Genomic DNA, 72089 nt, shown 5'->3' with positions numbered 1-72089 from the left:
TCCATAGTGTTAACTCATTTCATAATAAAAAAACCAGTAATTTAAATAACTAAAGCATGTCATAGAAGAGTATTATCAGAGTACAACTCCCAAAGATCTCATAATGATGAAATCTAGTGTGATGTGCTGCGATCCTGTCGGCTCCTTTCCTTTTGAAAAAGAAGTACCTGAAACCAAAAGTGAAAACTGTAAGCACAAAGTTTAGTGAGTTCTCCATCATACCACATAATCACATACTGTCAGGCATATCTGGGTGCCCGACCTACCCTGTCAGGCATATATGGGCGCCCGACCTACCTTGCTGAGCATACATGGGTGCTCAACCTACCCATGTTAGGCATACCGAGGTGTCTAAACTACCCTTGTTAGACATACCAACGTGTCTGACTTACCCTTACCAGGCATATTTGGGTGCCAGACCTAGCCTCCGGTTTATCTCAACCGGTTATGGGGACTATTTCACCCCTACTACTACCACATAATAACATATCATAAACATACTGCCAGACATATATGGGGTGCCCGACTTACCCATGTCAAGCATATTTGGGTGCTCGACCTACCCTCCGGTTTAGCTCAACCGACTACGGGGTCTAACCTACCCCTCCTACCACTATCACATAACATCATAGCATACTAGTATATAAAGCATAAAAAATAGTGACATACCAGACAATTATCACAAAGACAATCATCTCAACTATAATCAACTACTAGTGGGCCGACATTGGTGCCTTCGACCCACTTCTACTGTGTGACATCCCCAAAATCTCGGCCAGAAAAGACCGATTTCATTTATGCTTTTTAAAACATTTTCAGAGTAAATCCATGTGATTTTTAAAAGAGATGCGGAATTTGTTCCCAAAAACAAAACATGATAAGATAGATATTTATCAAAACATTTCATATAGAAATATGATTTCATTTCATAATCAAAAGTCGGGATGTCATGTTCTGATACAGATCACAAAGCATAAACGATTACATTACAAGTCATTCAACAAATATATACATATGCAGACTTGTAAACAAAAATGACTTGATGATTCGCCCATCTTAAGCTTTTGCGCCACTTCCTGTAATACAATTAAACTGAGTGGGTCAGGCTTGGGAGCCTGGTGAGCATATAGGGTTTTCAAACCCACAATAATTATATTTAATTTTCAACATATAACAATAAACCCGATTACCCATTCCCGTTATCCTCACCTTACGTTCCTAAAAATAACGTCTATTATAAGGAACTTATTTTAGGATTTTCATCGGGACGGACATTACTGCAGAGGGGCTTCCTCGACAATAAGTGCCCTAAAGGCAACCATGTGGGGGATAGAGTACACCGGTGAACACGTCGTTCACAACACCTACAGGTAATGAGCCTGCTAGTGTTCCACAGGACAGTCTAGAATAGTCTGTGGTCGTCATCCATACTCTGCTGAATGACTAGAATAACACCAATAACACCGAGGCCTCTCATCTGTTTATTACACACCAATTATCTACCCATGTTCTACCCAACATATTAGTAGAAAAAAATATACATTTTTATACACTGTTTAAAAACCTGTATAGCATGCGTTAATCAGTACATATTCCACATAACAGATGAGGCATACACACATAACACGTATTTCATAGAGAATATACATTCACACATATAACCACAAAATATATACACGTAGCACGTATTTTATATTAAATACTTCATAATATTGCGTTGGAGAGAAAATAACTACACACTCACTTGATCAGAAGATGATCCGACAGTACTACGGCTTATAGAAGTAGCGTCTCTCCGTAGATCTGGAAGATCTTCACAAAAACCGGCTCCTCACGGGCAGGGCTTCGGCTCGGGAATAACGCTCTTCGGGATTCTCGGGGCTTCGGATCTCGCTTCGAGGCTCGGGAATAATACCGGGGCTTCGGGGTGCAAACGGCACGCAAAACGAGGCAAAGCGCTAGAGAGAATGAGGGAATTTGCAAAGGAAACTCGGCTGCTTTGGATCCCCTTTTATAGGCTGATCCTCGGGGTTACGCGGGGCGTAACTTCGGGGGTACGCGGGGCGTAATGCTTCGCAGATCGTCATCGCTTACGTCACCGGGCCCTCTACGTCATCGCTTACGACTTCGGACTACTTGAGTGCCCCTCGCTGTACGCGGGGCGTACAGCAGTACGCGCTGCGTACTTCGGATAGACTGCCTCTCCTTCTCTTCGGATAATATCGGAGTTAAATTAAAATAAATATTAAATATTTATTAAACTTCAAAAATTCATATCTCCTTCATACGAACTCCGTTTTTGACGTTCTTTATATCCACGCGAAGGTGAGACTACGCTCTACAACTTTCATTTAGACTCCGTCGTCTAATTTTGAATTTTATTTTTTATTAATTATTTTTAGAAGGCTCGGACAGGAAAACTTCGTTATAAAATCATAACTTCTTCGTCCGACGTCCGTTCTCGCCTATCTTTCCATCGTTTTGCTACTAACAACGAGATCTTCGATTCTCATTTAGATTGTTTCGGCTAGAAATCGCTCGATCTCAAATCGAGTATTCGGGCTACATACTGCCACGTCGAAACTTCAGAAAATCATAACTTCTTCATACGAAGTCAGATTTGGGCGTTCCTTTTACGCACGCTCTCGGTTTAACGAAATCTACGACTTTCGTTTAGATCGCTAAGGCTAAATATCGCTCTATCTTAAATTCATGTTTTACGTCACTCGGCGTCGTGCCGGTTCCGTCGCGAAACTTCGACAGGTCATAACTTCATCGTTATAACTCGGATTTTGGCATTCCTTATATCTCCAAAATCCTTGTTTCAACCACTACAGCTTTATGCAAAGATATCGGGCATATCTAATACTTTAATTTTGACGTTTATTTTATTCTTAATTTAATTACATCACATAATTAAGCAAATAAACACATAACTCACATAATTCACAAATTCACAAATAATACATTTTATTATTTCAAATTGGGGTTACAATGGCTAACCTAGACTATTACATTGCTAAAAATGGCAAGCCTAGAAACACGGGCGTTACAATTCTCTCCACCTTAGAATGATTCCGTCCCCGGAATCACACACCAGCAAACAAATGCGGATAGCGACTCATCATGTCACTCTCCGTCTCCCAGGTAAGATTCGGCCCATTCGTGTGTTTCCATCGGACAAGCACTAACTCAACCATCTTACGCCGCAACTTCTTAGTCTTTCGGTTAACGATTGCCTCCGGTTCCTCAATGAACCTTTTGTTCTCATCGATCTTCAACTCCGAAAGTGGAATTATTTCGGGAACTTCTCCCGTGAACTTCCTCAAGTAACACACATGAAAAGTGTTATGAATTCCATTCAGTTCTTCTGGTAGTTCGAGCTTGTAAGCTTGGTTCCCAATCCTCTGAAGAACTTTAAACGGTCCAATAAACCTTGGACTTAACTTTCCCCTTTTACCAAATCTTATAAGTCCCTTCCATGGCGAGACTTTAAGCAAAACCGAATCTCCAACTTCAAAAGTCATCGGTCTTCGCTTTTTGTCAGCGTAACTCTTTTGACGGTCCTGAGCTGCTAACATTCTTTCCCTAATTATTTTCAACTTTTCTGCAGTTTGATGGACTATCTCCGACCCCATAAACTGCTTTTCCCCAGCCTCAAGCCAACAAGACGGCGTACGACACTTCTGTCCATACAATGCTTGATAAGGTGTCATCTTTATGCTCGAGTGAAAACTATTATTATAGGAAAATTCTACCAAAGGAAAATGTTCATCCCAATTACCTAGGAATTCCAAGGTACACGCCCTTAGCATATCTTCAAGTGTTTGTATCGTCCGTTCGCTCTGACCATCAGTCTGCGGATGGTAAGCTGTACTTAGACACAACTTGGTACCCAATTCCTCTTGTAGACTTTTCCAAAATCGTGAGGTGAAACGACTATCACGATCCGACACAATCGTTAACGGAACACCGTGAAGCCTCATAATTTCCTTTACGTAAGAATTCGCAAGCTTTTCCATAGACCATTTTTCATTGGCTGCTATGAAATGCGCACTCTTAGTGAATCGATCAACGACCACCCAAATCATGTCGTGACCACTTTTTGTTCTGGGTAGTTTAGTGACAAAATCCATAGCAATGTCTTCCCACTTACCCATAGGCATAGGTAAAGGTTCTAAACTCCCGTATGGTTTCTGATGTTGTGCCTTGACTCTTGCACAGGTCACACACTCGGCCACATACTTCGCAATGCCGAGCTTCATCGTCGGCCACCAATAATAGGGTTTCAGGTCCCTATACATTTTTGTGCTACCGGGATGAATCGAGTACATGGTTTTGTGAGCTTCTTCCATCAGAAGATCCCTGACTCCTCCTGTCTTCGGTATCCAAATCCGATCTTGGAACACCTTTAGTCCGTGACTGTTTATGCCGAACACCAACGTTTTGCCCAAACGTTCCTCCTTTCGGTCATTTTTCTCAGAAGCTTCGCTTTGAGCTTTCTTGATACTTTGCAAAATAGTCGAGACAACTTCAATTCTCAACGCTCTTGGCCTTCTCCTTTCAAGATTGACTTTCCGACTGAGAGCATCAGCAACAACATTGGCCTTACTGGGGTGGTAAAGTATCTCACAGTCGTAGTCCTTAAGTAATTCCAGCCAGCGTCGTTGCCTCATATTTAATTCTTTCTGACCCAAAAGATATTGGAGACTCTTATGATCAGTGAAAAGTTTGCACTTCGTGCCATAGAGGTAATGCCTCCATATTTTCAGTGCGAAAACTACCGCTGCCAACTCTAAATCATGAGTCGGGTAGTTCTTTTCATGCTCTTTCAATTGTCGAGACGCATATGCGATCACCTTATCTCTTTGGGTTAAAACACAACCCAATCCAACCCCAGACGCATCGCTATAAACAGCGAAGTCTTCAACTCCATCGGGTAGAGAAAGTATCGGTGCCTCGCATAGTTTCTCCTTTAGTCTCTCGAATGCTTCTTTATGCTTATCACTCCAAGCATAAGTAGCTCCTTTGTGGGTCAAAGCTGTTAATGGACTAGCGATCGAAGAAAAGCCTTGGATAAACCTTCGGTAATATCCGGCTAATCCTAAAAAGCTTCGGATCTCCGTGGGACTTTTCGGTTGTTCCCACTTCATCACAGCTTCGATCTTCGCTGGATCAACCATTATCCCCTCTTGGTTGACCACGTGACCCAAGAATTGGACTTCACGAATCCAAAAATCACATTTGGAGAACTTTGCATACAGCTTCTCCTTCTTCAAAACTTCCAACACTTCTCGCAAGTGTCTGCCATGCTCCTCCTGGCTTTTCGAATAAATCAGAATGTCATCTATGAACACTATCACAGATTTATCAAGGAACGGATTACAAACCCTATTCATTAAATCCATGAATGCTGCTGGAGCATTGGTTAGTCCAAACGACATAACCAAGAACTCGTAGTGTCCATATCGCGTTCTGAATGCAGTTTTCTCTACATCCTGCTCCCTTACTTTCAGCTGATGATATCCTGACCTCAAGTCGATCTTTGAGAAATAACTTGAACCTTGTAGTTGATCGAATAGGTCATCAATCCTCGGCAACGGATATCGATTCTTTATTGTTGCCTTATTCAGCTCTCGGTAATCAATGCACATCCTCATGCTTCCATCTTTCTTCTTTACGAATAACACCGGAGCTCCCCAGGGTGATGAACTAGGTCTAATGAAACCTTTGTCCAATAACTCCTGAAGTTGCATCATTAGCTCCTTCATCTCCGTCGGTTCTAATCGATAAGGTGATTTTGCAATTGGCGTTGTTCCAGGCAACAAGTCGATACGAAATTCTACTTGTCGATCGGGCGGTAATCCAGGAAGATCTTCGGGAAATACTTCCGGATAATCACACACAACAGGAATATTTTGCATCGCCTTCTTTTCCTTCTTAGCATCGATCACAAATGCTAAGTATGATGTACACCCCTTGGTCAAACATTTTCTGGCTTTCATTAGAGAAATGATTCCAGAGTTTACTCTGCGTTTATCTCCGTACACCATAAACGATTCCTTCCCAGGTGGATTCACTTTCACTATTTTCTTCTTGCATAAAATTTCAGCATCATTGGCGCCAAGCCAATCCATTCCCAAAACGATGTCGAAACCATTAAGTTCGATAGGCAATAATTCCTCGTGGAACTTATTCCCATTCAAGTCAATTAAGATGTTTTTCATACGATAGCTAACAGGTACAAAATTTCCACTAGCAACTTCGACTAATAAAACATTATCTAGTCTATCAACAGGCAAAGCTAGTTTTCTACCAAATTCATGCAATATAAAGGAGTAGTTGGCTCCAGAATCAAATAAAATTTGGGCAAGTAATTTGTTAACGAGAAAGGTACCTGAAGCGACATCAGCTTCATCTTTAGCAGCTTCCAGTGTCATCTGGAATGCTCTCGCATTTGGCTTTGGCGGAATGTTGGGTCTTGCTGCTTCCTTCTTTTTCGGACAATCCCTTGAGATGTGCCCCTCTTCACCACAACCATAACAAACATTTTTGGTGAAGGTGCAGTCATTGGCATAATGCCCTGGCTTTCCACATTTGAAGCATGTGGTTTCCCCGCCACACTTCCCATAATGCTTCTTCTTGCACTTGTCACACCATTTCGCTTCTACCTTTCCTCCACTTCCCCTCGAACTAGACTTCGAGAATTTACTTTTCTTGCTGGACCCTGAAAATCCATCGATTTTCCTTTTCTCGCCAACCTCTGACCTTTCCAGACCTTTTTCCCTGATCTGGGTCTCAACATTTCTAGCAGCCCAGATGGCGGCTTTCAATGTGGTTGCTTGCTTAACCATTGGACCATAGTCCGCTGGTAGTCCAAGAGCAAATTTCTTGACCTTAGAGAGTTCTGTAGGCACCAAATATGGGATAAACCTCATCTTTTCCGTGAAACTTGCAGCGTATTCAGTAACGCTCAATTTCCCTTTCTTCAAATTCTGAAATTCATTACTGATTTCCAGAAGGTCCTGCTCGGAGCAGTATTGTAGCTTTAGTTGTTCCACAAAGTCTTCCCAAGACATTTTGCTTGCTTCTCCCTTAGGCATAGAGTCAGCTAATAGCTTCCACCAACTCAGCACGCTAGATTTTAGCAGAGGGATCGCAAGAGCGGTCTTCTACCTGTTGCTGCATTCACAACTTTCAAACATAGTCTCCATTTCGGAGACCCAGTCCATAACTTGCACCGGCGTCGGGCTTCCGGATAGACATGGTGGTTTGGATGCCATGAAATCCTTATACTTGCACCCACAACCATCATTTCCTCCATACTGGTTATTGCGTCTAACCACTGGTTGTTCGTCTTGACCAATGATTCCACTAAAGTTTTCTCCTTCAGACTGCCCTCCATTCTCCTCGCGGGCAGGGCTTCGGCTAGGGAATAACGCTCTTCGGGATTCTCGGGGCTTCGGATCTCGCTTCGAGGCTCGGGAATAATACCGGGGCTTCGGGGTGCAAACGGCACGCAAAACGAGGCAAAGCGCTAGAGAGAATGAGGGAATTTGCAAAGGAAACTCGGCTGCTTCGGATCCCCTTTTATAGGCTGATCCTCGGGGTTACGCGGGGCGTAACTTCGGGGGTACGCGGGGCGTAATGCTTCGCAGATCGTCATCGCTTACGTCACCGGGCCCTCTACGTCATCGCTTACGACTTCGGACTACTTGAGTGCCCCTCGCTGTACGCGGGGCGTATAGTAGTACGCGCTGCGTACTTCGGATAGACCGCCTCTCCTTCTCTTCGGATAATATCGGAGTTAAATTAAAATAAATATTAAATATTTATTAAACTTCAAAAATTCATATCTCCTTCATACGAACTCCGTTTTCGACGTTCTTTATATCCATGCGAAGGTGAGACTACGCTCTACAACTTTTGTTTAGACTCCGTCGGCTAATTTTGACTTTTATTTTTTATTAATTATTTTTAGAAGGCTCGGACAGGAAAACTTCGTTATAAAATCATAACTTCTTCGTCCGACGTCCGTTCTCGCCTATCTTTCCATCGTTTTGCTACTAACAACGAGATCTTCGATTCTCATTTAGATTGTTTCGGCTAGAAATCGCTCGATCTCAAATCGAGTATTCGGGCTACATACTGCCACGTCGAAACTTCAGAAAATCATAACTTCTTCATACGAAGTCAGATTTGGGCGTTCCTTTTACGCACGCTCTCGGTTTAACGAAATCTACGACTTTCGTTTAGATCGCTAAGGCTAAATATCGCTCTATCTTAAATTCATGTTTTACGTCACTCGGCGTCGTGCCGGTTCCGTCGCGAAACTTCGACAGGTCATAACTTCATCGTTATAACTCGGATTTTGGCATTCCTTATATCTCCAGAATCCTTGTTTCAACCACTACAGCTTTATGCAAAGATATCGGGCATATCTAATACTTTAATTTTGACGTTTATTTTATTCTTAATTTAATTACATCACATAATTAAGCAAATAAACACATAACTCACATAATTCACAAATTCACAAATAATACATTTTATTATTTCAAATTGGGGTTACAATGGCTAACCTAGACTATTATATTGCTAAAAATGGCAAGCCTAGAAACACGGGCGTTACATACTGGAAGGTAACTCACCTCACACTGCTGAAGTCCCGTGGACAAAACTCAAGCTATTGGATGACAGATTCTGAAACCGTCAACTTCAAAATAACACCCAATTAATAATTGGGTTCCAATTCATAACCATAATTCCATGCTTGGGGTAAAAGACTACTTTACCCCCAACTTACCTTGATTCATGACCAAGGCCCAATCCAAAGGCCCAAAAGTCAAATAATGAATCAAAGGCCAACATGTGGCCTAATTTTCCAAATTGGGCCAAAATCTCTACATGGTCATACCCTAAGGCCCAACCATTTATTCCAGTCCAAACATTTGGCATTCAAATAGTCCAACCTCTCATAATCCTCAAGGCCCAGTTATGGCCCATCTATGACCTAATTTTCCAAATTAGGCCCAAGCCTTTCCAATGAGCCTTATCCTAAAGCCCATCCAAATATTATGGTCCATATACTTGTTCTTGGATGGCCCATTAATATCCCAATCACCAAAGCCCAATAGAAAGGCCCAACTTAAGGCCTAAAGAAAATTAGGGTTTTCACATAAAATGACGATTATGGTTAAGTGTTCCTACTTAACCCATTAAGAAATTAATCCATTAAGTCCATCAATCCACTAGACCAAACATACAACGTGATCGGGATTAATTCAAAATTCTAATCCAGTGGTCCAAACATGCGGGTCCTAACAATTCCAAATTCACATATCTAAAATTAGGGTTTCCAATCCCATCACGCCCCAATAGTCAATTTTTTAAGCTTTTAGGTTAATTAATTGTTAATTAAGTCGGTCACCACCCACTACCACCTCAGGTAGTGGTGGTCAACGACAGCTCACGGCGGCAGCCACCACCTCAGAGTGGTGGTTATGAATTTCCTTGATTATTACGGCCACTAATTACAGTTGTACAACAATATCCAAATGAACACACACACACACACATAAAATAACACACGCACACATAACTAGCCACCCTTATGGCGGTAGGCGGTGGTCGGAGGTGACAGCCACCACCTCACGGTGGTGGTGGTGGCTTTTCTCGTGAAGTCTGGCCTAGAAAACACTACCCACGACACACACTAACATCAGAAATACACACACACACACTTTATGTTCACAACATGAATCCAGCCACCCGCCTGGTGGTGTACGGCGACGGCGATGTCACGAAATGGCGAGCAGCAGTGGCATAGACGGACGATGGCGACCATATCTTCAACGGGGACAACGCTGCGGAAGGAGAATAGGGACGAGAGGGACGTAACAGCCAGTGAACGCGAGTCTAACCGGTCTCCCCATGACCATAGTATTGAGCTCGAACTCTCGCCATCGCCGACGATGAGAGTAGTGGCGGTGATGCATCGACAGGAAGAAGGAGAAAGAGTACCGATCGAAACAGTAACAACGGAAACCACACAACCAACTGTGGGTCCGTCTTCAACAGAAGTGGCGCAACAGTGGCTGAAGGTGTGAACCCGACAGAATCTGAAAGTCACCTTCTATCCTCGGCAGTCTCGGCATACCTTGTCGCAAAGGAGAAGATATCACCAGTTGTCTTCGTTGGTCGGAAAAACGAGAGGAAGGGGTGGTGGCGGCGACCGAAGGTGAAGAAACGGGGTTGGCAGTCGGAGGATGAGGGTAGTGAGGGTGACGACTGTGAATAGTGTTTAGGGTTAGGGTTACCGGGGGTGACGGGTTATATACCTCGACCCCCGTAAAACTTCATTCCATAATGACACAATCAACCCCTCCATCTTCTTTTCTTTCAAATTAAATCCATAATTTACCCTTTTGGCCTCATCATCTAAAAATCCTTTCATAACAAATCCAATATTTTACTAAACACCCCTTTACTTCTAAAAATCTTTACAAAATAACTCCCAGAATTACATTTTAACTCCCGAAAATCCAAATTTGTTATTTGGCTCCCCAAAACCAACACCCTGCTAAATATTATGGACTTTGGGACTATTATTCATTTATTAATCTTTATCTATTTATATATTTAATAAACGAGATGTTACAATAAACTTTCCAGCTTTATGGTTTTACATGCCTATAACAAGCCCAACATTAAAACCCTGACTCTTCTTAACCACTAAAGCTCTTAATGACTTGCATGGAATAATCTCAGGAGCCAAGATCATATTTTTACAACTCAAAATATGGAAAAACGTCCAAAAGGACAACCCAAATGTTCTATAGCATGTCATGCACAAGAAAAGCTATATTTGGGGACAAAAGCTCATATTATCACCATGCAAGCTAGATCTAGGAACTTAATCATCAAGGTGGGAACTTTATACCTACTGTAGATGGAGAATAATGCAAGACTTCTAGATCTAAGCTTACTTCTAGCTTCCAAGCTTCACCACCACCCTCTTCTTTCTTTGGTACACACAAAAACACACTCAAGCTTCAAAATGTAACAATGGGGTTAGGGTTTGCAAGGGAAGACGTCTCTAATGACGGAGGCTGGAAATGGGGTGGGGAAATGGGACTTAATGTTCAATATATATGGTCCAAACCCTCAAGATTATGGTTTTCGTCTAGAAAGTACTCCCAGCATACGCATTATATGCCCATCGTACTCCCAAAACGGCATCATTCCCTTAAGTGTTCCTTACGCCGAGCGTACCATGTTGTACACCCAGCGGACATGTGTTCCACCTAAATATACAACAATGCCACTATGGGCTATTTTATACTCTTTCTTATACTCAGGGACTAAAATGCAATATTTAGTCATACATAAGGTTACAATTGGAAATACCTTAACATCAGGATGTTATAATTCTCCTACTTAAACTAGACTTCGTGCTCGAAGTCGGCCGTCGCGAACAACTCAAGATAATGCTCCCACATCTCTGCCTCCGGCTCCTAGGTCCACTCAGATCCTTTCATATGTTGCCATTGAACCTTTACCAAATGTATCTCCTTGTTGCGCATAATCTTCATCTTCCTTTCCGCTATCGCTACCGGCCTCTCAACATAATTCCAATGCTCATCGACCTGAATATCATCCAAGGGGACCACTGCCCCCATCGTCCAACACTCCTAATCCCAAAAACCCTAACCCTAATCCCTCTTTGTGATTCTTGGCTCATTTTGGTACTTTTGGTGGCTTGAAGAAGAAGAAGAAGAAAGTGTTCGATTGTGTTAATCCAACAAGCAAGCCTCATCATCATTCTCATGTGCATTCTCTAGACCTTTATAAGTGTTCAAGATCCTAGTTTTTTGGTGATATGCTTCTAGATCTAGATTTCTTGTCCATTTTCTTCATTATTGTGAATGTTTGAAGGAGTGGATTCCATAAAGTTGGCAACTTTATGGATCCATCTGGTCTCTTTGAGGTCATATGTTGTAGATCTAGAGTATTTGGTCCCATGCAAAATTTTAAGTTCATTTCTCCCATGTTTTGACCTAAAAATGGAGGAGACATGCATTAAACATGCATGTCCATAAAGTTATGATTTATATGGTCCTTTAGGTGTAGGAAACCCTTCTGGAATCATTAGGGAATTGGCTTTTATGATTAAGTGCTTAATGGTTGAGTCATACCTTAAGTTGCCATTAGGACTTAGGTTTTGAGATATTGGTGTATGGGGATGTCCTAACGGATAAAGTTGGAAACTTTATCCATCAAGACATTGGGAAGAATCAGATCTGAGCTTTGGATCTCTTGGTGTGGTTGGAAGCATCTTAATGCATTAAGCTGCCAAAGATCCAATTCCCATGATGTGGCACCTTGTCGCCACGACGTGGCGACTGGAGTGAGGTCCGACTGTTTTGTCATCTTGTTGCCACAATGTGGCCAATAAGAGGCCACGATGTGGTGACTCGCTGAAATGTTTTTGGTTGTTTGACTTTGGAGCGTTGACTTTGACTTGTTGACTTGGGTTGACTTTTGGTCAAGATTGTTGGATTTAGTGTATAGACTAAGGTTGGACCTGGTATGATTTGATAGGTGTGTTTTAGCACCGATTGTGTGTCTTTGATCAGTGGTTTAGCTGACTTCGTGGCCAGGTGAGTCTTATCAGTATATTATGTAGGATGCTAGCTGTCTTTGTGACTCTTGCATGTATATTGGGTTGGGCCCATTTAATTGTATATTGGGTTAGGCCCATTTATTTGTATATTGGGATGGCCCCATTTATATGTATGTTGGGCTGACTGCACCGCGTCCCCCTGATGAGTTATCTGCATTGATTACTTTTGATATACTATGATGTTTGAAAATACATTTTACTTTGTTTAGTCATGGAACAATTGGTTGTACGGACTTGATCTTTTGAAAATGAAAATTTTACTACTATGTTTGAGACGTTACATAACCACCTAACCAAGCTATTTGATATGTTACAATCACACAATATTCATTTTTAATATGTAATAAAATATATTTTTAAGCAATTTATACAAATCGGTTAAGTTCGGGCTTTTTTTTCGGTTTTCTCATTCCAAAAATCCAAAACCATACCATAATTTTGGTTTTTGAAAAATAATACATTAAGACACGTCCCTTAGATGGACTAAGATAAACACATAAATATACATGTCGAGGACTAGTCGAGCACAATTTCAACCGGAAACTACTATGAGTCTCGATTGTGGTTAGAACACAAGTAGTAAGTAAACAAGAACCCATAAATAAAGTCTTAGGTTCAAATCGATGTACTAACTTTGTTATTATAAAGATAATAGATATCATCGTTTATCTCTTTGACTTGACATTATATCATATATAGAAACTTCAACTTATAAACCTTGTTTTTAAACATTTACATAAATGGTCTCTGTTTCTACAAAGATGGTGTATCTTTTTGACTTGACATTATATCATATATAGAAACTTCAACTTATAAACCTTGTTTTTAAACATTTACATAAATGGTCTCTGTTTCTACAAAGATGGTGTCTATGTTTCATAGATTAAAGAAAGATCCATGATCATTGTACTTACAAAAGTACAAAAATAGTTCCTAAAATTACAAATATGATCTATATGTTTAAAAAATTACAAAACATACAAAATTGGTTGCTATATCCCATAAAATTAAAGAAACAATCTCTGCCTAATATGAAATTTACAAAAATGATCCGTATTTTTCATAAAATTGTCAGAAATAAAACTTATGTAAGAGACCATTACATAGACATGGTCTCACCAACTAAGTACTATATATATATATATATATATATATATATATATATATATATATATATATATATATATATATATATATATATATATATATAAGTCTCCCGTTCCCCCAACCTAAGCACATATCGCGGTTGAGATTTCGATAGCGGTCACATGGTGCTATTTGAAATCGCGGTGGTATAAAGGTTTTTTTTTAATATTATGTATAATTTATATTATATATTTATACAAAATTTATATATTAGAGTATTAACACTATATATAATTAATATCATAAAAAGATAACATAAACCATATATAATATTCTAATATAGTAATATGGAAATTAAAACCTGTGAAAGTGTCCTCACAGCGACGTCATTCATGGTTTCTAAGTAAAGAAAGAGACAAGAAAAAGTTCTCATTGGTTGCTTTTTATTTTGTAATTAATTAGATTTATTAAAACAAAAAGTGTAGTGAGTGAATTAAAAAAATATAGATTTAATATTGAAATAGCTCACAATCGGTTTTTTTTTCTTTGTCAAAGTAGCCAAATGTGTACGAAATTGTAAAAGTGGGTGTAGCGGTGCAATAACGCTAATGAGGTTTATAGTAAATAGTGGTCAATAGCGCTGATAATAACATCACCGCTATTCGTAAACACTATTTCAAAATTACAGTTCAGTACCACCGCAAAACGTTATAGTATCGCTATGACACTGCTATAGCACGCTATTGATAGCATAGCCCCCAACACACACAAAATTTTCTTTTAAATTTTTTTGCCCCAACCTTTAAATTGTTACTCCTTCAAAACATTTTAATTTTATAATTTTGACCAATTTTTTGAGAAATGTGCTCTAATTTATTTATTTATATATATTTTTTTACAAATATTTTCTAACTTTGTTCTTAAGTTCTTATATATTCTCAAAAGTTATTTTTTTCTAAAAAAAATTATGAATTTGATCCATACCATATTTATAATTTTTTTACAACATTTTGTTTTCTCAAATAACTATTTAGTAAATAGTATTTACAACTTTTTTTTAATTCCTGTTTGCAACTTTATTTTTCCGAATTGATTTTTTAGAAGTCTTCAGGATTCAAATCTTCTTCGTCACTTCTTGATTTTTTTAACTTTGTGTTTTATGTTTTAATTTTTTTATTTGAACAACTTATTTTACATCTTTTTCTTACAATTTGATTTTTTTATATATTTTACATCTTTGTTCTTTGCATGGTTCTTTTTATACATTTTTGTCGTTTTTACAAATTAGCAACTTACTTCTCAAAGTTTTTGCATGGAAAATTTATCTAGTAACACGCAGAGAGGTATTACCCTAAGTTATGTAAGTTGATGGAAATTCCATTGTTGATTTTAATTTACCATCTAAATACTTATATTGTTTGATATTCGAGCCAAGGGCGAAGCCAAGAAATTTTTTTAGGGTGTTCCTCATATATTATTAAACATCCAAAAACTAGAAACATATATAAATTATCAAACAACCGCAAACTTCAAACATATATAGATTACAAATTCACTAAGGTCATCGACGAGTTTTCATTTTATCAAACATATTGCTGATATCTTGATTGGCAACATCCGCAAAAACCTCTTTTTTGTTATAAGCAACCAAGTTATCATTCATCCATTGATCTCCCATTTTATTGCGTATCCAGTTCTTCACAATCTTCATAGCAGAAAACGATCTCTCAATTGTTGCTGTTGAAACCAGTAACGTCAATGCTAATTTGATGAGCAAGTAAATCATAGAAAACACTTTATCCCTTTTTGTTTCAACCATCTTCTGTGCAAGATCACCAATCCCATTTAGATTCAAAAACTCTGACGAATTCAACATATCGAGAATATAAGTTTCCAGTTGATCGTTAAGTATCTCCAAATCCATATCTGAAAAATCATTTGGATATAAACGAGCTAGCTGAATTAATCTGTTTTTATCAAAAGCTGCAAATGAGTTATTTGGATTGAGACATGCCATGAAAAGAAGCAATTTGGTGCCAGTCTCACTAAAACGACTCTCTAATTTTGTGCTTTGCAAATCAATGACATCGTAGAATACCTCTACACGATAGTAGTGTAAGTTTGTCATCTTTTGATATTTTTGTCGTGACCATCCAGGAAGTAAGAACATTGCATCCATGTTGCAAACCTCAATCTTGTGTTTTTTACAAAACAATGTAGTCTGAGTGAGCATAAAATCCTATCCACTATCCCTCAAAGTTTGCAATTGCATCTTGCAAATTCTAACCAAGTTCATTACATTTACAATATCTTGATCTTTCCTTTGCAATGCTTGGGACAACTCATTAGTAATACCCAATAATTTTTTCATGAAGTGCAGAGAAAATATGAAATCAAAGGTCTGCAAGGAGTTAATTAACATATCAGCTTCACATTTTTGTTCTGGGGTTGCTCCATCTTCCGCAATAATCTCAAGAACATCTAAAACGGGTGGAAACAATGTAATCATACTTATCAAAGTACCATAATGGGATCCCCAACGTGTGTCTCCCGGTTTGATAAGAGATGTTTCTTGATTGAGGCCTCGACCGCTTATGATTTCACCTAAACCAAGTGCTTCAATAACTTTGGAAGCTTGTTGTTCTTGAAGACGGTCAAGGCGCTTGCAAGAACCTCCAACAACATTCACAACATTGGTTAGCAACACAAACAAAGAAACTATTTTTGAATTATTTTTTGCCACTGCTACAAGAGTAAGTTGAAGCTGGTGAGCAAAACAATGAATATAATATGCACTTGCATTTTCATTCAAAATCAAAGATTTAAGACCACCAAATTCACCTTTCATATTGCTTGCCCCATCATAACCTTGTACACACAAACTGGAGATGCTCAACCAATGTCTTGAAAACAAATTATCGAGTGTCTCTTTAAGTGTAATAGTTGTAGTATTTGGGACATGCTCAATACCTAGAAAGCATTCAATTACACAACCTTCTACATCTACATACCGCAACACAACACTCATTTGTTCTTTAATCGAAATATCACGAGATTCATCGACAAGGAGAGAGAAAAAAGATTCGCCAATATCATTTATAATGAGCTTCGTTGTTTCAATCGCAGCTACATGAACAATGTCTTTTTGGATATCTGGTGAAGTCAACTTTAGATTCAAAGGAGCATTATTGAAAGTAACATCTTTAATGCTTTGATTATGATTAGCTAGAAATTGCAACAACTCTATAAAGTTCCCTCTGTTAGCTGAAGTTTCACTTTCATCATGTCCTCTAAATGCAAGACCTTGTCTTAATAGAAATCGAATAGAATCAATTGATGCATCCAATCGTATACGATAGTCTATTGAACTTTGTGTTGAATGCTTTGCGAACGCAACATCAACGCGTTGTTTGTTGTTCAATAAATCCTTGCACTTGGACCAAGCTTGGTTGTGAACACTCTTGAAACCTCCAACATGTTGATTCAACTTTTCTTTATGTCCCCAATTTTCAAATCCCACACTAACAAAAGTTTCACCGCCTCCTTGTGCTCTAACATATGGTTTGAATAAATAACAATATAACCAATATGCAGCATTTTGAGTTACACTATATTCTAGCCATGTAGAATATTCTTTAACATTAAACCAAGCAACAGTAAATCTTCGTGGTTTTTTGCCAAAAAAAGTGTAAGGAAACTCATGAGATTTAGGTTGGCAAGGCCCTTTTAAGAGGTATGCTCTTCGAACTTCCTCTCGAACATTAGGATCATAATCTAAAATCCAAGTCCTCATTCCAGGGTCTGAGGGAAGATTTGGTAAATTATTTCCACACGGCTATGTTTAGAAAAATCAACATTAGATGCCTCTGATGAATCCGAAATTTTTCTCTTTGTTAAATATTTCTCCATGCTTGTTGAATGATAAGTGATTAATAAATAATAGACAAAAGTGCAAAAATGGTCCTTGTGGTATGCATTTTTTGGGGGTTTTAGTCCAAACCACGACTTTTTTGGATTGATGGTCCTTTTGGCCATGTTTGTACGTAGATTTGGTCCCTCCTAAAATTGAAATGACTATAATGCCCTTCTGTTATAATTTTTTATTTTTTCTATTTAATTTAAATGAAAAAGAAAATAAATAATTAATTTGGGCCCACCTCTCTCTCTCTTTCTCTCTCTCTCTCTCTCTCTCTCTCTCATAATGACGATCCCTAATCCAAATCCCGTATCCACGATCTTCCAAATCGTGGATTGAAGAGGTAAGAACAGAAGTTCTAAAATTTCATCAATTTGTGTCATCAGATCGTGGAGGGTTTGGCATTATGTTTCTTATGATTCAAAACTTGACGTGAATTCATCCACGCGATTCTCAATCCCGCCCTAACGCCTCCGATTTTACCGACAAAGGAGACAGAGGATAAACGAATCGATTTCAGAGCTCCATTGTGGATCGAGTTTTTGATCGTTGCGTGATGGGTTAGGGAGTTTGGGAGAACAGAGTTGACATGCTTCACCTCAAGAACATGTGTTCATTATCCCTCGTCCTGACATAATCATCAACATCGCAACACCCAAACCATCACCATCTCATCTCGAAACCATCACCTGCTTCACCTTAAGAACATGTGTGTATGTGTATCTTGAATCGATTTTTTGTTGAACATAATTTCTGGTGGATTTGAGAGGCAGCAGCTAGGGTTGAGCTGAAAGTTTGCTCAATTTTAACTCTGACCGATATACATATCCTTCTCCTTGATCGATATGTAGTGAAACAAGAACATGGCTTCTTTTCTTTTTCTTTTTTTCTTTTTTTTTGTTGGTGTAGTAAAAAACAACAGGGGATGTCAATTATTGAAGTTTATGGAGGTGGGTGAAGAAGAGGATGACTGGATGGAGCAATAAAGGTGTTCTTCCATGAGTGGCCAACATCTATGAAGTAAACCTGGTTTTGGTGTGAAGTTAGACTCTTGGCATCAAGCCGATGAATTTCAATGTGATAATTTCTGAACCTAGATAAAAAAACGGAAGTAGATAAAAGGGGAAGAAGTGTAGTGGTGGTAAGTTATTAACTGGATTCGTTTGCTGGTAGTGATTATACACAAAATAGTGAATGGATTTTCCTTTTTGATTTTGGGTTACAGGTGATCTACTGGAAGAAAGAAAAATAGAGAGTAAGGGGTGGGTGGGGAAGAAGACGAGAGAGAGAGAGAGAGAGAGAGAGAGAGAGAGAGAGAGAGAGAGAGAGAGAGAGAGAGAGAGAGAGAGAGAGAGAGATTTTGTATTTATTTATTAATTATAAAATGGTTAAAAAAGAAAGAAAAATGAAAAATAAATATGCTAAGGGTATTTTAGTCTTTTCAATTTGGAGAGTGACCAAATCCACAACGAAACTAGTTCAAAAAGACCACTAATCCAAAAAAGTCGGGGTTTGGACTAAAACCCAAAAAAATGCATACCACAGGGACCATTTTTGCAATTTTGTCTAAATAATAAGTAATTAAAGAAAAATAAGACTTGTTTCTTATAATAAATACAATAACTAAATAGAAAAATAAAAAGAAAATATAGGTTCTACTTGGTCTGATCATATGTTTGCAGAGAGAAAAGAAAGAAAGATATAACAATTAACAAATATGTATATTCAAACATCAAAAAGGCAAGATATAACAATTACAAGAGAAGTATATTCACACTGTGAGTTGTTATTTTCTCTTTTCAGAGCATGGGCAAGTGTACTGTATACAAGTGTGCAACAAAAGGAATTAAATAAACAAATGGTGGGGCTCGGTTGCTATATCTTTTCCCATAATCTAAATAACATAATTTATACAGTAAATAATAGGATCATAGGAATCGTATCTACTCCAATTCTAAATAAAAAAATTAACAGAATCCCAATTACTTTGTTGTCGACGTATACAACATATACAATAAAAGTATACCCTAAATTCTTTAAAAATATAAAATATTAACATACAATAAGTCAATAAGATGCTGTTTTGCTTGCTTGCTCGATCGCAAACTTCAATTAAGAGAATTAGAAATTTAGAAGACGATGTTTGGTTGTCTTACTTGCTCGATCACACTTTTCTCCATCTAATTTCCCGCTAATTTGATCTAATGAGATTTGGGGTTCGGACTAATGAAAGCGACGAGAGAGGGCCTGACTATTTGGGCTAGTAAAAAAAATTAATAATCTGAGGGTGGGTCTGGGCTCCCTCTGGCCCCAACGTGGCTCCGCCATTGATTCAAACTATGTTTTAATATGACAATATTGTTTGTTTATGTGAGACTAACCCACTTGGTAGAGTCTTAGATTGATGGTGACAAGTGTTATTTTGGATGTTATCCATTTGTACTAATTTTGATATGCTAACTTTTAACCACTAACCAGTCGTTCCAAAAAAAATATGAGAACATTGTTTGATATTTGAACTATCTTGTAATATGACAATGTTGTAAAAATTTGTGTATCACAAACAATCTCCAAAACACGTTGCATTTTTTAAAGAGCTTAGAATACATAATGTACATATAGATACGAAACATTTTTCTATAAAAGGGGGGCAAAATGTACATAAATAGAAAGTACAACACCCCGACAGAATGGGTCCCGATCTCATGAAAAGACCACACGATTTGCGCGCTATTCTCCCCCATTTCTTCAAACCAACCCGAGGGTCCAGATTCACTATTATACCCCTTCTTCCCTAATAACCTCCTCTCTTGATCATCAACTGTATTTTGTGAATTGTGATTCAATCGACCGATTTTACTTGCAGAATCACTCAACAAAATGTCCAACGAAAAGGAGAGAGAAACTCATGTTTACATGGCGAAGCTCGCCGAACAAGCCGAGCGTTACGAAGGTATTAACTCCATCTATTGATTAAGATGCGCTAGTGTGTGTATTGTTTATGTGAATTTTGCATTCTGAGATGGATCTTCTGTTGTTGGTTTGATTACGAATGTTAAATGTATGAGGTACAACGGATCGATATCAACTGACATTTTGGTTTGCGGTTTGGTATCGGCATAATTCGTCTAATGATTTTGGATGAGCGAGTGTGTGTTTTTAACGTGCATTTATTGTGTGAGACGGATTCGTTGTTGATTGGAATGCCGTATCGATTAGTATGCATGCTGTACGATTGATGGTTATCAATTGCAAAATGATGTGAAAAAGGAGTTATAGTTTCTTCAGTTGATTTCGTATGTGGTTTTTGTAACGTACATTGGTGTCATGAAGTGGATCTTCGAATGTTTTTCAGTCTACAATCTGCATCTGTGTGCATACTGTAAGAACATCATCATCACTTTGTGCATGCTATATATACAAAAGATATTAATTGAAATTTGGTATTAGAATGGGGTAGATTATTTGCTATCAATTTCCAGTGTTGATCTTGTATGTATGAGTGTATTTTTATTCGCGCATATTATTTCATCCCAATTCCATTTTCTTCTGTCTCACTATACGCATGATTTATAATATTATATATCAATTCTGTCCTTAGATCAATGTGGAATGTATGTTCTGATCCATATAACTGTAGCATGTTGTACTGAAATTTTTGTATAAGAAAGGCATAATAGATGAAGCCTAATTATATGCATGTATCATGGTTATACCTTCTAATGATGACTGGATTTGTTGTTGCAGAGATGGTTGAAAGTATGAAAAGTGTTGCAAAACTTAATGTTGAACTTACTGTAGAAGAGCGCAACCTGCTTTCAGTTGGATACAAGAATGTGATTGGTGCAAGAAGGGCATCTTGGCGTATCATGTCATCAATTGAACAAAAAGAGGAATCAAAAGGGAATGAAAGCAATGTGAACCTGATCAAGGGCTATCGCAAAAAGGTTGAAGATGAACTTGCTAAAATTTGCAGTGACATTCTTGAAATCATTGATAAGCATCTCATACCCTCATCTGGATCAGGAGAAGCTACTGTTTTCTACTACAAGATGTAAGCCATTAATGCATTTATATTTTCATATTATCATATCACATATCTGGAATTAAATTTATCGCCTATTTTGTAGATTTTGGTTTCTTATTTGATTTTATTCATGTGGATACAGGAAAGGTGACTACTTCAGGTACCTTGCAGAGTTCAAGACAGATCAGGAGAGGAAGGATGCTTCTGAAATGTCATTGAAGGGCTATGAGGCACGTTTTCTTCTCTCCATATATAGATGCACTTTTACTCATATTTACTAGTTTATGATTTATTTTCTCTATTATTATATGGGTGTAGGCTGCTTCTGCTGCTGCAAATTCAGATCTTCCTTCAACCCACCCAATTCGACTAGGCCTTGCCCTCAATTTCTCAGTGTTTTATTATGAGATTATGAATTCTCCCGAAAGGTAAATTAAATCCTTATGTAATTTAATCATTTAAGAATTAAGTTTACATGAAGTTGATGTTAATAAACTTCTTTTCAGGGCATGCCACTTGGCTAAACAAGCTTTTGATGAGGCAATTGCTGAGCTGGACTCGTTAAGTGAAGAATCTTACAAAGACAGCACCTTGATCATGCAGCTCTTGAGAGATAACCTCACTCTTTGGACCTCTGATTTGCCTGAAGATGGAGGTACTTCATACCCTTCTCTTCTCCCATATTTCACATTTGACTGTTTGACTTTGACTGATGTCAATAACACAAAATTTTCAATTTTCTTTCCCACCCAAAATGTGGGTAAAAGACTTGGTCTCGCCTTTCAGTCTGTCTGTGTAAAAGACGTAAATGCCCTCATCATCGAAAATAGCCCTAGAAAGCATGTATAGTCCATATAACAAATGTGCCCTAAGAGCATCACAACCAAACACACTTCCAATTGTTGAAAGTAATTATTTATATTATATATTGTTTATATCTATTTATTAAATTATTTTATAAATATAAGTATATTTCTATTAACAGTTATACATTATAAAGTTATAATAAAATCTATATTTACAATAGTATATTATTATTAATCATTTATAGAAAGATATATTTATATCTACATTAAAAGTAATTAATCATAAATATATTTATCTATAAACAACGATTGTTATATCAAAATATGTAGTAATATTTTATTACTAAGTTATAAATGATTCTGTGTTCAGGTGATGAAAACCACCCAAAAGGGGAAGAATCTAAATCAGCTGAAACAGAGGTAGGTAGGACTTGATTTTAGTCTGTAATAACAATTAATAACAACTACTCATTATCTGAAATTAACTAACTCTTGCAGGAGAAAAAACAGTGATGGGAGAAAAATAGGCACTAGGCTTCTCAACTACTTAAGCTTTTACCAAATGGAATCACTCAATCTTTTCATTAGAATTCCTTCCTTTTGTTAATCTTAGTACCTCTCATAAAAGAGATTTTGGCCCCTAATGTGTTATGGTCTTGTTATTAAATTTAACAGCCTCTGTTGCCTATCTTTCCAAGTTGTTAAAAGTCTGTTTAAGAAAGAAAAAAAAGAGTATTTGGATTAGGTTACTCATTGCCAAAATGCAATAAACTGATAAGTTGTTTTTTAGTGTTTGACAGTTATTGTTTATACGTGGTTAATAAGTAAATTGGTATGCATGTAAATGGCAGAAAAAAGGAAGAAGAGAATGTGATCCATATTGTTTAATATAAGGGTAAAATATTAAATTGGTTTCCACATGTAGTAAGCACTTTCAAATAAGTTAGAAGGAAACAATTTATTAAAAAACAATTGTTTATTCAAGTCGATAAGCATTTTTCATTTTGTTTCATTCAAACACTCAAAGGTGTTTATCAACGGTATCAAACCATAACAACGTAATAAACATCATTAACAAGCAACACAATCCAAGTCTGGCTATGAGGCTAAAAAAGGGTATAACTATAAGCAATAATGAAACAGTTGACTTACATGGTTTAATGAAACAATATCACATAGGTTAATTATGAAAGGAAGTGTTGTGAAATTTCCCTCGTTATCATATTGAAAAGTTTGGAAGTCAATTATGAATTGATTTTTGACATAGGCATTCGTGAAAAAACTACGAGTTGCTTCATTGAGTAATAGCTGACAAGTCTTAACATCTTTACAAAAAGCTCTCTGTGGTATCAATATCTACCAGTTTCTTAGCTGTTCAAAAAAAAAAAAAAAAAAAAAAAAAAAAAAAATCTACCAGTTTCTTCATTGAGTGGTACCAAACAACAACCATTCCAACCTATCGTTTCTTTAATTTTTTGGTTCTGTCATTTGAAAAGGACATTAATTGTTGTTTTGTATTAGTGTATAATATAATACTTTATGTCTTAGTTCAAATTATTATATAGTTAAAAAGTAAAAATTACCAATCTACATAATATCTAATAGGGTAAATTACACCATTAGTCCCTCGTGCATGTGTCCAAAAGCACGTTTGGTTCCTATTTTCAAAAATTAACTCGGACGGTCCCTAGGTTTGTTTTTTCTTACACGCTTAGTCCCTCCAGACATAAAAAGACTATTTTACCCTTAACGATTTCTTTTTTAATTTTCTTTTATTATTTTATTATTTTTACATTAAAAAGAAAAAAAGAAAAAAAACCGTATCTTCAACCCCCCCCCCCCCATTTTTTTTCTTTCCCCGTACTCGTTTCCTCCTTTTCCTCTAACTATCGACAAACTGCAACCATGAAGCCGCCGACAACCATGAAGCAGCCACCGACGAAATCTATTCATCCACTGTCTTCTCTCTTCTGCAACCCAACGGACGACCACACATCTCATCCATTTCTTTATGTGCATCTCACGAACTTTATCTCAGCCACCATAGGAGCAAGGCAATCATCAGAGCAGCCATCGTCGCCATCATTCATCGTCTGTACACCACCCTTCAAATGCACTCCTGCCAACACCCTTCATCTGCGTCATCATCCTCATTGAACAGAAAAAGAAGAACGAACTGAGAAGATAGAACGAGCTGCCAACACCCTTCATCTTCATCTACGTCATCATCCTCATTCCCGATGATAGGGTAGCAGATCTAGTTTCTGATTCTCGATCTGTGGTTGTCGATCGAACTGAGAAGATAGAATAAGGTTTCACTATTGGAGGGGAATGAAGAAGGTAGTATTTGAGGCGGTTGCACCGGAAAATGTGGGTGGTCAATCGTTGCACCAAACCTTAGCCGCCTCCTGTTTTTCCGGCGAGAGGGTATTGATATTGCAGCACTCCCTACGCTTCTACCTTACCCTTCAAATCTGCACTCCAGCAAAAGGCTAGATCCTCCGACGGTAATGATGATGGAGTGCTGACAAGTAGTGTTCAAATGGGGTGGTTATTGGTTGTTGTACAGGAGGGTGGCAATGGTGAAGGAGGTGGTGGTTTTGTGGTTATTTTTCCGGGGAACAAGTGGTGTTTGGTTGTGCATTCCGGTGATGGTTATGGAGATTTCAGTGGCGGTTGTGCATTCCGGTGGTGTTTGTGCAGTCAAGTGGTGGTGGTGGTGCTTAAGTCTTCTTCAACAAAACAAAAAGATAGATATATAGATATTAAGTTTAATAAATTAATAATAAATATTAAAAATAAATGAAAAATAAATTATAAAGGAAATTTTAGTCATTCCAATTCTCACAAGGGACAAAACATGCAAATTTAAAGCAATGAGGGACGAAATATGTACCTTTTTACGATATAAAGGACGGTCTGAGTTAATTTTTAAAAATAGGGACTAAACATGCTTTTTGGCACCTGCACGAGGGACTATTGGTGTAATTTACCCTATCTAATAACTAGTATATAGATAATTTGCTAATGATCAAAACATCGAGTATATTAGCATTAATTACCAACCAGTATTTAAACAAATCCTATTCTAATAAAGGATTCTAAGCTTACATATCTTTCTATTCTAATAAATGAATAAGTTTATTCTCTTATTAACAAGTGTCATAATATTAGAAATTCTCATTAATATTATATGTCACCTATAATGTTATATGTTAACCTATTAATTCTCTATTTTAAATTTTAAATTTTAAATTTCTCATTCTAATTACATTAAATTAATAATTGATTCTTCATTTCAAATTTCAAATTTTAAATTTCACACTCTAATTACATTCAATTAATAACATTAAAATAACTAATATAATAAAAATAATATATATTATAAGGTGATATAATTTCATTTATTTATTTAAATCAACGATTACAATTTTATATAACTAAAAAAAATCTCTTAATTAATAATTTATTTGAAATAATTGAATAATTTTGAGTTTTTACTATAAAAGTTTAATTAATTTTATAACCGTGGTTTTCACGGGTTATAAACTAGTTAGTGATAAAATCAAGTAATTGACATTGTGATTAGATTCCATAAGTAAAGGAAAACAAAAGGCAACAATTCAACAATCAGTAAGCAAATACTACCTCTACTCAGCACTCTCTAGAAATTAACATCAGAAATCATGAATTCAATCGGAAAATCTTTAAGAAGCATCTTCAACATAAAGATCAAGATCCGAAAATCAAGCAAGATGACGATGAAGATCAGAAACCAGAAAATCCATTCCAGTCTTTCTTACTTCCCATAAAACCCATAAATCGATCGTCAACAATCAAACAATATCAAGATCAGAAAACTGTCAACAAGATCCATTCTAGTCTTTTATTTCCAATAAAACTTAGATTGGAAATCAAGATTCATACATTTAGAAACTAACATACTTAAAATGATCTGAACATGATTTTGGAGAAGCATGCATGCAACACTATTATTATTAATTAATTAGATTATTCATGATGTGGGCATCGACAGTAACCTCCATGAGTTCCATGACAAAATGCAAATGTTGCATGTGGACACGAGAAGGACACACAATCCAGATTGTCGTAACACATCCGTACAACCACAACAACCTTCTCCGATTTCTCCATTTCAACTGCTGAGACTGCATGCAATAACACAAGAAACAATATAATTTTTGGGAATAGTATAATTAACTAATAAACCTCAAAGTAATTAATCAATTAGCATGAAAGAAAAGGGAAGAGATTGAATAACCACTAGTGATAGTGAGCAGTAATATGAAGAAGAAAAAACTAATCTTCAAAGTGGGGGGCATTCGTTATTAACATTTCTTCTGCTAGTTAAGTGAAGGGTGCTTAATTGGTTTATTTCGTGAATGTGATCAAAGAGTAAGTATGCATTGGAATTAATTTATACACACCAAACTAAGGTATATTATGTGTGTGTATATATATATATATATATATATATATATATATATATATATATATTCATTTAATGGATGGTATCTATTATTAATTGTTCTTCTAAATATAAATAGACTTGTTTTCAACCGATGTAAGTTTTTGGTTTGGGAGTTGATCCGTACACAACAACTTTTCTCCATACACAACAATTGGTGCTTTAAAATGTTGTATTGTACAACTATATAATACATGAATTGTTGTGTATGGTAAAAAATTGTTGTGTATGAATCACCTCCTTTTTGGTTTAATGATATTGCATCGTTTTTATGTGAATGTGTAAATTGTAATAGATGCATGCATGATACCATTAATAAATTCATCCACATGCATGCATGCTCCATCCCAGGTTAATTGCATATGATGAGAATTGAAAGAACACATTGCCCATCTTTTCCTCTATATACATACATATTTATAGACAAATATATCATCAAAAATCGTATGTCATAACAATTAAAAAAAACATAATATGAAATACTAAAAAACATAACTATCCATTATATGCAAAAAAAATTATCTAATATTGTTTGTTTTTTTCACATTTCCTTCCAATTTTCTGTTGATGTTCATTCATTCCAATTTTCAATTGATGTTTATTCCTTCAGCGTTGTCATATGGGAATTTATCATCAAAGACAAACATTTTGTTGGGAGGGAATAAAGTTTATGTTGGAAATCTGTATGCCCCTTGGATCGTGTGAATATTTTCCGAACTAATATTTCTACCCTATGTATGGGTTACAAGAAATTCAATATGGGATAATCCAAGGGGACACTTACGAATCTAGGCACAAAAATCATAAGCCAAATTGCTAGAAGGATTCTATGTTCATTTGAAGAAAAGTGAGGAAATGATCGTTTTTGTGTGTATCCCTTTTCAAAGAGAAAACCGTTTATTTATAATAAACGAGATTAGGGTTTCTCTTGGGGTTGGCCGTCATTGGTTGCTTTGGAAGCAAATCAGGAAACCCGAAATTTAATGAGGATTTAAGGTTTCCAAAACTAACGAATTTTGTTAGCTTTACCATAATCACCCTCAAGAATTTGAATTTCCCACTATACTCTTATATGTAAAATTCGGAGAGTTTTTGGGGCGTTGCCCCAAACCCCGAGGGGGCTCTACCCCTTAGACCCCGCTAGGGGGGCTGCCTCTTTACAAACCCCGGACCCAGGGGCGCTGGCCCGACCCCCAACTTGTTGTCGAACCGGCTTCTAATTCAATTTTATACATGCGTGTACTCCGCACAAACCCGTACATATATTAGCCTACAAATTATGAAGTCTCTTAACTCAAATATTAGTTCCAATTACATAAAAAAACATGGTGGCACTAAAATCACAAACACATTATATATATATATATATATATATATATATATATATATATATATATATATATATATATTAGCCGTTTACCCGCGCCAAGCGACGGGTGCGATTATTTTTTTTTTTAAATTTAGTTTATAGAGGCGATTAGTTATTTTGCGCAAATAATTTACAGCATCAAAACAATTATCAATAAGAGTCATTGTAGCAAATATGAAATTATTAAGAAACTATTTTAAAAAATCGTTTACGGTTTGTAAGATACTCTAATGAAAAATCTTACTTGATTTGTGTTACTTAAATTTGTAGAGATTTTAAGCTTTATGATAAATGATTTAAAAAATAAAATATTACATTATACATGGGGTTCGCTTGAAAATGGTCTAATTCATTTAAATTTCTTATTCTTAATTTTTGTAGATAATTACAAGTTTAGTTTAAAGCCACTTTTTATACACGATTATAAAAACAATTATAAAAACAACCGTAGCAATAAACAATAAAATTAACAATAACCAAAACAATTTAATACCAATTAATTTACATCTACTAAATCATACAATTTATTCACAATATTAAAGAGATTAACCCGAATAAAAATATTCAACACCATATTATTATAATTTTGGGATAAAAACATAAAACCAACCATCTAATAAATTCAAGCTTGAACCGAAAAAATATATTTCTTTGATTCGATTTTTTGAGACTTTTATTTTATTTATCTTTTTGTGGATAGTTATAAAATTGAACAACTAAACGGTTCGGATTTAAACCGAAAAGATTATAAAATCCGTTGATTTTTGTTTTAAAACCAATTTTGAGAAATATATGATAATAAATCCAATATATACCATAGTTCCAAAATACAAGTTCATATCTACTCCAAAAATGCCCACTATATGCATGAAACCCCAAAACATCCCAAGTCCAATCTTCTTTTCTTAAATTCCAAATAGTAATTAAATCTTTGATGCATCAATAATAATAATTTTTTTTTACGGTGCATCGCATGAGAAACAACAAGAAGCCTTTTTGATGATTATGACTTAATCAAACAAAGCAAGTAAATTTATTTTAGATGCAATTTTGAAAAAAAAAACAAAACTTCCTGCTTAATTTCTGAAAAGGATAAAAATACCCTTTACTGAAATCAACTTCGCTCCAAGTTAATTTATTCCATTTAATCTAATCCCCAACATCTCAAAACAAACATAATCTTTATGTTTCCAGCAAATAAAACCAAACCTGTTACCTTTAAAAAAAATCCAAACAACAAACAAAGGCCAAAATACCCTTGCTTGAAATTTTTTGTATTGGAATAGCTGAGCCCCTTTAATAAACCCCTTATTTCTACTCATTTTTCCTCTTTTTTATTCCAATAAAACCAACCTTAAATCATAAAACCATAAAAAGCCTTGAAACTTTTAAGAACAACAAAAATTGGACCATTATACCCTTTAGACTTATTATTACAGCTGAACATCCCAATAATTACAGCATTATTTTCACTCCTAATAATTACAACATCATGTGAATGATACAAGTTTTGATCCAGAATGGTCAGGTTGTAAAAAAAGCTTAATGTTATGATTTATGAGTTTAAGTCTCAACTAAATAATTTGCTTTAGACACAAAATTAGGTGAAGTCACAAAAAAAATGCACAAACTTCATTAAAAATGGAGGATCAGACCTTGTTTATGGGATCAAACTGTAATACCTCATCATATGAAACTGTGATGAAACTACTATTCTTTGTGCCTTCAATAATGTGTTCCTTGGATTCATGCCTGCAAAAGCTCAAATATTTTCATGAGAACAGAACCTTCACTAATGAGATTTGATCTTTGTTTAATAAAAAATTTAAAAGGTCAATGGTTTAATAAAATGAAATAATGCTACAGGAGAGTATTAAGAAAAAATAAAAATACTTTACCATAATTTTATCAAAGCAATGAGATAATCGCCCATCACACCCACACATCCAACTTCCCGTAAATATTAAATAATATTAGAGACATGCGGCTATAAAAAAATCTCCAATTTCCTATAAAGATTACTTAGTTTCATAAATAGAAAAAAAAATGAGTAGGATGATATATTAAACAAAACAAAATATGAAAGCCTTGTGTTGTAACAAAGTGAACTTTTCCACTGTCATAAGCCAAGCATCACATAACCATATGAATCAATCCAATAAATTATACGAGAAGCTTATTAAGAAGCATAATCCAACTTTTACCTATCCGAGCTTATGTAACAAACCATCTCCAACATGCATGATGTGAACTTCCACGTCCAAACTTATACTCCATTACAAAACCCAAATATGTTTCTTGCAATGAATACCAAAGCTCGAGAATTACATAAACTTAGGACGTAAATCTAATTCATTAATGTGATGTCAAACTCCACCTTTCTCTTCATCTCCTCCATGTATGTCTTCCAACCGAATCAAAATGCCCTAAAACTGAAACATCAAATTAATCAATAAGGTAAACCAAAAAATGCAAAATACTTTGAGTGCATAAAACATATTTCTTTCAAAATAAGGATTCATAGGAAGAAAAAGAGTTATTGTGTGAGAAACCTCAAGATCTCAGAAAACATTCTAGGTGTTACAAGTGATAATGACAAAACTTATATATATTCTTGACTTCATTGAGGTGTTTTTACAAACACCTTTTAGGCACATGGATAGAATTCGATAGCTACAGTAAACAAAGAAACAAAATATTGATAGAGAGGATAGAAGATGTTTCGGGTTCAAGTTCAGATTAATGATTGAGAATATGAATCTGAAATATAAAAATAACATCATAAATCACGTCGACAAAAAAAACCCTAACAGACCTCTTCACATATGGAAACAAAACAAAGTCATCCATGGAATCAAAAAAGGCCTATTCTTGCCCAAACATGTTCTGGTTTTGGTGATGGAGAAGATGCCATTCAAGATCCCAAAAAATCAATAAGTGGAGAATAGTTCGACATAATGGCATGGCATAAGCCATTAAGGGAGATAGGGATGAACAGGAATTTCAATTTACCAGTTATCATGGGATAATATTGTAGGGAATTCAAATGAGGAGGTCTTGTAAAAAGCCTAGACAAAAAAATTACACACGGCCCACGGCGTTAAGAAGTTGGTGGTAACAGAGGGTTGTTGGATACTGTAGAGAGCAAAGAGGGAGACGGAAGAGATGTTGTTTGGCGGCAATTGGTAGCGTGTAGAGGAAATTAAGGTTTTCAACATCCTCGGAGTTAATAGCATATACGATTGTAGATTGTAAGCTTAATATGATTATACATTATGTTCAAATACTTGTACCTCTTAATTTTCAAGAAGTGGGCAATATCCTTAATAATATAGTAAATATATATATATATATATATATATATATATATATATATATATATATATATATATATATATTGTGCTTCCATTATAGGTATGTTTGATTTTTTTTATCACTGATAAAATGTGCAACAATTATTCTTTTTATAACTGTTAAATTTTACAAAAATAATTCTTTACTAATAAAAATCACATTATGATACTGAGCTATGAAATTGATTTATAATTTTATATACTTATTCCTTATTAATAACATTAGTTTTTAAAAATGCATAATGTAAATTAAGAAAATCTATGATTAATGAGTTTTCGGTATAAAACTATAAATGCCATGTCACTAGATATATTGGAAATCAAGGGTTTAATTCCTAACAAAGGAGAAAATTAATTATTTGCCATTAAAAAAAAGTAAATATATTGGAACCCTAAGAGGGTTCCTATGAAAAATCTACATTAGTATGGGTGAGCATATTAACCAAAAACCCGAATCAAAACCAAATTAACCGATATAATCAAATTGTTAATAAAACATGTGGTTTAGTTATTATTTTATTCAAAACCGAACCACTATAAACCAAATCGAACCAATAATATTAATAAATGTTTTCTAAGTATAATATAATATTTATATAATATGTAATTATATTAGGAATTGAAAATTTAAAAAGTAATCATTTTGAATTAGATAGGATAAAGGTAATCTTCTATTATACACAATCATTCACTTTTTATACAAATCTATACATATTTGTATTCATTTCAACTATAAAAAATGATTTTACCTATATTTCATTCTTTGGTATCGGAAGAAAATACAAATACAGACATGGAAGACAAGAGGAGGTTGAAATGGGACTCAAGGATGCAACAACATACATCTTACTGAATGTTTGGTTAGTGATGAAACTGGAACTATTGTCTTCACTACTTGAAATGATCAAGGTAAAAATCTATTTTTTTATCCTAAGGATCATATTACTTAACATGTTGGTATGAGTTTTATTCTTATCCACAATTTAATGAAGAAATATGTGATTTTAAATTTATTTTGGCAGTGGATGCGATGAAGGAGGCAGACAAAGTGATTTTAATGAGTGCAAATCTAACTGATTGGCATTACACTAATTTATGCTCCACATATACCATATTCATAATTGGTTGGAAAATGGAATTTATCTGCGAATGTTTGCAACTAGGAAGTAATGGTCCCACATTTAATTGTCCATTTTGACACAACTTCTCATAGGCACCGCTGATCGAGGGGTAAAAGCATGGAATGTTTATGCAAAAATAGTTATTTGTGAATTGTGATCTTAATACAACTGAAGTTTCTCTTTATTTACATTGCTTATTTAATTCACAATTCGATGAAATTTTTTTTATTCAATAGTAGGTGTTTATTCATCTTAATTTAAGTCTCTATCAAGTTTGTTAATTACATGATTAATCTTTTGGAGGCCAAGTTCCATGTATAGGTATAAAAATTAAACTAGTTATTGAGTTTTTTGATTTTTTTCTGGGTAGGTGTCTGTATTCGGTCTCATTTCTTCATACAAATAAGGAAATGGTTAAATGAAGTTGGTAAGGATGGTTTGGTTGCTTATCAATCATATCATGCGAGTGGGGTTACTTTAGGTAATTTCACATTTTAACCTTCTCTTTCTTGGTCTATTGATCTTTAATTTCTGCTTCATGTTACCAGCACTTTTCCATTAATCTGTGGCAAAATGATTTTTAAAATGGTTTCAAGAGACTTTGTGTTAAGGTGGTAATTAAATGTGTAGTTAGTTGAGTAATCTGTATTTTTTGGATTTTTACCTTTGTCATAATAAATGTTACAATCATGGTCTTTGCTAAAAGCTTAATGTTTTCTTAATCTATAACTATGGCGGTTGCAATGGCTTTATGTGGGTCCAGAAAAAAAGTAAACTAATACGTGAGGAAAATTTAAGAAAATAAATTTAAGTAATAGCAGTTTCGAAACCTGGTTGTTTCTCATAAACCAGGTTGAAATAAAGATTGATCTTTTTCCAATCCTTACCCAAAGTTTTAGGATTTTGTGCAATCTTTTTGACTTGTTTTTGATGATTACTTTGGTGAATTTTATGTTAAAACCCCTCCTTTTTTTTCTATCATTTGATATTGAATTACAACAAAAATAATGTTTAATGCCTTTATAGATTCTGTTTTTTCAAGAAGTTATGCTTCAAGATCAGATTTTTCAATGATTTGTCTTTTCATGATGTTTCTAATTTATCTTAGTAGATCCCTTATTATGCTATAACAATTATTTGAACTACTCGATTATCTGTTAAATATGTTGATTATCTAATGATGACATGCATTTTCCTGTTAGGTGGATCCATCCTTTAGTGAACCATAGGTTGACATCGAATGAGTGGGGGTTGAAGCAACAACTATTTCCTATTGATTGTAGAGATTATAGAGTTTTCTGACAGGGAGACTTGACTCTTGAGTCGACTACTGATACATCAAAAAGCATTGGGTTTCATTTCGTTTCCTCTGTTCATAGAATCCATAGACTACACCGCTTATTAACTTCTTGAAGTGGGGATATAGTCGCTATGAGGTGCATCCGTATGTCAATCCTACTCACCAAAAAACAAATCAAAATCTATGAAGATATGCTACAAGCCATAGAAGATGAAGCATAAGAACACAAACTCTCTCTCGCCTTCTTCTTATGACAGTTCCTATTTCAATGTACTTGAACCTTTTGCATACACTCTAACGTTATGGATATCCATATTGAAACAACTCTAACATTTACTTATAACTACCCCATTCTTTTACAATAACCCATGTAACGCATGGGTATCAACCCTAATTTATCTTTAATTGTCAAACTTTTATTAACTACATACCTAATTCGTTAATATAATAACAAAAAAAAGTTATTATAATAATTTTTTTTAGTAACATAACATAGAAAACTAATAACAATATACTTTCTTTTCATATTTTAATATGACAATGGGTTGTATTAGATCATAAATAAGTTGATATGTTCAATTAAATGGGTTGAAAATCTCTATCTGATCCAATTTGTTTAAGTAAACAAGTTGTGAATTCACAACCTAACCCAACCTTTTTTTTTATTTATTTTTTTTTTATTTTTTTTTTATTTTCAGAAATGGGTTGAAATCGGGTTGTCTTGTTTATTGTTTTTCCAACCCAACCTATTTACTAAACACGTTAAATGTGAGTTGACCCGTTTAAATTTTCACAAAAAAAAAACCCTTCAAAAATCAAATAATCCATCAAATTGAATTACATACAATTTAAAAGCTATAATAATTATTCATGTTTGAAAATTATACAACAATAATTTTATAGTCTCATAACACAAACAAATAAATGTTTACAACCATAAAACATTATAAATATTTAATTTCTAAATTCTATGCAACTCGACTATCACTTTTACCAACTCAGATTCCAATAATGATTACTGACTCATGTTTTTGATAAATAAAAAATAAAAAAAAGACGATCAACTAAATAATAATACTAAATAAGTATATATATTAAAAAAAAATTTAAATTTTTAAATGGATTGATGGGTTGTAATCGTGTTAAAAATTTCAACCATGATCCAATCTATTTAATTAAAGGGTTAGACGGATTCCCTCGTTGAAGTTGAATGAGTTCAAAATGTCAACCTAACCTATCGGTTTGGGTTGGAAATTAGATTTATTGGGTTGGGTTGGGGGTGAGATATTGGGGTTGCCACCAAAAGTAATATAACAAATGTCAATTGAAATCAACAACAATATTAGACTTCCTAAAATCACCCATCAACGTTTAAGGAATTTCAAAAAGGCCCTCGATATTCCGACAATCTAACCATTTAACCCTCTTACCCGACAAATCAAAACGAGAACCCTAGCAACACCAATATTTCACTACATCACTGCACTCTGATCAGCAAAAATCCTCAAAAATGGCGTCAATGGCGATCTTAACTCGTAAATGGAGGCCTCTTTCCAAAACCATAAACCCCAAATTCATCACAACATATGCGTTTCTCTCACAAGAAGCTCAATTAGCCGAGCAACCACCATCGCCGCCACGGGCTTCCACCACTTCGCTACCACCGAACCCCGCCACAGGGAGCCCACTCTACAATGAGAATTGGCGAAGTCCTATCCCTAACATTTCCTCTTCAACCTCCCCCTCTCTTATACCCCTAGGGTTTTCGCAACAACATCCGTCCTCTCGGATTGAAGCTCTTTCGCAAACCCTAGATGGTGACGCGATCATTAATTTGTTTGCCGATTGGATGACCTCACAGAGGTGGCCTGATATAAAGCAACTGTTTGAGTTTTGGATCAGGTCGTTGGATAACAATGGGAAACCTAATAAGCCTGATGTGAGTTTGTATAATCATTACTTGAGGGCCAACCTTATGATGGGTGCTTCTGCTGGAGAATTGTTGGATTTTGTTGCTCAAATGGAAGATTATAAGATTGCACCGAATACTGCATCATTTAATCTGGTTCTCAAATCCATGTATCAGGCTAGAGAGTATGACGCTGCTGTTAAATTGATCGATAGGTAAGCCATTTCATGATCTCATTTCCAGTACTTAGACTCGCACGTTGATGTTTTTAACTCTCAAATCTTTGTTTATGTACAAATCGGAACATATTCCGTTTATCAGGATGATCCTGACTGGAACTGAATCAAAGACCGCACTACCTGATGACGAGTCTTATCACCTCGTTGTCCGTTTGCTACTAACACGAAACCAAATCGATACTGCTCTGAAATACATCGACTTAACCCTAAAATCAGGCTACAATTTATCAGTTGAAGTATTCACAGAATGTGTTAGCACCTGTGTCAACAAAGGAAGACTAGATACATTAGTATCAATCATAGAGAGATGTAAGGTAACCATTTCTTCTTTCCAAATTCCAACTTCTCTGAACCTCTTCAATCTCGTAAATCCTTTTCCTAATTGACATTTGACACTACCATCTTCTTTCATTCTCAGAAAATGGACCAAAACAAAGCCTTATGCCCCCCCTGGAACTTATGCAATTACATTATAGACGTTGCAATGCAATCAGACAACAGTGAATTAGCATATTATGCTCTTGAATTCATGGCAAAATGGATTGCTCGTGGAGAAAACGCAAGGCCACCTGTCTTGCTTTCTGTAGATGAAGGGTTAGTTGTAAATGCACTCACAACTGCTGGCAGAAATTATAACTCCAAACTCTTGGATGCCACATGGGCAGTTCTTAAAAGATCCTTACGCCAAAAGAAAGTCCCAACTCCAGAATCTTATTTAGCAAAAATATACGCGTATTCTTCATTGGGGAATTTGCAAAAAGCTTTTAGCACTTTACATGAGTTTGAGCTTTCTTATAAAGATTCTCAGAAAGAAGATGAAGATGAAATGTTTTCACCATTTACTTCATTGCATCCTTTGGTTATGGCATGCTCAAAGAATGGATTTGCAACTTTGGATACGGTTTGTTTCTTCCTGAGTTGATGTAGAAAAAACAATTTAACTTTTTTAGTAGTGGAATTTAACAATTAACATAATCTGCTAAATATTTTTCAGGTTTATTATCAATTGGAGAACTTGAGTAGAGCAGATCCTCCATACAAATCTGTTGCTGCATTAAACTGTGTTATCTTAGGGTGTGCAAATATATGGGATGTTGATCGAGCATATCAAACGTTTAGTGCCATGGAGTCAACTTTTGAGTTGACTCCCGACATCCATTCATACAATGCCCTCTTAACTGCATTTGGAAAGCTCCATAAGGTTTCAATAGTCTTTTCAACTCATATAACCTAATTCTTTCTGTAAATCATATATTTTTACATTTTTGTAGAGAGATGAAGCTGTTAGAGTGTTTGAGCACTTAGTAAGCTTAGGAGTGAAACCTAATGCGAAAACATACTCTCTTTTAATCGATGCTCATCTCATTAAACGAGATGTAAATGCTGCAGTTTCAACAGTTAATGACATGGTATTGTTTTTTTTTTTTTTTTTAATCATATGATAAATGGTTCAATTTATGTGATTTATGATGTTATGAAATGAATTGATATAGGTGGTTGCGGGATTTGAGCCAACAAAGGAGATGTTGAAAAAGATAAGAAGAAGGTGTGTTAGAGAAATGGATAATGAAAGTGATGCTAAAGTGGATTTGTTTGTGAAGGAGTTTAAAATCCGTATGGGAACAGAGGCTCGAAGGAATTTGTTGTTTAATCTTGAATTTAGTACTGAGTATGCTTAAATTGTGTTTGTGCACAAGAGACTCATTGATTTCAAGAATGTAAGACACTCTCTTATTCATGTTTCTTATTATTAGCTTAATTCAACATATTTTAGATTACTAAATTCATTCCATTATAGAGTGTGATTTGATTTGTTGCAGGAATCGTGTGATGGGGTTTTAGCGTTTGAGTATTAGTATTATTTACACAGTTCTTGGAGTTGTCCTAATTTGTTCTTGAATCGGCCAGCTGGCGAGATGTTAAAAATCTGTGTAAATTACTTGGTTTTTTTTGTGCTCAATTTTTAGAGCATTTGGGATTAGTAGAAGTAGTGTCTAATGAAAGGTTTAGATTTTTTACTTTTATTTCCTTACTTTGTGATCATGAAGGGGAACAATTGCGTTTTGGCAAAATAACCAACAAATAGGGCAATACGAATTGGAATTATTAGCAACTTGAAAAGATGTTTTCTAATGTCATTGCTATTGATTGATTATTTTTATGTTGTTGCTAGTCGTGGTGTACAATAATTTATTTTTTTAAGGCTAATGTCATAAATGGGAAAATAAATATTTGTCTTTCTCACAAAAAGCCATTGTTTAAAAAAGAAAAGCTAGTTTGTGAACAAAACGAAATAGTTCAGTGACGATTTATAGTATTTTGTAGAACAATTGTGTTTTTTGAAAAACCTATTTATGTTTTTATGAATAATTGAATATCAAGTTAATGAAACTTCAAAAGAAAAGTGAATCATGAAATATGATGTCATTGTTTGTGTTGTGGAATTTGATTAATTGGGAGGATTATATTTTATAGTGAGGATGTCATGCACATTGTGGCATGCTATACGCCAAATAAAAGGCCCATTCCATGATCTCACCTTCAAAAATATGGGTTGGTCAAATTTTGATCAATTTCCTTATTTATAATGGGTTGGTACTGGAAAATAACAAAAATAATCGTTTTCTTTTTTTAGTTTTAAAGAACTTTCCCTGTTACCATTAATTTTGCCTGCCAAACCAAAAAAATAAAAAAAATAAAAAATTCACTACTGCAAAATTTACTCTACTTATTGCCATTGTTCCTTGTACTATGAATTGTACATATTTTTGAAAAAATAATGATTTTTTTTTTCAAGATTTTTTTTTAGCAAAAGAGACTTTAAAAGTGAAGGTTGAGAATTATGATTATTATTATTATTATTAGTATCTAGGGTTGAAATGAGAAACAAAAAAAAAAAAAAGTCAACACTGGTTTATTTCAAAGTGAGTACCCATTTCGTAGGTCTACTGCAAAAAATAAAAAATAAAAAATAAAAAATAAAAAATAAAAAAATTATCATTTTCTTTTATATCAATGAGATGAAACGGCTTAAATTGGAAATTTTAACCAAAATGATGATGCTTAACGAGAATGACTCAAAGTGTATTTTGATGCATATAATCTCTTCAAAGACTTTATTCAAAATATAATTATGAATGTAACAATATTATTTTGTAATTATGTTTAACATGTTAGTAATTAATAAAAATGAAAAAGTAAAAAAATCTAATAATTAGGTCAATAGCAAAAATGGACCAATCAAATCGGTTTTCGTCAAACAAAAAGATTTCTCTAAAAAAAAAAAACTCTAATAGTCTCAATGTTAGAATACACATCTATCCTAATAAAAAAATATTTTTGACAAATGGCGCCTTCTTCTTAATCTTGACACATGTAATTTTCTAATTAATTTAGAGTAATTTTGTTTCCACATTTCATTTTCTTATTTTTTTCAATTTTATTTTATTACCACATTATTAACGTAATTAAGCCATATTATTATAGCAATTAATTTCAATTGATTATAACCGGTTGTTTACTATTATTTATTTAAATGTGTTATTAATGTAATTTTGTTACTAAATAAATACGAGTTTGAATAATATAAAAATTAGTTTGAGTTAATTGTATTCGAATAATTAATTTAGTTATAATGGTTTAATGATATAATTTATAATATAAAAATTAGTTTTAGTTAATTGTATTCGAATACTTAATTTAGTTATAATTGTTTAATGATATAATTTATAAAAAAAATTGTAAGTATATGACTATGATTCAGCTTTGACTTGTAATTTGTAAAAATATAATTTATTAATTTTGATTATATATAACGGCATTTTGTTTGAATCAATATAAATTAAACATTTATATAATGTTAGTTGTTTTACTTTAAAAAACTAAATAATAACTACTTAATCAAAAAGCATTAGCATGAGAATGCAAATTTACTTTAAAAATAAAGAATAACTATTATAAAGGTGTGGATATAATCTTTTTTTGTGCACTATATTTATGGAGCTTTCCCTCAATATTCAAGTTGTTAAAATTTTTGAAAAATCTTGGTAAATATGTTGATCTTTGAAAGCTTTTACCTATGTTTATGGCTTTTGGATGAGTGTTGGTGAATTTCTAAAAATATCACGAGTTTTGGTGGTTGCTTTGTTTTTAAACTTATTAATGTTTAAATATTTTCTTGTGGCTAGGTGGTTGTTCTTTTATGCGCCATGGTGGCTTGAAATCATCATAAGTTGTTTCAACAGGTGGTGTGAGCTCCATACGTTTTACCTGCACAAATTTTGTCCGCTTTTGCTACATTATGTTGAAAGGTATAAATGTCATTATGATCAAGTAATGATTTTTTGAATATAAATTATTTTGTCAACCGTATTGATTGAATTACTTACTTATTCATCATTTTGTTTGTATATATTTCAAAAAAAAATTACTTTAAAAAATGTTTAATGTTACATACACATTGATATTAAAATTTTTTAATCAACCCATGTAGTACACGGGTATTACACCTAGTATTAATAATAATAATAAATATTACATTATGGTCACTTAACATTAAATAGCAACATTAAAATTTTGACCTTCCAAAAAAAACATTAAATAGTAGCATGGCGTTTAAAAAAGGGAAAATGACATCATAGCTTTGCCATGTTTTGAACATTTGTTCATTCAATCCTTTAAGTTATTTCCATACATTTTAAAAGAACAAAGTTGGTTTTGTCAGGCCGAATATTTTCTTTTTGACAAAACGAAGGGTAACCCGATTACCCATTATGTCTTTTATATTTTAATAATTAAAAAAAATAAGAAGGTCCTCTATCTCGCTCTCTCTCTCTCTCTCTCTCTCTCTCTCTCTCTCTCTTTCTCTCTCTCCCTCCTTGCCATCGATATTGACTCAAAATAAGGCTGAAGGGAGTGGGCTCGCTAAGAACTCTCGCCAAGGGATTCTTAGCACTTGCTATACCACCGCTATCATGTGTTAAGGGGGTGTTAAGAAAAACCCGTTACCTGCATAGCGAGAGGACAGAGGAGAAAGAAAATGGAATGGTGAGTTTTGATTGGCTAGTTCTTGTTTCTTTTCTTTTCTTTTTATTTTCTTTATATGAAAATAAAATCTATTAAACTAACACACCATCATTCCCTCATTCTAGCTTATGTGGCATGAAAAAATCTAATGTGTTACCACTCATTTCAGCCTAAAAAAAGAGGATCTTGATTGAACCTCGATTTTGCATATGCTTTGTATTTACTCTTGGTTAAAGATCCAGATTTTAAAGGTGTTTGTTATCTTGAGTGCAACCTTCATTATCCTGAGTTCTCACCGATATATTTTCCTTATAAACACAATTCTTGGGGTTTGACTTAAGAACATGAATTAAGAGGTTTCACTCAAGGGGTTCACTCATCTTGATGTTGATTTGCAAGAGTTCATATTGATTTATGGAAACACGTTCATCTTGGGTCGATGTATAGAAACGATTTCATCTTGATTTCTGCAAACGAGTTCATTGTGGGTCGATTTATGAAAAAAATAAGTTCATCTCGATTTCTAGAAAAGTTCTTGAACAACACAGACACATTATCTCGTGCATTACTGAACACACAAACTATATATATATATATATATATATATATATATATATATATATATATATATATATATATATATATAGAGAGAGAGAGAGAGAGAGAAAGAGAGAGAGCTAGGTTCGTGTGTTTAAAGTAATTATTGTGTTATTGTATGCATAAATGTGGGCCAATCAAAATTTAAAATAAAAATAAATAATTAAATAAATAAATAAGGGTAAATAGGTAATTTGATAATTAGTTTCCACAAATAATATCCTATAATTATGGTAGCCATTGACTCTTCTTAGCTATATTCCTAGTAAATCGCAAGAAGCACAAATATATTTATAACATTCAATCGGCATCAAGATTCAAAATCCTAAATTGAAGCTAGTATCGTTTTTTCCTTCTTCACTTCTCAAATTCGATCGACACCTCCCAAAATCACACCTCTTCTTCTTTGCGTCTCCTCCCTCCGGTCGACAGAAGCCAAGTGATTGCACCTCCATTCTCTCTTCTCCAATCGATTGATGAAATTAAAAGCTCCTTAATCTTTTTTTTAACGCAACAACAAAGGAGGGAACCACCGCAACGGGGCACAAACCTCTACTTACGCCGTTCTACTTCTACTCAGTGTCTACTAGGTTTAGATGATCGATTCATATATCAGATCAATTTTTCCCTAAAACGTCTTCATGGAGCTCGCATTTGGATCCTATCTGAACTCCCAAGACGATGAACAAAGAAAATTCCGGTGTAGGACAACTATCAAATGAACAAAAGGCTCGAATTTCCGCAAATTTCAGAGCTGCAAAGGCTCTTCTTGATCGCAAATGCCCCCGAGATGCCTCCATGGCCTCTAATTCTTTTCCTCGAAAAATCAGGGTTTTGAAGGCGGTTGAAACTCCATCGATTGTTAGCAGTGTCAATAGACTGCCTCTTGCAGACATTTCAATGAACACTCCCACTCTAGTCAGGGATCTTAAGTTAAATCAGAGCGGGTGTCTCAGTAGTTCATGTTTCAAGGTGCCTTCTGTTGGTAAAAACGATGGTGGTTTGTTTGCCATGACGAGGGTTTTGCCAGATGAGAATGAAAAAGCTCACACTTCATTTCAAACTCTAATCAGACAAATTTTGTCCAATATAGTGAAGCATCTTTTTGGGATCAAGTGCAAAGAGCTGCAGCGGGGGCCTTGCGTTCACTAGCTTTCAAAAATGATGAAAACAAAAACCAGGTTGATGCTTTTATAATTTAGTGAAGCTTCTTTTTGGGATCAAGAACTAAATGTTGTCTAATATATCCATGAAACATTTGCCGATAGTGGAATGTAATGCTCTGCCTACCCTTGTTCTAATGTTTCATTCAGAAGATGCTGCTATATACTATGAAGCTGTTAGTTTCTGTACCATTTCTTAAATACAAATTAGTGTGTATACATCTATTGCATTAGATATTTCAATATGTTTGACTTTCTTTTGACTTTGGAAAAATGTAAAGAAAATGGCCAAAAGGATCAATGATTTATGTGGTAAGCTAATTCTATCGGAATAGATCACGAATTCAAATTCTATCGGAATGGAAACACGAATTCTAATTCTGTTGGAATGGAATATGGATTTTTTCTCATTGATTATACATGTTCTACAATTTTTGGTTATTGGTTTTGGTGCAGTTAACATGTCCGCTTATTTTTCCAAAGGAATATATTTTTTTATTTATCATTTGCTAATGCGTTATTGGATTGTAAACTACAATTGGATTTGTTTTCACAAAAGTTGATGCTTGAAGAACGGTCAACAAAATTAAAAGTGTTTCTTAGCAACATTATTCTTTTAGAATGAATTAGTGTATTTGTTAGATTTTGATATTTTTTTCTCGATTTGAAAGTTTTTTAGTTTTATTCTTTAACAATAAATGTAATTCTTAACAATTGTTACATGTATTCTATAAGAATTAATGTAATTTTTGTTTTAATTCTTCAATTGCTGGTTCGAGAATTTGCTATTCTACAATAAAATTTTAAAGTCATGATCAAGAAAATTTGTTATTCTAGTATATTATTATTTTGAACATACTCAAATATATTATGTCAGAATGTCCGAATTAAAAACCTTATAATTAGTAAAAATTGGATTTTTAAAATTAATAGAATTTATGATCCCTTAAAATATGCAAATTTCCTTTATTAAATATGTATTAATTGACTAAAATACATTTCTAGTTAAATTGGATGGTATTTTTCAATTATTTTTAATTCAATAATATGTATTAATCACTTTCTTAAAATAAGTAAAATGATTGGCTCACATGTAAATTTTTTTATATGTTATTTTGTATCGAAAAAAAACTACAAAAATTCATAGTGTTATTCATTTCTTCATATCAAGATTTCCATATTTTCTTCAATTTATCACTTTTCACCTCTTCAATATTTTCAACAAATTCTTCTAAACCTACAAGTCAATTTTTTTAAAAAAAATTGATTAATGCAAGAACACTCAGAAAAATGCACTAGTATATATCAAGTAAGATTCAAATGTGATTATATAGTGTGATATTCACATGTGATTGTATGTTTTAAGATTCAAATGTGAAATTCACAAGACAATTAAAAAATAATTAACAAAGACCACTCACACAAAATGCATGTGTGCATATTGACGTAATTCATATGTGATTTACATGTGAATCACATGTAATTCATATGTTATTCACTTGTGATTTACATGTGAATCAAATGTAATTGATATGTGATTCACTTGTGATTTACATGTGATTAATATGTGAATTACATGTCATTTATATGTGAATCATATATGAATTACATGTGATTTACATGTGAATCACATGTAATTCATATGTGAATTAGATATTATATACATTTAAACCACATGTAATCATATGTGATTCACTAATGATTTACATGTGAATCACATGTAATTCATATGTGAATCATATGTGAATTACAAGTAATTCATATGTGAATTACATGTAATTCATATGTGAATCACTTGTGATTTACATGTGGATCACACGTAATTCATATGTGAATTACGTGTGATTTACATATGAATCATATGTGAACCACATGTAATTCATATGTGATTTACTTGTGATTTACATGTGAATCACATGTAATTCACATATAAATTACATGTGATTTACTTATAACCGTCACACCATGATTCAGAAAAATACAAAAATTCAAGAAAATTTGAACATGAACCATTATCAATTATGATTAACATGATAAAAGAGTTGTTGGATGACACTTTGAATCATATCCACATGGAGATCTGTGAAATCCCCATTTTTATGGCCAGAAAAGACCGATTTATTTGTTTATGCTTTATAAAATCAAAGTACCTTTTTTAATAAAAATGTTGCGGAATTTGTTCCCAGTAAAACATGATAAATACGTTATCAAAGCATTTCCGAAGAAAAGTATTTTTAATCGTTTCAAAACATTTAGGATGTCATCGTCAATACAGAAACACAAGCATAAACAGAACTTACATTCATTATCACTAGTGATTTATATCTCCTAAATCTCTTAGTGTAATGTGACTTCATATCAACACCTGTGATATAAATAAACTGAGTGGGTCAGGTTAGGAAACCTGGTGAGTACATAGGGATTTCAATCCCACAATGTTATATCATATATATAATTTAGAACTCACAAAATATACAATTTCACCATATATATATATATATATATATATATATATATATATATATATATATATATATATATATATATATATATATATATAAGCAACTATTACCCTACCCCGTTAATCCTTACAACAAGACTATCCATACTCTCAGACCTTAAATTTTACCCCATACTCTCGGATCTAATTCATGCTCTCGGATCAATAATTGTGCCCATTCCATACTCTCGGATTAGGGACAAGTGTCTATGTGTAAATCCGTACTCTCGGATTAACGAAAAATAACTATGTCCTATCCATACTCCCGGACTGAGGACGACTGACTATGTCTTAATCCATACTCCCGGACTAAGGACAACTGACTATGTCTTAACCCATACTCCCGGATTAATGGCAGTTAACTATATCCAATCCATACTCTCGGACTAGGGACAATGAGTGTGTCTAATCCATGCTCCCGGATCAATGACATATACTAAAGTTCTATTCTCTGAGTATAACTCACTTGTACTCGTAAGAAAATACTACCCAATATTCCTCATAATTAATTTAGGTTTACTCTATATCCTAAATCATTATATATGATCATGTATGTTCTTTAACACGTATTTCAGGCAACATCAATTAACTCGCACATAAACATATAATTAATACTTCAATCAATACCTGTATTAAAATCATGTTCATGAAAGGGACTATGCACTCACTTGAGAATGTGGTGACTCGGCACTCGAACAACACTTCATTACTCTCAACACAGTTTTCCTCGAACAAAACCTAGTATCATTACCACTAGAGTTTAGTCTAATATTCACCGAGACTAATTAATAGTTTAGCTATTATTACTATTATATAAGCGTTAAACAATACTTATATAACCCATAATAATAGCCCAATTACTTATTACAAGTTCCTAATAACGTTACTATGATTAAATAATAGCTATATTAAAAATAGCGTAGGCGTAGCTCACTTACAGCGAGTTTTCTCGAAAACCGGGCTTCGCTGGAGCAGCGTTTCTGAGCCAAAAAGCTCTTTTCTCAGGGCTTCGGGAGCCTCAGGGATTCCTTCGGGTACTAGGGGGTTTACCTAGGCTTAGGGGGGGTTTTGAGGGCTAGAGAGAGTCTAAAGAGAGAAAGTTGAAGGGGAGAGGTGTGGGAAATGAGAGAACCCGAAACCTCTATTTATAGGGTGAAATCCTGATGGACTCGCCGAGTCGGTGCCACGTGTCATCACCTGATGGCTTTTCTTGGGGAGAAAGCCTTGGCCCATATTCAGCCACGTCACCCCTTTTGCAGCAGCACCCTGCCGACTTCTAAACCCCGAAACTTTCACATACGAGCTCCGTTTTCAACATTATTTTTTTCCACGCGTAGGTAAAAACAAGATCTATAACTTTCGTTTAGACTCTGTCGGCTAATTCTCGACCAATCTAAAATTTAATAGTAGGAGGATATTAGACTGTTAAATGACCACGAAGAATTCGTAACTCCTTCATACGGACTCCGTTTTCGTCGGTCTTTTTACCGTTGAGTTTCTATTAATGAGATCTTCAACTCTCATTAAGGTTGCGTAAGCCAAAAACTGCTCAAACTAAAATTCGAGTTTCGGGTCGTGCACTGCTATGCCGAATCTTAGAAAAATCATAACTTCCTCATACGAAGTCAGATTTGGGCATTCCTTTTTTTGTATGTTCTCGGTTTAACGTATACTACAAATTTTGTTCAGATCACTAAGGCTAAAAATTCCTCTATCTTAAATTCACTATATACGTCTCCCGGTGCCGTGCCGGTTTTGCCGAAAAACTTCGACGGACCAGAACTTCTTCGTTATAACTCGGATTTCGGCGTTCTTTATATGTATGGAACCCTTGACACATATATGTACGGATTTCGGCATTCTTTATATGTACGGAACCCTTGAGACATATTCTACAACTTGGTTAAGATTATTTATTCTAAATTTGTCGAAAAGTCGTTTTCGACCCCTATTATCTCTAAATTGACTAGCCCGGATCTACGGACGTTATAGATCCTTGTTCTTCTTCCGAGTCTTGTTCTTCCATTTTTACAATTGAGTTCTCATGCATTTATCATTATATATTGCACTGCTTCTCGTGAAAGCAATCTGTAAAACATGCTTCCTTCTATGCATCTCCAAAGGCCTGTTATGTAACATACATGAAAATAAAAAAATCCCATTAATGATTCCAAGTGAATCACATGTAATTCATGCGTGAATCACTTGTGATGTACTTGTGAATTACATGTGATTCATATGTAAATTTCATATGAATCACATGTGATTCACTTGTTATTTACAAGTGAATTACATGTGAATCACATGTAATTCATATGTGAGTCACTTGTGATTTAATTGTGAATTACATGTGATTCATATGTAAATTACATATGAATCACATGTAACTCATATATGATTTTCTTGTGATTTACATGTGAAGTATATGTGATTTACATGTAATTCATATGTTAATAACTTGTGATTTACTTGTGAGTTACATGTGATTCATATGTAAATTACATATGAATCACAAGTAACTCATATGTGATTCAATTGTGATTTACATGTGATTTGCATGTGAATCACATGTAATTTATATGTGAATCACTTGTGAATTTTGCCATATTATGTGAACTTTCCCCGGTATAAAAGCTAAGCTACCTAATCAATCTTAAATTTTGCAGATTCACATCGTTTTGGTTCATGGGTATTTTGAAATCCATCATCCCCATCCATTGTATGAAAAAAACAAAAACAAAATTTATTATTTAATAGAAAAAAAACTAAGATGGGAATTTGAATTTTGAAAGATAAAAATAAATTTACCTCCATTAAATTATGTTTAACAAGTTGTATCTATCTTTGTAATATCTCTTCTGCCATAATCTTGTATCTTACACCCAAATCAGTAAACACATCTCCTTTCATGGAAGTTGGGAAATCTTATACTGAAATAAGAAAATGGAAATATATATAAATTATGAAAAATTGGCACAAAGTTAAGAGTTTGTTTGGTATAATGGAATGGAAACATAGAGAAATGGAATGAAACAAGGGAATTGAATGGATCATTACATTCAATTCGTGGATTGCCATCGAGTTTCGTTTTCTTAATAATAAGCATATTCTGAGTTTGAATATAACAATAATTATAGATTTTTAATACTAAATTCTACAACAAAAAACTGAGGTAAGATGAACCACATATATAAAGAGTTGTGCACATAAACGACATTAAAAATAGAACATTAACGATTTGCAGCAATTTCCCATTGATTAAGCCACAACAGTTACCTGAAAGGTTACATATAAGATAATCTTCATATTCATTTTGTAATTTCTACAAGCATGTTATGGCCATTGATGGATGGATAAAATAAAAAGATATACGCTTCCTGAGGATGAAACCTAATGTATATTCATCGTAAACTACATATAGGGAAAAAATAAGAATAATAATAATCATGAAATATCGTAGATGTGTGGCAAATTATAGCTATATTTTAACTCATTTGTTGTTTAATCATGGAAAAAATGTGACAATACTTGTGCCATTATACATTTCAATTTCGTGTACTTAACCCTTTGACCAAACGATCAAGCATGCTAATACTTACACAAAAGAAAGATGTAAATTCATTACCTGAGGCATTGGTAGAATGCAATTACAATCTATTTTTGGCATTCCACTTTTGGGTTTTCTGCATAGAACATCTATTAAATGATTACTCCAAGAGCACATAATACAATTATCCACTCTCCTAATAAGTATACTATTGATGTAGCCTAATAGAAAATGAAGGATATTAACCAAGACTGTATAATGAATCATAAAAGTTAGAACATAACTTTCATTGAACACTTGTTGGAAGGCATCTGAAATCCAAAAATTCACCCCCAGAAACATAAAGTGCATCGTTAGGATTATTTTTGCAATTAAAACATGATATATACAAGTTCAGAAAAATTGAACAATTTTATGGGGAATGGGAAGGAAGCATTATGTAGTTTAAATTGTGTAGGATTAACATAATACCAAATATAGCTTTACAATTGCTAAGTGAACATAAACCAATGCATCTAGTAGCGAATTAGGAAACTTACTATAAAATACAATCACTAATCTACATTTATTTAACACACATGGACTGATACATATAATCAGTTGGCTTTAGTCCACTTGAAAGAAATCACAAACCATTTTCTGCAACAATTTCACAGGTATTAAAAATTAATCAGCATTTTCTTCCATCATATTGCATATGTCCACATCCGCACCACATAAAACAAATACAAATATTCACACAGACTCCAAAAACTTTTGAGACATTGCATCTTGTACTAAACCTAGAAATCACACAGACAAGCTCATTGATTCCAGAAAAATCGAACCAGAAAATAAGTCAATGTGCTTCATGATTCAGAAAAAAGAAAGTGATTTAACACACAAAGGAATATATGTACTTCATGATTGAAAAAAAGAAAGAGACTTACCAGGAGATCGAAGATTTGAGGTGGAGATCGGAGAGCATCGCTGAGCATGAGAGGAAAAGTCTGAATAACCCCAAGTGCATAATCGATTCTAATAATCACTAACAATCGATTCCAATTATCGATTCCAAATTTGAATCGACTGATTAAGAGCGATATGTTGATCATAGTTTGGATATCATTCATCGCAAATTCAATAGTGATGGCATCAATGAGTGCATCATCGGTGGAGGATTGGGATAGATATTCCATTAGAAGATTATCACGGTGGGAAGGAAAGCTCGTTTAAAATGAAACTCAGGATTTGATCAAGGTGGGAATGAGAGTCGATTAACAAAATATCTTCGGAAAACAAAATCATATTCGAAATGATGATTGATTCTAGATCTCGAGGCGATGATGTTGATTTTAGGGGAAATCGACATACTCAATAAGAGAATCATCGGTGGAGGAGGTCGGAGGAGGTGGAGATGATGCGGCTATGTGACGATCCAACGCCGACAAAGAAGGTCGTTGAAGGAAGTCACATCAGAGAAGTCGTTTGCAGGAGAACAATAGATATGGTGTTGGGGTTGTGTGAAAGAGATGCTTTGCGAAATTATAATCGATTAGGATATAATTTAATTATATATTTTTTTGCTTCATATATTACCCCTAACTAGTTTAATTAAGATACCCCAATCTCTTTAGTTTTCTACTTATTTACAAAAACGCCACCTTGCATCTTAGCCCTTTTTTTTTATCTAACACTCCACTTTTAGTTCTTAGTTTGTCGAAAAACTATAGGTTCTCAAATGATCCTTCCTCTCTCTCTCTCTCTCTCTCTATATATATATATATATATATATATATATATATATATATATATATATATATATATATATATATATATATATATATATAACAAATCGAAAACCAGATGTAGGAAATCAAAAATCCAAAAGATGAAGTCTTTTGTAAAATCTAGAAGACAAAAACCGAACAAACTGATAAAACTTTAACCCAAGGAAGATGAAGTCAACGACTGAGATATATCATTGTTATCGTTGATGAAGGTCACTGAACACAAGTTAATCCATATTGATGCTTGACTTTGAAGTGATTTGTTATCTGATCTGCACACCCAATTCAACCCAGATGTACAAATATAACGAGAAGAAGAAAAGAAACAATTGGGTAAATGCTTAATCTTTCCAACAGATTCCACCTCCATCACCTTTTTGTTACTGTGTTGTTCTTATCCTTTCCTAATTGATGCTTGACCTCCCCTCCTTTGTTGCTTCATAGAAAAGCTTGAAATCTAGTTAGCAAATGATGTTTGGAGGAAACAAAATACGTTTAATAGAGAGAGAGAGAGAGAGAGAGAGAGATGGGTGGGCCCCACGTTTTGTCTATGTTTCACCCAAACCGGCTAAAACAAGTAAAATAGACTAAAAGGACAGGTTTCCCACAACTTAGTTCCCTAAAAAAGACACGAAAGTAGTTTAGGGACTAAAGTAGGGATGAGCAAAGGAACCAACCCGGCTGGAACCGGCCCAAAAACCGAACTTGGTGGAAAATAGGACCCGGACCAGGCCGCCGGTTCTACCGGTTCCGATTCTTACCGTGTCTTCAATGTTGCAACCGGTACTTGAGAAATAGCAACATACGGTTCCGGTTTTTGCCGGTTCTACCGTTTTTTCCGGTTCTCGGCTCCAAAAATCCACAAGAATATCGCCTCGGTCCCGGCGGCACCAGTTCCATCAGGTTCCGGTACTGGTTCCGATTCCTGCCGGTTCCCTGGTCCATATGCTCATCCCTAGTGTAACACCCGAAATCAGAAAGGTCAAGAAAGGAAAGGAAAACCATAAGTTAAAGAGGGTCGACTCGTCGAGTCCAGGGAGGAACTCGGCGAGTCGGAGCGGGATCCGGGTGTAAAGTAAGTGACCGACTCGGCGAGTCGGAAAGTGGACTCGGCGAGTCTCGTCTGGGTTGGGAAACCCTAATACCAGGACTTGGTACCCTATTTAAGCATCTTATTCTCTTCCCTATGGATCATTTGCGGCCGCTATAGTCCAGAACCCCAAACCCTAGCCACCATAACCGTTTTTGGAGCAAGATCTACCCTTGGTGAAGTAATTTGGAGCTTGGAAGAGAAGATTCATAGTGGTGCAAGAGGAGGCCTTGGATCCAGAGTTGGTGGAACTTTTTAGAGCATTTTGGAGGTAATGAATCATTATCCTTGGCTTTCTCCTTTCTAGATCCATCTTTCATGGAGTTTTAGGGTTTCTTTGAGAGTATGTGATGAGAAGTGGGTGCACAAGTTAGATCTGGAGTTGAAACTCCAGATCTGAGCTCTATTTGGACCAAAGATGCAGAAAGCCCTGTTAGTTGCTATGCAAAAGCCATTCCCCATGAGTTAAGTTCCTTTCTAGCTTGGTTTTGGTATTATGAGACAAGAAGCACGTAAAGGTAGCAACTTTATGTTGCTAATGGACTATAGGAACCCATATCTATTGTTTGGAGCAAAGGAGTAGCTTTGTGACTCGAGATCATGAGAATACACGAAAGGACTCGGCGAGTCGGGCTAGATACCAGACTTAAATTGCGTAGCAACTCGGTGAGTCACATGGGTGGACTCGGCGAGTTGGATGAAGATAGGCAGGAACTCGACGAGTTGGAAGAACAACTCGGCGAGTCTGTTGAAGATTGTCTTGGACTCAGCGAGCCTGTTCTTGGATTCGGCAAGTCATGTCGCGAAACCCCAAACCCTTTTGGTTAAGACTCAGATCAGTGAGTTGAGTGAAGACTCAATGAGTTGGACAGGACCGAAATCGGAAATCAGTAGACTCGACGAGTCATGGTCTGACTCGGAGAGTCGAGCCGCGAATGAAAGGGGTTTCTGATCTTATGAACTCGGCGAGTCAGTAGGCTGACTCGGCGAGTATGGTCAACCTGGAAGGTTGACTGTCACCAGGACTTTGAATTTGACCAAAGTTGACTTAGTTGACTTTTGGAGGACTGTTAAACTAAGTGTCATATTGATATTGGTAGCTCGGAGAGCTAGAGGAGCAGCGACTCAGAGGGTTATCAGCAGAGCCCAACAGTTTAGGTGAGTTTCTTTCCAGTAAGAACGGGTCTAAGGCACAATGCTGGCCCGTCTAGCTAGCAGTAATTTCCGGACTTCAGTCCGATGCAGTAGTTAGTATGTTTGATGCCTTTGTGGCTCAGACAGGATTTATGTGTTATGTGTTCCGGGCTACGGCCCGATGTAGTATGCTGTTTATGTGTTCATGCTAGTGGATATGTTTATGCTATGCTATGTTCAGTCAGTTTCCGGATTTCGGTCCGATGCAGGGGGCAAGGCCCCAGTTAGTCCGGACTTCGGTCCGATGCAGGGGACAAGGTCCCAGTTAGTTTCTGGACTTCGTTCCGATGCATGGGGAAAGGCCCCAGTTAGTCCGGACTTCGGTCCGATGCAGGGGACAAGGTCCCAGTCAGTTTCCGGACTTCGGTCTGATGCAGGGGGCAAGGCCCCTGTTAGTCCGGACCTCGGTCCGATGCAGTGGGCATGGCCCAGTATGTGCTTTATATGTTTGTATGGTATGTGGTAGTTTGGGGGAGCTCACTAAGCTTCATGCTTACGGTTTTCAGTTTTTGGTTTCAGGTACTCAGTTTTCAAAAGAGGAGCTCGGAGAGGTTGTAGTGCACACACCATAGTCAGTTAGCCTGGGAATGTTTTACTCTGATAATAAGATTATGTTTTGAATTGATACTCGGAAACTATGTTATGACTTATCATACGGTTTTTATAAATATGGTTTTAGTAATGTTGTAAAACAAATTTTTAGTCGTGATTTTGGGTCGTTACAAGTTGGTATCAGAGCCTTGGTTTGAGGGATTCAGACACACTTGAGAGTGTGTCTGGACTGAAACTAAGGGAGCGGTAAAAAGGTTTTCAAAAGAAGAACATTTTTGAAATTTTTTTTGGTAAAAGGAGTTGAGAAAAGAAAAGAGTTTTAGAAAAAGCGAAAGGAATATTTAGAAAGAAAATAACTTGAAAAGAGAAAAAGGGTGTGGTGCATGCAATCAGCCGAGCTCAAGTAAGTACTCCCAAATTACCCATACAAGTTTATGATCATCAGTTTCAGTTCCAGTTTTAGTTCCAGTTCCAGTTTCAGTTTCAGTTTCAGTAGAACAGCATGCTAGTATAGGACTAAGGATCTAGGAGGATGCCTTATGTGCCTGCTTTATGTGTTTCAGCTTGATAAGAATTGCATGCTAGTATTGAGTTAGACAGTAGTAGGATAGCCTATGTAGGTTATGCCTGATAGTATGAGCTTAGCATTGTATGCTAGTACAGTTTCTTGTTATGAGAATAGTTTTGCATGAGTATGTTTCCTTTACCCGAATGTTGCTTGCTTTGTGCTTTGTGGGACTCTGAGTGATAGGAGTTAGCCATTAGGTGAATACGTCACATCACATGTGATCTGTTGGATTAGTGTCTAAGTCCATAACTATTTTGGTATGTACTTGACCCGATGGTGCATGGTCCTTTTGGGTTGCCTTCATCAAAGCAAATTGATAGGATGAATTATGGAGAGAAAGGATTAATTATGATTTATTAATATATTATGAGAATAATATATTAAAGGAGAATTCACATTGTTTAATTAATATTAGTCAAGAATTAATAAGAATTAAGTTTGTGGCTAAAAGACATTAATTAAACTTAAGGGACTAAAACTGTCAATTGTATGATAGTTGAATATTGGGCTAATGGACTCCATATTAGAGGAGTGGACGAATTCTATGGGGGAAACCCATTAGAAATCGTCCAAGGCCTTTAAGAAAGGAGTCCATGGGTTGCTTAGGGCCTAAGCATCCAAATTAGGGGTTCCTTGTTAGATAACCCTAATAGCCTCACTATTTAAGGAGCCCTTGGGCACCAAAAACGTGGGCAACTGAATCCTTAGGGTTTCTACACGTTTTTGGGTGTCTCCTCTCTCCTTATTCTTCATCCTCTTGCTCTTGGTGTTTGTGAACCATTAGAGGAGTGACATTTGTGACTCTAAGCTTTCTAAAGTCATTACAAGGAGGATTTGAGATTGTTATTGCTACATAACAATCAAGGTAATATCTTAAACCCATTATTATGTTAATATTGATTATCATATGCTAGATTTAGGGTTTAAAGTCTTGGATGAATAGCATGTACAATAGAGAAACCTAGATCCAAGCATTAGGGTTGCATGAGCACATAAGATGTTCTTATGGCTAAAACTCATCAGTGGTATCAGAGCCTTGATTGGTTTCTATTGTATTGATGCCTTGTTTGTTTATTCAAGCTGTAAAATCGATTTTTTGCCCCCCTGTCTGATGAACTCGGCGAGTAGCTCCTACTCGGCGATTCCATAGAGGAACTCGGCGAGTTCGAGCGTTAGAAGGAGGCTGTTTCGGGATTTTTGCCTATTTTGACTTAGGATAATTGCCATAATTGTTTAAAATTAATAAAATTCGAATTTTATTGAATCCTTATGATTATCTTTGTCAAAATAAAAGATTTTGGTCATCTAATTAGATAATTGTTGCCTTATTTGATAAATGTTAAATTATTTGGATTATTTGATCATTATCTTGCATGAAATTCAATTAGGTCATAATTAGATAATCACCAATTAATTGTTTAATTGCCTTATTTGTATTTTGATCTAAAAGTTTTGAAAGGTTTTAAAATTTGCCCTCAAGTTTTGGAATTTGAATTTTTGATTAAAAGGTTTGATTTTGAAATATTTAAATTCTAAACCCTAATGATTTGAAATGTTTCAAAACTTGCCCTCAAGTTTTGGAATTTAAAAGTTGATTAAAAGTTTAATTTAGAAATGTTAAATTCTAAAACCCTAGTATAGTTTTGAAAAGTTCAAATCACACCCTTATGGTTTTATTAATTAATTAAAGTGTATAATTAAAAGAGATTTGGTAAATCGATAAAGTTTTGGTGTATAATTTAATTAAATTAAAAGTATAATTATTAAATTAGAACACCTAGTATTTTAAAAGTGTAAAATACACCCTATACTATATATATATATATATATATATATATATATATATATATATATATATCATTAAAAGTCTAATATTATATATGTATGAGTAAAGTATCAAGTCTTAACGTTAGTAGGCCTCATTCACGAAGCTGGTCTATAAGGGGTGTTTAAGGAAAGTGCCTATAAAATGGCGATTGAATGGGTATCCACTCTTACCCACCGCACTCTTGACTAGTGGAGGGTCGTTAGCCGAACGGGTAGGATAGGACAGAAACCTTCCATTATAAGTATAATGAAATACAAAAGTAACTAAATGCTTTTACAAATTCCCAATCTTAGTTAGTTTAGGCAAAAGTGAATTGATGCAATTCCATGAAATTACACTTTGTGCCCTTGCGAAGACGTTAGTGGAGCGTGTGTGGTTAACCGACACACTAAATGGGTCTAAGCAAAGGTAGCAAAGGGTGACTCAATGTTTGTCATAGTTCGGTGGAGCGTGTGTGGTTAACCGGCACATCGAATAGGTGACTGTAACATGTGGGGGCACCATGTAGATTTGCATGATTATTCACACCCTGTTTTGTGATCCTCGGCATCCCAATCACAAATCGAGGGGCATATCGAGATTTAAACATGCCATTGAAAAGTTCAATGAAACTCAAAGGATCTAGGAGTTTTCAATACATTTAAAACTTAATCTGTTTTTTGTTTTTCATGGTGGAAAATTAGTGAATCGTCATTCACTTACCTACAAATGTTCTGCAATTTGGGTTACGGCATCCCTCTCCCGAGTTGTGGAATATTGTGTTGGGTCCTAGCCCTAGTATATCATTTGGGTGATTTACTAAGGACTCAATAAATCAACTAACTTGAATTCGTTTTCTCCCGTTTTGTAGATGTCAAAGTATGACAATCATGGTTTTCCTAAATTTCAAGGAAAAGGTGTTCCTGTTGAAAATAAGCTGTTCCGCTATTCAAGTGAAGAATCTAGGTGGACTATTTTGATTTCACTTCCTCCTCCTCCTCCCGTTGTTCTCCCTAACCCACAAGATCGAAGAATTGAAAGGTTCAATGTCACTAAAGCCCTATTGGCAATGAAACATGAAGATGGTAAGCCCGTGTGTGCCCACGTTCTAGGAATGAAATCACACATCGATAGGTTGATTATGTTGGGTGCGTCATTCCCTGATAAGTTGGCTGTAGACTGGGTTCTGCAGTCACTCCCTGAATCATATAATGAGTTCAAAAGAAAGTATTATATGATGGATCATGACGCAAACCTCATTGACCTAACTTACATGCTCATTGCTGCTGAATCAGAAATGATTTGGCAAAGAAATGGAGCATATTTGTTTGGAAAGTCAACCAACCATGCTTCCGAGGACATTCTAGGAGAACCGACCTGCGTTTGTTGCCAAGTGAAAGGGCGTTGGATACAAGTCTGCCCTAAGAGCCTGAAGAATCTAGAAGATGGGAGAGTCAAAGAGTATGGATGTGCTTCAGGTAAAATCTACTATCTAACTCCATTAAGTTCCTATTCATTGATTCTTAATACATAATGTGATAAGATTACATTTGAATGTTTTGCAGGATCAGTGAAAAGAGAGGAAGCCTGATGGAAAAGCAAGATGAGTCTGATCACGAAAAGATGGATCTCGATCACATGGATTCGAAGATTAGATTTTGAGCTTAGAAAGTTATGATAGAGTTGTTAGGAATATTTGATTACATAGTTTTTTAGTTGATTTTGCATTGCAAGGACAAATGTTTTCCGCTGCTTTTATGAATAAAATAAATTTGGTTTGACGTATTTATTTATTTATTTCCTTGCAATGAAATCGTTATGAAAAATTGATGTTTGCATATTTCTACAACGAATGGATGTGATTCTTAATTATGGAAAGGTCAAGAATTTACCAAATAGGGAAAGTTTCTCATTGCCCAAGTTTTAATTGGATAGAGACTTGGAATCATACAACAAGTATTGCATGATAAATAAGAAGTTTCACATTTGAAAATTAGACTAATTCATTGACAAAGTGTCAAGTGAAGGACTAGGAGATCGAGTACACAAGGTTATGTGTTGATCAAGTCCACCACAAGAGTAACAAAGATACTCGTCATGATTTACTAAGTTTAAGTAAATATGATTACACTTATGAGATCAAGTGTAATTCTTAGTTGATTGAAAAAGTTTAAATCAATAGCAGAACGAATAAGAAGAATCAAGTAGGCAGAAAGATAAAAGTTTCTCGATCTATTCTAAGAAGAAGGGAGAGTACCTTTTATTATGTTTTATGATAGATCTTAATGATTAAGAACCATATCTCAATTGATCCTCTAAGTGAGTCTTAGTGCAATTGTATGTCTGAGAAGAAGAATCAGAATTGAAGAAATGGATAAATCAAGAAGTCAATCATACTTCGTTCCAAAACAAGTCTTAGAGTTAAGATTGTGACATTGAGTGACAAGTCTTAAGAAGGTTTATAACATTCATCAAATGTGGAAAGTTGTGATGTCTTGGATAAGACAAAGACCAACTAGGACCAATTTTACGAAGTGTTTTGTTTTGATAAAAGCTACACTAACTCTTGAATATTTGTTTGTCAAGAAATGGTTATTGACAAGAGAATCTTATATGTCAAGGAGTCAGTGGGAGTCTTAATGGTCTTGAAAGGTTTCAAGAACAAATCAAAATAAAACTTATCGATCATCACTAGCACACGAGTTGAGGTTTACAACCTATCGTGTTGACACTATCTTGTTTCTGTGCCGTTCCAATTGAGTTAATTATGCATGTAAGCCCTATGAGTTCTCATTTGAATGAATAAAAGGCAAGGACCTTGATCAATGAAAAGTACATTGATAAGAAAAGGGTGAGCCGCTTAACTACTTGGAAGACATGGTGGGCACTCGTGTTACCATAAGGCAAGAAGTCAAGATTGAGAAAGTTCCGTCCACAAGAGTTTGGATTTGTCGCAAACTTTGGTTTTGAAAATTCGCATGGATAGGAACACATACACCATTAAAATCTAAGTGTCATAAGATTTTCTCCTTCATGAAGATGACTGTGAGCAAATGCTTTCACTAAGAGAGATTTTAAGAAGATAGTGATTGTGAAATTGTATTCTCGAATTCGATTATGGTTACGGTATCCCTTTCCATGATTCGAATTATGAGATTTGGCAATTAGTCTGAATTGTTTAGACACACATATGAGCTATCTCAGACAAAGGTGTATAAGATTAAGAAGCTTAGATAAAAGATTATCAAAGCATTAAGTATTAGAAATATGAACTTAAGAAATTCAATAGGTATTGTTTTTCTGTAAGTTAAGCTGTTTTCTAAATACCTGTCAAAGCTAGTGGGAGCATAAGGGTTGTGCTTATTTGATAATAATCATCATGATAGTAGGAGCATAAAAGTTGTGCTGGTATGATTATTAAGGCAAGTATTGCAAGTTAGCAATATTAATTATAGAAAACAAGAGTTATACTTTGCAAAGTCGTAAAGGTTGAATAGTTGTTTTGCTATAATTAAGGGAGAGAATATTATGCTTCATTTCAAATCTAAAGGCTTCGGTTGTGGAATGTTAATAAATTTAGTCAAAGGATACATAGTGTGTTCTTAAATTTCGATTATGATTACGGTATCCCTCTTCATAGTTCGAATTGTAAGAACGAGACACATAAAATATTATGGCAAAGTATCATATCTTTATGTAAGACATTATGCATCGTGTCCCATACGCTTCGGGTATAGGATCGATTGCAAATGCTATAATATTTGACCATTCAAATATTTTTCCAAATGTCTAGCGCATTTAGAGGGAAAAAGGACTAGAATCGGTTTTGACTAAGATAATTAAACAACTATCAAAGGACGATCCAAAGCTCGCTGAGGATTGGTCGCTTGTGAGTAGTTGGAAGTATGATATTGGATGAGCATATCGACATTATTATGAATAGATAAGATTCTATTAAGAATGAGTTGTGATATGGTAAGTATGGAAAGGTTTCCATATTGGGAGTTGGATATTGAGAATCTATGTCTAGATTAGAAACTTTTATGCAAAAGGATGCTCAAAGGAATGTACTTTGAAGTGAGAGACATTACATCTATGGAATTGTCTTGTAACAATTTCCGATAGAGAGCTTTGTAATTCATTGGCAATAGTCATTGTGACCTTAGTGCAGTGACATTACAAAAGGATCATTACGTAAAATGTTAGAATCTAGCATATTCTATAAGTAGCAAGAACTTGATATTCTTACACTTGTGATAGGAATTGGGAGTTGTGAAATGATTGTGATTGGAAATGTGTTCATTTGACCTATTTCACAAAGTAAGGACCATAGGAAAACATTGTGTGCATGCTAAGAGCATGGGACAAGTATAGTTATAATTCAAGTAAGAGGTTGATTACCCGAAACAACAAATAATGAGTAATCAATATGGTGATAGATAAAAGGTGTTTTATTTATACTCAAAGGTTTAAGGCCATATGGGATTAGTATTATTCTTGTGTTTCACTTTGCATGTTTTGACTTCCTGAATAATTTAATTGGTTCAGAACAGTCAAATTGTTCGAACGGACCATAGTCGTTCATATGTTGGAAGTAGGTATGAATGAAGACTGTCGTGAATTGGTGTGTGGATTGTCTAAAGTGTATTAGACATAAGCAGTTGTTTGCTGCAACGTTCATGAGTGCTTATGAATATGATTTGAGCATTGGATTAAACCCACGCTCACTTGGATCACTTCATGGATTTTATCACGAGTAATTGGTGAGACGATAACATCTTATATTCTTGAAACCGAGATGTGTGAGTTGTATCTTGAAAATTGGTTGCACATTGATAATATGTAAACGCACCAGTAACTTGGTGTTATAAAACATATTGTTGTGTGTAATTAGGTAAGTGAGTGCAAGCAAGCATTGAGTCAAAGTTTATCCGTTCCTTTTATCCAAAGTAGGATAAAAGCGATATCTTTGGACCTCTCGATGATTTAGTGATGGCACCTAAGCGCTTGGCCAAGCCGGGACTAAATTGATGTGTTCAATTGTAGTCTGTTGTCAGTCGTCATAAATCGGAAGTCGGGAAATAGTATAGAGAGAATGATTAGAATTCATGTCTTATATCTATACAATATCTAGAATGGAGGAATATATGATCCCTTATCTAAAGGACACGCGTATCTGATAAGATCAGAGTTGACAGCGGCTTTGGAAAGCTACGATTGCATATAAGGATCTGAAGTCATACGCAGAATAGTTATTAGACTTATCCAAGTGGGAGACTGTTGGATTAGTGTTTAAGTCCATAACTATTTTGGTATGTACTTGACCCGATGGTGCATGGTCCTTTTGGGTTGCCTTCATCAAAGCAACTTGATAGGATGAATTATGGAGAGAAAGGATTAATTATGATTTATTAATATATTATGAGAATAATATATTAAAGGAGAAATCACAGTGTTTAATTAATATTAGTCAAGAATTAATAAGAATTAAGTTTGTGGCTAAAAGACATTAATTAAACTTAAGGGACTAAAACTGTCAATTGCATGATAGTTTAATATTGGGCTAATGGACTCCATATTAGAGGAGTGGACGAATTCTATGGGGGAAACCCATTAGAAATCGTCCAAGGCCTTTAAGAAAGGAGTCCATGGGTTGCTTAGGGCCTAAGCATCCAAATTAGGGTTTCCTTGTTAGATAACCCTAATAGCCTCACTATTTATGGATCCCTTGGTCAACAAAAACGTGGGCAACTGAATCCTTAGGGTTTCTAAATTTTTTTTGGTGTCTCCTCTCTCCTTATTCTTCATCCTCTTGCTCTTGGTGTTTGTGAACCATTAGAGGAGTGACATTTGTGACTCTAAGCTTTCTAAAGTCATTACAAGGAGGATTTGAGATTGTTATTGCTACATAACAATCATGGTAATATCTTAAACCCATTATTATGTTAATATTGATTATCATATGCTAGATTTAGGGTTTAAAGTCTTGGATGAATAGCATGTACAATAGAGAAACCTAGATCCAAGCATTAGGGTTGCATGAGCACATAGGATGTTCTTATGGCTAAAAACCATCATGATCAGGGTTGAATAATCACAGAGTGCTGGATTTGGACCTACTGCACAGCTCTCGTTTGAGTCTAACCGTTGTAGGGACAAGTCTTTTACTCGAAGGATTATCCGAGCCTCATTGCATGTGATGGTATTCAGGTGGTGGCTAATTGGCATTACAAGGAGGCCTTCAGCAGCTGAGGACTGGTTTGGGTGGATTCAGAAGTTCCGTAGGGCAAGCCTAGGAAGGTAGTAGCAGAGATCAGTAGCAGTAGAGTGACTTGGTGGAGTTGAGGTAACTCTTGAGGAGAGTACGGATAGATGTGGAAGGTAGTATGGGCCCGCACTACTGAAAGCATAGGATCTGTACTCGAATCAAGAGGGGCCGAGACAAGACCAGGGAACTTTTAGAGTGTGTGAGAGATCCCTCAGCAGCGGTGTGTATATTGATCAGGAAGTGTTATATTTTCAGCATGGTGACATTGTGCGAGTTACCGGTTAGTAGTTCAGGTACCGGGGAGGGATCTGGCTTGGGCTCTGGAGCCGGGCAGCTTGATGATCAGATGAGGGATTTCATTTCCGCAGAGATTATGCGCAACATCATTGATCAGACTCCAGTAATTTTCGGCTCGGTTAGAGAGGCCATCGTGGAGCTTATGGACAGTCATCTTGAGGCCTTTAGGGCCGGGATTGTTTCAGGACAGATTGGGGCTCGTCTAGATCCCGATTCTTATGGAGTTCAGGGATCCATCAGGGAGGGAGATCCCATTTCTAGTTTTTGCCATCAGGGGACAGGAGTGAGTGGGGCACCCTGTCTCCAAGAGAGACCTCTGCATGATTGGATAGTTGAGGAGTTTTTGCGAGCCATTCGCGAGGATCTGCCCGACATGGTCGTGAGGATCAATGATAGGTTGACCGCGAAGCTCTTGGATCAGACAACTGTTGTTCAGACGATGGAGGGGGTCGACGAGGTAACACAGGAGCGAGAGACGGGCAGGGAGTCGGAAAGGAAGAGGAAAACGGATGAGACTCAGGTAGCCACAGGTTCGGGCAAGAGGCCCAAGGAGTCGGATTTGAGATCGAGGAACTATCAGAGCCGCAGTCGATGCGGGAAGTATGGTAGGGCGCACAAGGGTGCGTGCAAGCGTAGAAGTGGTGGTGATGCTGGATGTTTCAAGTGCGGCCAGATTGGCCATTTTAACATAGATTGTACTGTTACCATCACCCAGGAACTTGACCCGATATGTTTCCATTGCAGTCGGAGGGGCCATAAGAAGGCCCACTGTCCGAGTTTGTATACAGCAGAGCAGGTGATAGATCCTCCCCCTGTGACTTCGAGTACCACCAGGGGTTGCCGGGGCCGGGCAAGGGCGCCCACGGCTCGGAGCAGAGTATTCCGGATGATTTCAACAAGGATTCGTGCAGTACTGGATGTTGGGGGTACGTATCTTTTACCTTCCTGTCAATTGTTATTCATGATATTATTGTGATGTTGTTGCATTGATATCAATAAGCATATGTGTTGGGGTATTATATTACCTGCTTGTGACAGAGTTTTATGCCATCTGCATACCTTGGAATTAGAATGGCAAATTGGAGGTCGTCCCCTCTAGATCAGGTTACTTCAGATGTGGTGACTGTAGCATGTATGTGTAAGAATCAGTAATGCCTCACTACTTTCGAAAGGTGTCATTCGGGATTGATCAGTTAAATCCTTAGTAGTGACAATTTAGAGCTTCTAGTGAGGTAGCCAGCGGACAGTAGGGAAGTGGGTTGGGGATGTGCACCCCAAACGCAGGTTCTTAGGATGTAGTTCCTAAAGCAAATACAGTTAAGGATTGAAGGGTGCCCAGTTAGATAGCAAGAATGGTTCGGATTTGGTAAAAGTTAGTTGGAGCGCCGACAGAGGTAAACGTTGGCGGATAGCAGATCTCCCTTTTAATGGAAGGAAGGTTGGGGAATCCTTTTGACCAGTGAGCAGTAAGGAGTTAGCCGAATCCAAGTGGGGGAGAACCCTCCGAGTATACAAGGGTAAGAGCACGCAGACCCAGAATGAGTACACGACCTCGGAGAAGAAAAGATAGTAGTGCAGTGATTGATGGATTGAGGAGTTCAGGATTGGGAGTTTGAGGAACTTCCCAACAGTTAGTTCATGTAATCAAGATGGTTAGTAGCTGGTTGGGAATCCAGGATTAGAGGAATGCCTGTAGGACTCTAGTGAGTCGGAATGAGGATCTTGAGAATGGTTAGCAAGAGATGCTTTCGTGTTAGTAGTCAGTGGCAGAGACGGCATGCAGGGTTGTATGGATTTAGGAGTTGGGGGTTTGGAAACTTCCCAATGATAGTTTCATGTATCCGGATTAGTAGACGGTTGGTTTGGGAACCAAGCCGAAGAATTCCTCGACGGAACGCTAAGTGTATCAAGGATATAAGATGTCGAGGTTGATGCAGCATTCGATGACTGAGGGCTGGTTTTGAGAAATCAGGGTGAGGAATCACTAGCAGGACTAGGAATAGTCAGGATGTCCTCGGAATAGTAGTTAGTAAATCAGTCAGATAGTAGTAGAGTGTTGTAAGTTTGCGGGGGTAGCCGTAGCATTCACTAGCAGTCAGATAGTAGCAGTGTTGTAAGTCTGCGGGGGTAGCCGTAACATTCACTAGCAATCAGATAGTAGTAGTGTTGTAAGTCTACGGGGGTGGCCGTAGCATTCACTAGCAGTCAGATAGTAGTAGTGTGTTGTAAGTCTACGGATGTAGCCGTAGCGTTCGTTAGGTTAGTAGATAGCATGAGCGCGTTGTTTGGACGCGGGGGAAACAGCAGTACCCACCAGTTCGGGTGCAACAGTCAAGATATGGGAATCCACAGGTTAGATTTCAGATTTCCCAAATGGTTCAGTTATGGTTAAGCCGGCGATTCGACAGTCGGATCATCACCACAGTTATGAGATAAGGGTAGCAGTGGACCGTTTGGGTTCGTGTATGTTAAGGGCTACCGTTAGTCTGGGAGCCATCATGTTTTTAGTCGTGGAATTGATGATGTCAGGATGTGACGTTTGGACCTGATCGGTGGATCGGGAGGTTGTTAAAGCCACAGTGACAGGATAACTAGTGGAAACTAGTTCCAGAGAAAGATTTCGTTCAGAAGTCGTGGGAGCGACTAAGTGAGGAGTCCTTGGGTTCCACAGTTGAGTTGGAACTCGGTGTTGTAGATAACCGAAAAATGATTGGAGACCAGGAAGGTCTTAAGATATTTTGGGAAGCAGTCATATAAGCAGTTCGGTGCTTCAGTCAGTTTAGTGTTTCAGGTAGTTCAGTGTTTCAGGCATGTTCAGTGTTTTAGGCATGTTTGGTGTTTCATGCAGTTCAGTGTTTCAGGCAGTTCAGTGTTTCATGCAGTTCAGTGTTTCAGGAAGTTTAGTGTTTCAGGCAGTTCAGTGTTACATGCAGTTTAGTGTTTTAGGCAGTTCAGTGTTGTAGGCAGTTCAGTGTTTTGGATAGTTTCAGAGTTATGGACAGTATTAGTATTTGTGTTGGAATGCAAGTGCTGACGGTATAGTTGGTTGATTTGGAAATGGCAAGTCCCTCTCAGCAGGATCATTTGAGTCTTCTGGCAAGTATAAGTGATCTACAAGGGTAATTAGGCAGGTAGCCTTTCTTCCAGGATAGAAGACTCAAGTTATTGGAAGTTGAGTAGTCAGATGAGAGATTAGCAGGCTGGTTCCAGCAGCATCGATTCAGTATGAGTGGCAAAATGGATAGAAAAGTTATAGATAGTCGAAGTATCTTCAGAAGTCGCTGGAAGCGACTAGGAGATTGCGATGGGGTGTAGTGACCGGTGGGAGTCCGGTCATCCAAATATCGGCAGATTAGTTGGACCAGGGTGGTCTCAGTGCATCCGGTAGGCGGACGAAGGGCAACAAAAATTTCAATCAGAGGCAGTAACGACAAAGGAAGTATGGTAAGAGGCAACAAGTTGACAGAGGGTGCTACGCCTCTCACGGGAGGGTTGGATAATCTCAGAGGGGAGGGTTTGACCTTTTTGCGCATCTCTCGTATGAGTCTTAACCGTTGCAGGGATGAATCTTTAACTCGAAGGATTATCTGATCCATTCACTAGGACGGGTGCTCAGCACCAAGTTATGGAAATAAGAAGCATTCAGTATGTACCAATAGTAGTGACCAACACTGAGAGTGGCTGGAGTGATGGACAAAAGGGTTAAAGTCACTAGGCAGGGTGTTTGAGGCGGATTGCAGGTCAGTTGACCATAGAGAACTTCGAGGACGAAGTTTAGTTTAAGTGGGGGAGAGTTGTAACACCTGAAATCAGAAAGGTCAAGAAAGGAAAGGAAAACCATAAGTTAAAGAGGGTCGACTCGTCGACTCCAAGGAGGAACTCAGCGAGTCGGAGCGGGATCCGGGTGTAAAGTAAGTGACCGACTCGGCGAGTCGGCAAGTGGACTCAGCGAGTCTGGTCTGGGTTGGAAAACCCTAATATCGGGACTTGGTACCCTATTTAAGCATCTTATTCTCTTCCCTAGGGCTCATTTGCGGCCCCTATAGTCCAGAACCCCAAACCCTAGCCACCATAATCGTTTTTGGAGCAAGATCTACCCTTGGTGAAGTAATTTGGAGCTTGGAAGAGAAGAGATTCATAGTGGTGCAAGACGAGGCCTTGGATCCAGAGTTGGAGGAACTTTTTAGAGCATTTGGAGGTAATGAATCATTATCCTTAGCTATCTCCTTTCTAGATCGATCTTTCATGGAGTTTTAGGGTTTCTTTGAGAGCATGTGATGAGAAGTGGGTGCACAAGTTAGATCTGGAGTTGAAACTCCAGATCTGAGCTCTATTTGGATCAAAGATGCAAAAAGCCCTATTAGTTGCTATGCAAAAGCCATTCCCCATGAGTTAAGTTCCTTTCTAGCTTGGTTTTGGTATTATGAGACAAGAAGCACGTAAAGGTAGCAACTTTATATTGTTAATGGACTATAGGAACCCAGATCTATTGTTTGGAGCAAAGGAGTAACTCTGTGACTTGATATCATGAGAATACACGAAAGGACTCGGCGAGTCTGGGAGATGACTCGGCGAGTCGGGCTAGATACTAGACTTAAATCGCGTAGCAACTCGGCGAGTCATATGGGTGGACTCGGCGAGTTGGATGAAGATAGGCAGGAACTCGATGAGTTGGAAGAACAACTCGGCGAGTCTGTTGAAGATTGTCTTGGACTCGGCGAGCCTATTGTTGGATTCGGCGAGTCAAGTCGCGAAACCCCAAACCCTTCTAGTTAAGACTCAGATCAGCGAGTTGAGTGAAGACTCAGTGAGTTGGATAGGACCGAACTCGGAAATCAGTAGACTCGGCGAGTCGAGTCGTGAATGAAAGGGGTTTCTGAGCTTATGAACTCGGCGAGTCAGTAGGATGACTCAGCGAGTAGGGTCAACCTGGAAGGTTGACTGTCACCAGGACTTTGACTTTGACCAGAGTTGACTTAGTTGACTTTTGGAGGACTGTCAGACTAAGTGTCATATTGATATTAGTAGCTCGGAGAGCTAGAGGAGCAGCGACTCAGAGGGTTGTCGGTTAGCAGCCAGAGGGTTATCAGCAGAGCCTAGCAGTTCAGATGAGTTTCCTTCCAGTAGGAACGGGTCTAAGGCCACAATGCCGGCCCGTCTAGCTAGCAGTAGTTTCCAGACTTCGATCCGATGTAGTAGTTAGTATGTTTGATGCCTTCGTGGCTCAGACAGGATTTATGTGTTATGTGTTCCGGGCTACGGCCCGATGTAGTATGCTGTTTATGTGTTCATGCTAGTGGATATGTTTATGCTATGCTATGTTCAGTCAGTTTCCGGATTTCGGTCCGATGCAGGGGGCAAGGCCCCAGTTAGTCCGGACTTCGGTCCGATGCAGGGGACAAGGTCCCAGTTAGTTTCTGGACTTCGTTCCGATGCAGGGGGAAAGGCCCCAGTTAGTCCGGACTTCGGTCCGATGCAGGGGACAAGGTCCCAGTCAGTTTCCGGACTTCGGTCTGATGCAGGGGGCAAGGCCCCAGTTAGTCCGGACCTCGGTCCGATGCAGTGGGCAAGGCCCAATATGTGCTTTATATGTTTGTATGGTATGTGATAGTTTGGGGGAGCTCACTAAGCTTCGTGCTTACGGTTTTCAATTTTTTGTTTCAGGTACTCAGTTTTCAAAAGAAGAGCTCGAAGAGGTTGCAGTGCACACACCATAGTCAGTTAGCCTGGGAATGTTTTACTCTGATAATAAGATTATGTTTTGAATTGATACTCGGAAACTATGTTATGACTTATCATACGGTTTTTATAAATATGGTTTTAGTAATGTTTTAAAATAAATTTTTAGTCGTGATTTTGGGTCGTTACACCTAGACTAAAATAATTTACCCTAAAAAGTTCGTAGGGCTACAATGTCATTTTCCTTTTAAAAAAACAAGGTATGATATCTCAAATGAACCAACATTATATATAGGTTTCAAGAGTTTAGCCACAAAAGTTTCAACACTTTGCTACTTTTGGTCTCTGTTATTTACCAAATGTGACCCCTTAAGTTTTCACCATATTACTTTGTGGAGTTGACACTTTTGGTCCCCCCAACTTTGATATTCTCTATTGCTAGCCATAAAGGTTTCAAGAGTTTGCCATTTTTGGTCTCTGACATTTAGCAAATGTGATACCTTAAGTTTTTGTCATATTAGTTTGTGGAGTTGACACTGTTGGTCCCCCCACCTTCGATATTCTACTACACGACCCCACTTTCCTCAAAACATTATACAAACATAGAACAGAAACAACAAACGAGAAAAAAACCAAAGGAACACGAAAATCTATAAACATGAAAAAAAATCGGACTGTCGCGAAGCACAAATCATCTTCTAGTTATTCATAAATGGACTAAAAAATACGTACACTTTGTAATTTAAGAATCAACATAAAACATATTCTTATTGAGAAATTAAATATATTTCTAAATTTTCTTTATACTCATCCTCCGAATATTGGTGTTTTTTGTATAACTAACTAATAATATTTATATAATACATGTATTTCACATAACTTGAATAGGAATAACATCATGCCTCTCCAGCAACACATATAATTCATAGAGTTAATAATATGGATAATGACTTAAAAATATAAGGTTTTTTTTTTTTTTTTTTTTTTTTTTTTTTTTTTAATTTCTACATATTTAGTCATTGAGTTTTTTTTGTCCATATTTTCCTGTTGAACTTGTTTGAATTGTTCAAAAAACATTCTTATGACTTGCTATGGTAGGTTTCTGACATATTTGGTAGCTCCGACGTGACTCTGGTTATCTTCTCCGGCGAGTTTCAGGCCAACAATCCCAATAATGCTTTTTCCAGCGAGATTCTAGTCATCTACTCTAGCCAACATAGGAACTCCTTTTTGAAGAACACATGACACACATAAAGCATTGTTCGACCTCCTCACATTCCCCTGTTGCAATTCTCCGAAGAGTCTCCGGTAGTGAATCCGATTTTCATCTTTAAAACCATGAGGCTACCATGCATCAATGGGTTCAACACTTCCACTCACCCCATCGTCAACAAAATCACTAATAGTCTTCATTTTCCCACTTGGCTGCACATGGCATTCGCCCGAAAAACATGCATAATCGAATCATCCACCACCGCCACCCTTTTTCCTTCCAATCCTCTAAGAAAGCCTTCCACACAAATATGCAATACGGAGTTATACATGGCGTATCATAGAAAATAACTTGTATTGGATTAAGTAACATCTACCATAATAAATACAAAATCATTTTTGTCAAATGTCAACTTCTCATTGAATTTGGCACATGTCATTTTCTTAGATTTTTCGATTTTTTTTCCATTTGTCATTTTTCCATTTATTTTTTTCCTTTTTTATTCAAATTCCACATATTAAATGTCACCTCGTATTAATTAATAATTTAATTATATAATAATTATTGTGTATTCATATTCATAGTAACCTTCCATTTGTGAATTTGTATTAATTAATTTTAGACTAATTTGATTAGTATAGAATTATATGATTAATCAAGAGAAAACTACATAAATGGTCATTGTGGTTTAACAAATGTCACAAACTCAGTCTTTGTTAATCTTTTTTGAAGAAACTTCTTATTGTTCCCAAAACTTGTGTAAATGTTAAGGGTAAATTACACGAATCGTCCATATGGTTTAGGGTAACTTGCGTGTTTGGTCCCTAATTTATTTTTCTAACTCGGAATGTCCCTACTGTTTGTTTTTGTTACACGCTTGGTCCCTGTCTTACACAAAAAGTCTATTTTTCCCTTGATTTTTTAATTTATTTAAATAAACACACTCTCAATCTCACCCTCTCTCCTTACCTTACCTACTCTATTATTTTTCTCTAATTAAATAATTGTCTTTTTACGTAAGATAGGGACCAAACGCATAACAAAAACAAACAATAGGGACCAAACGTGTAGCAATAACAAACAGTAAGGACCTTCCGAGTTAAAAAAATAAGTTAGGGACCAAACGTGCAAATTACCCCAAACCATAGGGACCATTCGTGTAATTTACTCAAATGGTAATTCTTGTTCACACTGTTACTTTTGGTATTTTTAGGTGGAGGAACTGAGTTGGTGACCATGGGTAAACCATACATATCATTTATGAAATTTTCTCTATATTTTATGTTTACGAGTTTGTAGTTTTTCCACCCATTTACTTTTTAAAATGTCAATTTGACTTATTCACTTTCAACTTTGTAAAATATTACTTTCATCCTGTATTTTCTAAACTTTTGTGTTTATCCTCCATGGTATTTATAATTTGATTTTCATTAATAACTTTCATTTGTTAAAAAAATATATTTTTATGTGCTTATTTTTATATATGTGTCGATAAATATTCAACATGATCAACGTTTCAATGTGAATTTAGAACTTTCCGTCATTATTTTTTTTTAAAACTTAATTCTTTTTTTCTTTATGCACATGTTGGTTTAAATTTGAGTTTGTCTACATTTCGACGTAATTTTTTTACGTTTCTGTGCTTAATTTTATATACGTTTCCTACGTATGAATCGGGTCATATATAGTAACTTTTATTCGTTAACTTAAGAAAATATATTATATTTGAGTTTGTCTACGTCTTGACGTATATTTTTTTTACGCTTTCGTGCTTAATTTTATGTATGTTTTCTATGTATAAGTTGGGTCACATATAACAATTTTCATTCGTCAACTTAAAAAAAAAGTAACTTTTTATGTGCTTATTTTTATGTATATGTCGGCATAAATTCAAGGTGGTCAACGTTTCAACGTAAATTTAGAAGTTATGTTTATTAATTTTACAATAAACTTACTTTCTTTTTTATATACGTGTCGATATAAATTTAAGTTCGTCTTCGAAGTAATTTCTTTTGTTATCTTTTCATGCTTATTTTTATGTATGTGCTTATTTTTTTTCACCCGTGCTTATTTTATTTATTTATTTATTTATTTTTTACATTTCGATGAATTAATGATTGTATTGATAAAAGTTACATCGAAACATAAAAGTTAATCATGAACAAAAAATAACGAGGATACGGGTTATAACATTGGTAAGCGTGTTATAGCAGCATAAATGATTTCCGAAAGTAATATATGAAATCATACGTTTATTCCAATAATGTCTTTGACGCCTTCAAGTAAAAGATTTTTTTTCACATTTCAAATAAGACAATTTTCACTGGATGTATGTTTTGCGATGACAATAAACAAGAGTCAATGACAATCGTTATCGAAGGTGGGGGTTGTTTTTAAGACAACTAATGTTCACTAGTTGCAGTTATATGTTGCATTGTACGAAGTTAAAATTAGAGATGGATTAGAAATATTAATTCTAGACAATGACGGTAAACTTAGCAATACAATATCAGTTGTATT

At 35.8% G+C, this 72089-nt stretch overlaps 4 protein-coding genes across 5 annotated transcripts; 2 read left to right on the top strand and 2 right to left on the bottom strand.

Moving 5' to 3' along the window:
- Positions 1-15332: 15332 nt before the first annotated feature.
- LOC145066984 (uncharacterized) lies at positions 15333-15950 on the bottom strand. Its single transcript, XM_079014218.1, has one exon. The coding sequence runs from the start codon at positions 15948-15950 to the stop codon at positions 15333-15335; it is 618 nt and encodes a 205-aa protein (XP_078870344.1).
- Positions 15951-16010: 60 nt separating this feature from the next.
- On the bottom strand, positions 16011-17564 carry LOC145066983 (uncharacterized). The gene has a single exon (XM_079014217.1). It carries the CDS (start codon positions 17562-17564, stop codon positions 16011-16013), a length of 1554 nt encoding a protein of 517 aa, XP_078870343.1.
- Positions 17565-20187: 2623 nt separating this feature from the next.
- LOC145065894 (14-3-3-like protein GF14 iota) lies at positions 20188-23342 on the top strand. The gene is made up of 7 exons (XM_079012992.1): positions 20188-20640; positions 21435-21741; positions 21857-21944; positions 22033-22142; positions 22221-22369; positions 22891-22940; positions 23019-23342. Exons 1-7 carry the CDS (start codon positions 20568-20570, stop codon positions 23031-23033), a joined length of 792 nt encoding a protein of 263 aa, XP_078869118.1. The 5' UTR covers positions 20188-20567; the 3' UTR covers positions 23034-23342.
- Positions 23343-35590: 12248 nt separating this feature from the next.
- LOC145066840 (Tetratricopeptide repeat (TPR)-like superfamily protein) lies at positions 35591-38455 on the top strand. 2 transcript variants are annotated; one of them, XM_079014098.1, is made up of 7 exons: positions 35591-36276; positions 36383-36614; positions 36719-37201; positions 37295-37501; positions 37572-37709; positions 37794-38018; positions 38121-38455. In XM_079014098.1, the coding sequence occupies exons 1-6, from the start codon at positions 35663-35665 to the stop codon at positions 37977-37979; spliced, it is 1860 nt and encodes a 619-aa protein (XP_078870224.1). In that variant the 5' UTR covers positions 35591-35662; the 3' UTR covers positions 37980-38018; positions 38121-38455. The 2 variants fall into 2 exon arrangements, with proteins under 2 accessions (XP_078870224.1, XP_078870225.1); XM_079014099.1 differs by having other exon boundaries at positions 38099-38455.
- The last annotated feature ends 33634 nt before the right edge of the window (positions 38456-72089 follow it).

Source organism: Lactuca serriola, chromosome 8 (assembly GCF_051521515.1).
Source record: "Lactuca serriola cultivar US96UC23 chromosome 8, Lser_US96UC23_V15, whole genome shotgun sequence".
NCBI classification, from domain to species: Eukaryota; Viridiplantae; Streptophyta; class Magnoliopsida; order Asterales; family Asteraceae; genus Lactuca; species Lactuca serriola.
This window is presented reverse-complemented; position numbering and strand designations above follow the sequence as displayed.

Excerpts from the sequence above, each read along its gene's own strand:
- LOC145066984 (XM_079014218.1), bottom strand. The coding sequence starts at position 15,950 with ATGGATGCAATGTTCTTACTTCCTGGATGGTCACGACAAAAATATCAA.
- LOC145066983 (XM_079014217.1), bottom strand. The coding sequence starts at position 17,564 with ATGAGGACTTGGATTTTAGATTATGATCCTAATGTTCGAGAGGAAGTT.
- LOC145065894 (XM_079012992.1), top strand. The coding sequence starts at position 20,568 with ATGTCCAACGAAAAGGAGAGAGAAACTCATGTTTACATGGCGAAGCTC. Across the intron at positions 20,641-21,434 it reads ACAAGCCGAGCGTTACGAAG|AGATGGTTGAAAGTATGAAA; the intron begins GTATTAACTCCA and ends TTGTTGTTGCAG. Across the intron at positions 22,143-22,220 it reads ATTATGAATTCTCCCGAAAG|GGCATGCCACTTGGCTAAAC; the intron begins GTAAATTAAATC and ends ACTTCTTTTCAG.
- LOC145066840 (XM_079014098.1), top strand. The coding sequence starts at position 35,663 with ATGGCGTCAATGGCGATCTTAACTCGTAAATGGAGGCCTCTTTCCAAA. Across the intron at positions 37,202-37,294 it reads GATTTGCAACTTTGGATACG|GTTTATTATCAATTGGAGAA; the intron begins GTTTGTTTCTTC and ends AATATTTTTCAG. Across the intron at positions 37,710-37,793 it reads TTTCAACAGTTAATGACATG|GTGGTTGCGGGATTTGAGCC; the intron begins GTATTGTTTTTT and ends GAATTGATATAG.